This window comes from Triticum urartu, chromosome 7A (genome assembly GCF_056163025.1).
Source record: "Triticum urartu cultivar PI428250 chromosome 7A, HENAU_Tu73, whole genome shotgun sequence".
In the NCBI taxonomy this organism is placed as follows: Eukaryota; Viridiplantae; Streptophyta; class Magnoliopsida; order Poales; family Poaceae; genus Triticum; species Triticum urartu.
This window is the reverse complement of record NC_141879.1, coordinates 826,013-898,101: the sequence shown is the minus strand read 5'-3', so window position 1 is coordinate 898,101 and position 72,089 is coordinate 826,013. Positions and strand designations below refer to the sequence as shown.

The following is a 72,089-nucleotide window of genomic DNA, read 5'->3' as shown; positions in this document are numbered from 1 at the left end:
TATCTAGGATGTATGTGAATCGGAAATGCCAACCGACCCTATTGTCGAGAGGTTAAATTTAGTTGAAGAAGAAAACAATTTGTTGAAGGAAAAAATAAAAAAAATTGAGGAGGAGAAGATGATATTGGAGTTGCATGTTGCGTATGTCGTCGATGATCACAAGATCAAGATGGATGCAATGCGCTTGAAGATTAGAAAGATTAGAAAATATGCCATTTATACCGAGGCTTGGTATCATTATGCCGTTGGATCAATTGTTACCTTGATTGCGATTATGATCGCATTTGTTTTCGCATTGAAATGTTTTACATAGTTTCAATGTATGGTTTAATTAATTAGATGCTCTGGAGAGCTATATGTTGTTAGATGAGAAATATGTATGCACTTTGGTTTTAATGTGATGATGAACTTCTATTAATTTGGACACTTAATTATATATAATGCACGCAGATGAACCGGCAATGGGTGTACGGTGACAGACACACCCGCGAGTACATTAAGGGCGTGCATGAGTTTCTCGATGCGGCTGAGGCAAACAAGCAGAATGGTTTTATGTGTTGTCCATGCACTGAATGTGGGAATACGAGGTCTTACTCTAACCGGAAAATCCTTCACTCCCACCTGCTTTACAAGGGTTTCATGCCACACTATAATGTTTGGACGAGGCACGGAGAAATAGGGGTTATGATGGAAGACGGCGAAGAAGAAGAGTACGATGACAACTATGTGCCACCTGAATACGGTGATGCTGCAACGGTGGGAGCTGGTGAAGATCAAGAGGAACCAGACGATGTGCCCAATGATGCTGCCACGGGTGAAGTTGCTGAAGATCAAGAGGAACCAGACGATGTGCCTGATGATGATGATCTCCGCCGGGTCATTGTCGATGCAAGGACGCAATGCATTAGTCAAAAGGAGAAGCTGAAGTTCGATCGCATGTTAGAGGATCACAAAAAAGGGTTATACCCCAATTGCGAAGATGGCAACACAAACCTCGGTACCGTACTGGAATTGCTGCAGTGGAAGGCAGAGAATGCTGTGGCTGACAAAGGATTTGAGAAGCTACTGAAAATATTGAAGAAGAAGCTTCCAAACGATAACGAATTGCCCGACAGTACATAGGCAGCAAAGAAGGTCGTATGCCCTCTAGGATTGGAGGTGGAGAAGATACATGCATGCCCTAATGACTGCATCCTCTACCGCGGTGCATACAAGGATCTGAACGCATGCCCGATATGCGGTGCGTTGCGGTATAAGATCAGACGAGATGACCCTGGTGATGTTGACGGCGAGCCCCTCAGGAAGAGGGTTCCTGCGAAGGTGATGTGGTATGCTCCTATAATACCACGGTTGAAACGTCTGTTCAGAAACGAAGAGCATGCCAAGTTGATGCGATGGCACAGTGAGAACCGAAAGAAAGATGGGAAGTTGAGAGCACCCGCTGACGGGTCGCAGTGGAGAGAAAGTACTGGGATGAGTTTGCAAAGGACCCAAGGAATGTATGGTTTGCTTTAAGCGTGGATGGCATTAATCCTTTCGGGGAGCAGAGCAGCAATCACAGCACCTGGCCCGTGACTCTATGTATGTATAACCTTCCTCCTTGGATGTGCATGAAGCGGAAGTTCATTATGATGCCAGTTCTCATCCAAGGCCCTAAGCAACCCGGCAACGAAATTGATGTGTACCTAAGGCCATTAGTTGAAGAACTTTTACAGCTGTGGAATGGAAACGGTGTACGTACGTGGGATGAGCACAGACAGGAGGAATTTAACCTTAAGGCGTTGCTGTTCGTGACCATCAACGATTGGCCCGCTCTCAGTAACCTTTCAGGACAGACAAACAAAGGATACCACGCATGCACGCACTGTTTAGATGACACTGAAAGTATATACCTGGACAAATGCAGGAAGAATGTGTACCTGGGCCACCGTCAATTTCTTCCGACCAACCATCAATGTCGAAAGAAAGGCAAGCATTTCAAAGGCGAGGCAGATCACCGGAAGAAGCCCGCCATGCGCACCGGTGTTCACGTGCTTGCTATGGTCAATGATTTACACTACGTAATCTTTGGAAAGGGTCCCGGTGGACTAGCTGTTCCGAATGACGCTGAGGGACACGCACCCATGTGGAAGAAGAAATCTATATTTTGGGACCTACCCTACTGGAAAGACCTAGAGGTCCGCTCCTCAATCGACGTGATGCACGTGATGAAGAACCTTTGCGTGAACCTGCTAGGCTTCTTGGGCGTGTATGGGAAGACAAAAGATACACCCGAGGCACGAGAGGACCTGCAACGTTTGCACGAAAAAGACGGCATGCCTCCGAAGCAGTATAAAGGTCCTGCCAGCTACGCTCTTACGAAAGAAGAGGAAGAAATCTTCTTTGAATGCCTGCTCAGTATGAAGGTCACGACTGGCTTCTCGTCGAATATAAAGGGAATAATAAATATGCCAGAGAAAAAGTTTCAGAACCTAAAGTCTCATGACTGCCACGTGATTATGACACAACTGCTTCCGGTTGCATTGAGGGGCTTCTACCGGAAAATGTTCGATTAGCCATTGTGAAGCTATGTGCATTCCTCAATGGAATCTCTCAGAAGGTGATCGATCCAGAAATCGTACCAAGGCTAAGGAGTGATGTGGTGCAATGTCTTGTCAGTTTCGAGCTGGTGTTCCCACCATCCTTCTTCAATATCATGACGCACGTCCTAGTTCATCTAGTCGACGAGATTGTCATCCTGGGGCCCGTATTTCTACACAATATGTTCCCTTTTGAGAGGTTCATGGGAGTCCTAAAGAAATATGTCCGTAACCGCGCTAGGCCAGAAGGAAGCATCTCCATGGGCCATCAAACAGAGGATGTTATCGGGTTTTGTGTTGACTTCATTCCTGGCCTTAACAAGATAGGTCTCCCTAAATCGCGGTATGAGGGGAGACTGACTGGAAAAGGCACTCTGGGAAGAGACTCAATAATATGCAGGGACGGATATTCTTGGTCTCAAGCACACTACACAGTTCTACAGAACTCTACCTTGGTGACCCCGTATGTCGATGAACACAAGAACAGTCTGCGCTCCAAACACCCGGAGCAGTGCGACGACTGGATTACATGTGAACACATCAGGACTTTCAGCAGTTGGTTGGAAACACGTCTCAGAGGTGACAACACTGTTTGTGATGAGTTGTACTTGTTGTCCAGGGGACCATCTTTGACTGTATTGACTTACAAAGGATACGAGATAAATGGGAATACATTTTACACGATCGCCCAAGATCAAAAGAGCACCAACCAAAACAGCGGTGTCCGCTTTGATGCAGCAACCGAGAGCGGAAAGGACACATATTATGGTTACATAGTGGACATATGGGAACTTGACTACGGACCTGATTTTAAGGTCCCTTTGTTTAAGTGCAAATGGGTCAATCTGTTAGGCGGCGGGGTAATGGTAGACCCACAGTACGGAATGACAACAGTGGATCTGAAAAATCTTGGGTACACTGACGAACCGTTCATCCTAGCCAATGATGTGGCACAGGTTATCTATGTGAAGGACATGTCTACCAAACCGAGAAAAAGAAAAGATAAGGAAGCGAATACATCATACGATAAGCCAAAGCGCTACATAGTTCTTTCAGGAAAAAGGGACATCCTGGGAGTGGACGGCAAGACAGACATGTCTGAAGATTATGAAAAGTTTCATGAAATTCCTCCCTTCGATGTCAAGGCTGACCCAAGCATCCTGATAAACAATGAAGATTATCCATGGTTACGGCGCAATAAGCAAATGACACAAGCGAAGAAAAAGTGAAGACTTTCTCCCGCAATAAGCAAATGCTATGTGGGTGAAATTATGATACCATCCCAACTTTCAACTTTTTCAGAGTTCATTTGAAATGCTTTCATGTCTTATGGTTCGAAACTTTGATACTTCGAAAGTGATTGTCCATTTTGTACACGAAGTGCATCAAGTTTTTGTCGTAACCCTCTCTACTTTTTGGAACATGCTATGTGGGTGAAATGATGATACCATGCCAACTTTCAACCTTTTCAGAGTTCATTTTGAAATGCTTTCCAATTTCAGAGTCATTTAGCTCAAAGAATGAATTAATAGCAAACAGAATGAACTACAAAACTTTTATGAAAATAAAAACAATCAATTAAAATATTATGTTATGATCAACTAAAATAAAACTATAATATTCTTCAATAGCAAAAAGAATATAATTTGTGTGACCTAAAATCAATAGTAAAGTTATTCTAATTTTAAATAGAAATAAACTAGTGATTCACAAACTAGTGATTCATAAAAATAAATAGCAAAGAAGAAAAAAATTCTAATTTTATAGTAAAGTTATTCATAAACTAGTGATTCACACAAATTTTTAAAAATTCAAATTTAAACTATTTAACATTTAAAACTAATGGCACTAACAGAAAGTTTATAATTTTTGTGACCTAAAAGCAAAAAGAAATCACTAAAAAACTGTAAGTATTTAGTTTTAAGTAGAAATAAAAAATAAATAGAAAAAAAATTCTAATTTTATAGTAAAGTTATTCATAAACTAGTGATTCACACAAATTTTTAAAAATTCAAATTTAAACTATTTAAAATTTAAAACTAATGGCACTAACAGAAAATTTATAATTTTTGTGACCTAAAAGCAAAAACAAATCACTAAAAAACTGTAAGTATTTAGTTTTAAGTAGAAATAAAAAAATAAAAAACCAAAAAAATATAGAAATAAAAAAGAAAAAACCAAAAAAAATGCCACCTACTGGGCCTCCACGGCCTGAATACGACTAGAAACCCTACATGGGCAAGGATTCAGGCCCGCAGAAGGCCCAATAGGCCCACAGGCAAAGCAGTGTCAAATTAGGCCCATAGGCCTGCTATTCAGAGGAGTTCGAGAGGGAGGAGGCAGCAGAGCTTATAAACCAGTGCCGGGCGCTGTCAACTAGCGATGTGGGACTAAACTTATGGGCGCGGGGCAGCACAAGGGTATTGGTCCCACTTGGTGGCACCAACCGGGACTAAAGGTGGCATTGGTCCCGGTTGGTGGCACCAGCCGTGACCATTGCCACCCTTTAGTCCCGGTTGGTGCCACCAACCGGGACCAATGGGCTTCGCTTCCCGCCCTTTGGGCTGCTGAAAGTTGGCCTTTGGTCCCGGTTCGTGGCTCCAACCGGGACTAAAGGGTGGCATTGGTCCCGGTTGGTGCCACGAACTGGGACCAATGCCCTTGCTATATAACCAAGACTTGTGAAAATTTCACATCTCCCTCGCCTCCCTAGCCAGTTGCCCCCGCCGCCAGGCTGCCCAAACGGCCGCCATCCCCATCTCCCCGTCCCCCTGCCCCGCGCCCGAGCCCACGCCGGCCGCCGCCCCGTGCCCCTGCCCCGTCCCCAAGCACGCACGGCCGCGCCCCTGCGCACTGGCCCGCCCCCACCATTGTCGTCGTCGCCGGCTCCCGCCCCCACTGCCGCCCCTGCCTCGACACCGCCCCTCCTCCCCGTTCGGTCCGGCTCCGGCGACCCCCTTTCCTCCCTGTCCCCTCGATCCTCTTCATATAATTTTTTTTCATATGCATATGTTGATTATATGGATGGATGGATGATGTATATCTTCATTATATGGATGGATGGATGATGTATGCTTTTTTTCATATAATTTTTTAGGCAGATTTTTAGATTTTTTAGGCAGATTTTTAGAATTTTTTGTGTATGTATGTTATGTTTATGTGTATGTATGTATGTTCATATGTATGTATGTTTATGTTCAGATTTTTAGAAAATGTATGTATGTATGTTTATATGTATGTATGTTCAGATTTTTAGAAAATGTATGTATGTATGTATGTTCATATGCATATGCAAAGAAAATGTATGTTCATATATATGATGATATGTTCAAATGTTTGTATATTCATATGAACAATGAATTAGGCAAAACCTTTACTTTTTTCTAAAATTTATATTTGATCATTATTTTAAAAAAAACAAGCAATACTACTTTATGTATTTTTAAGAAAGGAAGAAGAAGAAAAAGAATGAGAGGAAAAAGGAAATAAGAAGAGGAAGAAAGGAGAAGAAGAGGGGAGAGGAAGAAGAGGAGAAATAAATAAGAAGAAGAAAAAAGAAGAAAAAGAAGAGGAGAAGAAGAAAGGAATAGAGGAGAAGAAGAGAAAAATAGAATATATATATTCTATTTTCTCTTTTCTCCTCTATTCCTTTCTTCTTCTCCTCTTTTTTTCTTCTTTTTTTTCTTCGACACGTGGGGGGGGGGGTCGAGAACGCCGGACATTCATGAGAGAGGCGAGGAAGAAGGGGAAGAAGAGGGAGAAGAAGAGGAGAGGAAGAAGAGGAAGTCTTCTCCTCTATTCTTTCTTCTCTTCTTTTTTCTTCTTCTTCTTCCTCTTTATTTTATCGGGAACGAGGGTCGTCGAGAGGTCGAGGAGCGGTAGAGGAGAAACCCTAAATAGAAAGTATCGTCGGTGTGAGATACATGTACCGTTGGTATCGGACACTACACCCACATCCCACAAGTGGCGCGGGCTTCGACGCCCACGTCACTTGTGGGACGTGGATGTAGTGTCCGACACCGAAGGCCACATGTATCTCACACCCACGAAACTTGCTAGCTATTTAGGGTTTCCTCTACCGAAAAGAAGAGGAGAAATAAATAAGAAGAAGAAAAAAGAAGAAAAAGAAGAGGAGAAGAAGAAAGGAATAGTGGAGAAGAAGAGAAAATAGAATATATTCTATTTTCTCTTTTCTCCACTATTCCTTTCTTCTTCTCCTCTTTTTTTCTTCTTTTCTTCTTCTTCTTCTTCTTCTTCTTCTTATTAGCCGGAAGTAGAGAGAGGTTTCCTAGTGTCAAAGTATTGAAGAAATCCATGCCTTCATCATTAGCCGGAAGTAACCAGGGCATGTTGGTACGAAGTTCTGCAAAGTTATTCTGGAATGGAGTCCCGGATAGAATAATCCGCTTTTTGGTACGAATTCAGCAAAGGCCTTCCAAATAGCGATATTCGGAAGGCTCTTGCTGAACTTTGTACCAAAAAGCGAATTATCCTATCTGGGACTCCGTTCCAGAACAACTTTGAAGAGCTTCGTACCATCATGCACATGTTACTTTCGCCTAATGATGAAGACATGGTTTTGTTGAATCCTTTGACACTAGGCAACCTCCCGACCCCTCGGCGATCCTCTCGAACATGAGAGGAAGAAGAGGGTCGTCTAGGGGTCGAGGGTTCCAGGGTCGTCGAGGGTTCAAGGGGTCGAGGATCGCCGAGGGGTCGAGAGAGGTTTCCTAGTGTCAAAGTATTGAAGAAATCCATGCCTTCATCATTAGCCGGAAGTAACCAGGGCATGTTGGTACGAAGTTCTGCAAAGTTGTTTTGGAATGGAGTCCCGGATAGAATAATCCGCCTTTTGGTACCAATTCAGCAAAGGCCTTCCAAATAGCGATATTCGGAAGGCTCTTGCTGAACTTTGTACCAAAAGGCGGATTATCCTATCTGGGAGTCCGTTCTAGAACAACTTTGAAGAGCTTCGTACCATCATGCACATGTTACTTTCGCCTAATGATGAAGACATGGTTTTGTTGAATCCTGAGACACTACGCAACCTCCCGACCCCTCGGCGATCCTATCGAACATGAGAGGAAGAAGAGGATAAAAAAAGAAGAGGAAGAAGAAAAAAAGAGGAGAAGAAAGAATAGAGGAGATCTTCTCCTCTATTCTTTCTTCTCCTCTTATTTTTCTTCTTCTTCCTCTTTTTTTTATCGGGAACGAGGGTCGTCGAGGGACATAGATGTAGTGTCATCGTTGTCGATATATACCCCCTCCCGATAGCTTACTATGATTAGGTAGCTAGTTCTACGTTTGGCACTAATATATCCATCTATCATGTTTGAATAATAATTGCCATGTTGTAAATATTTGTAGAAACTATGGACACCGCCCTAGACGAAGCAACAAAAGAAGCGTTGTTGAGGGACATAATCGCAGAAGGAAGTGATGCCATCTCGTTGTTTCTCAACGAAACCGATGGTCTGGAAGGAGAGGGTGAACAAGCTGGCTACGGTGACCTAATGCTGGTGCAAGAAGAAGAACATGAGGACGGCTCCGGTGACCGAACCGAGTCCGGCCAGGTATATATATTAGTTAAGCCTATGCTGACTAGCTGATTGATGCATTCATTGTTTTGGTATGTACACATATTAATTAAGTCTTTGTTCTTTTTTCTAGCCCTCCGGATCGAGCACAACTTCGGTAAAGAGACGAGGCCCGAAGAAAAAGTTGAGCTCGGATGAAAAGTTTGAGATCATAGCAATCGCGCCCGACGGCCAACCTATTGAACCCCTCCGGACAAAGAGCGCATTTGTTGCTTAGTGCAGGGTTCTGGTTAGGGACAAGATCCCGATAAGCATCCAGCAATGGTTTAAGCCGGCTACAGAAGACCCTGAGGTCTCTTATGTCAATGATATGCAGAAAAATGATCTTTGGACTGAGCTGAAGTCAAATTTCACCCTACCGCCTGAGGATAATCCAGAGAACCCAGTTAAAGAGAAATTAATCAAGTCTTTTGCTCTGAAGAGGATGGCAGAACTATTCAGGAGGTGGAAGAAAGAGCTGAATAAGTTTGTCGAAAATAATGAGACACCAGAATTCAAGGGCAGATATGAGAATATCAGAGATCACCGGCCCGCATTTGTGGCCCACAAGACATCAGAAAAGAGTAAGAAGATGTCGGCGACAAACAAGCAAAATGCTGCGAAGAAGAAGCTTCACCATCGCACGGGGTCAGGTGGCTACCTCGTAGCTCGGCCTAAGTGGTCCAAGACTGAGAATGATCTGGTTCATAAAGGGATCGAACCAGAGACAATTAACTGGCCAGACCGTTGCCGGACTTGGTTCTTCAGGGCTGGCGGAACCCTGGACCCTGAAACAGGGAAGTGCATTTGGACGAACGATCAAATGGACATACTAGTCAGTAAGCTTAAGCAGTATATTGAAGCAGCGCAGGAAGGGACGTTCTTTCCAGACAGAGAGAACGACGAGCTCACAATGGCCCTCGGGAATCCTGAGCACCCTGGACGGACACGAGGCACGCCAGGCTCCGTTCCGTGGAAGGTTGGGTTTCCGGACGCAGGCGGTTACAAATCCCATGAGAGGAGGAAAAAAGTGCAGCAGACCCAAATGCAGGCGCTGCAAGCAAGGGTGGACGCGATAGTGGAACGAGAAGCAAATCACAGCAAACGTACTGCCGAAGCCTCCCCCGAAGCTACCCCGCCATCTCAGCGCAGAAGCAGCGTGGCTTCCACCGAGCTGCTTCAGCCAGAGCATGCCTTGACGGCTCCTGCCAGCTATCCCGTGGATGCTATCACGGAGTCTCAAAATTGCCACCTTATGACGCAATGGATGAATTTGAAGGTCAAGGCGGCTGTTGGCTCTGTTTATCCTACTGAACCCGGCGCAACTTTTCACTGCCGGCCGATTCCAGAAGGATATGCTAGGGTGATGGTGGATGAGATAACGGAGGGATTTGAGGACCTCCAGCTTGACCACCCTACCGGTGAAGGGGAGACTCGGCTGGGGTCTGCTTTGAAGACTCCATGCCTATGGCGGAAGGAGCTCATCAACCTTCCGAACTGGACGCCTCCGCCTCCTCCTCCTCCTCCGGCGAGTCAGGGCACTCCGCCTCCACCGCCTCCTCCTCCTCCGGCGAGTGACGATCAGGGCCCTCGGCCGGCTCCTTCTCCGGCGCGCGGCGGCACTCCGCCTCCTTCTCCGCCTGCGCCGACGCGCCCGAGCAGCCAGCCTCCTCCTTCTCCGCCTCGTTAGCAAGGGCGGAAGAGACCTGCCGCCGCTCTAGCTGCTCCGGCGCGTCGTAGTCCTTCTCCTCCGCCGCTTAAGCAAGTAAAGAAGACAACCGCTACGTCTGCTCGGTTGGCGTCTAGCAGTACAAACAGAGGCGGGAGGACATACAGATTCGGTCCTTCTCTGAAGACTCCAGAGAAGTTACCATACGAGAGGACCCAGGAGGAGAACGCCGAGATCGCGCGAGAAGAAGTGAAGAAATTCTTTGAAGGGGTGAAAGCAAAGAAACATCCACCTCCGGAGGAGAAGGTAGATCGGGTGAAAGTGAAGCGCACTCTGGCTGCCCTGACAAAACCACCGAAGTCTGATCCGCCGAAAGGAAACTATGACCGCATTATTGGAAAGGAATTTGCCGAAGCGGAGCGGTCGGGAAGTACTGTCAGTGATCAAAGGCTGAAAGAACGACGAGCTGGGAAACAAATTGCCCAGCTCGGCGAACAAGCGAAGCAATCGTGCCCCCCGCTCAAGGTGCCTAGCCACAACGTCGATAATGATCCGAGGATGGTGCCCGGTTATAGCAATCTTGCAGATTACCTGCCCGACGAAGTACATTATGAACCCATGGACGTGCAGATACAAAGATACGAGTACGGGAAGCCTCTCGTCAAAGATGAAAGATCTCTATCAACGATGATGCGAAGATTGCATGATTGGTACTTGAAAATCTGCAGAGACTCTGGGGGGAGGAGTACTTTGTATTTGAAAGTTAAAAAGGAGCATGACCTCGTTGGAATTGATCTGTTGCCTGTTCCATTTGAGGAGTTCTATCAGTTTTTCAATCAATTGGCCCTCGATAAAGCAACGGTCACCTGCTACTGTCTGTAAGTACTACTACTTCTGTCATTAAGTCTCTCCATATAGCTCAGCTCTTTCATTGCATGTATTTATAATCATCCTCACTATATTATGCAGATTGAAGATCGTCGAATTGAAGAAAAGACAAGTCGGTGATATTGGGTTCATTAACACATATCTCATAGATGCAACTCAGGTTAAATTTCATGCCGCAGAAACTGAGGCCAGCATGCTAGAATCGTTGATAATAAATCAAAACAAAGATATAATACTCTTTCCTTACAACTTCAAGTGAGTGTTACTATCTTGTGCGTATTCGGTTTCCCTTATATATTAGTCAAGGTTATAGTAATGTAATTGATGAGTTATGCATGTGTGTGCAGTTTCCACTATATTCTCCTACATATTAAGCTTGAGCAGGGACTAGTAACCGTCTTAGACTCAAGATGAAAAGATCCCAAGGACTATGCAGACATGACTCAAATACTCGAGAAGTAAGTTAAATCGATCATTATCCACCATATCAGCAACTTTGTTCATTTCCTGATATATCAAGTAATTGTTTTCTTTGTCCGGCAGGGTTTGGAGAAAATTCACCAGAAAAGCTCCGGGACTGCCGAAGGAGCTGCAATTTAGACACCTGAAAGTAAGTACTAGCTATAGTAGCATTTTAAGCGCATCTACTAGTCATTCAAGCGCTAGTTTCATCAATACCATTTGGCATTCTTACTTATCAGTTTGATTAACCTCTATTTCTTGTAAAGTGGTTGTGGCAGCAACAAGGGAATGATTTCTATGGATACTATGTTTGCGAGTCCATCCGCCACACGACCTGTGAGCGGGGCTACACTGACGAACAATATGAAGTACGTAAATAACAACATTCACAATTTTATTTTATTACCATCATTTGTGTTGAGTTTCATTCATTCATATATATATGTATTGACCCCCTTCTTTAAATTAGATGTTTCGGAACCGGGATGAACTCCTAGCACCAGCTGGCATGCGAGGAATTCAAGAGGAATTGGCGGCATTCTTTCTTGACCACGTGATCCCTGAAGATGGAGAATTCTATGTTGACCCTCAATCCGTATGATTATATTTGTAAGAGATAATTACTGTATATATGTAGCCGGTAGTGTCGGATAGATATACGAGAACTTGTTGTTCGACCAATCTCTCGGAGAAAGAGAGGTGGTCGATATCACTTCTCTCTGTATGCATATATGTTCATCACGATCTTCTGTTTCTTTCGTTTGCCTACTAGCTAGGCAGCGTGTCTAGTCCTCTCTATACGTATGTATAGTACGTAGCATCGACCCAGCACGGACATAAGAGAGGACACTTCTCTCTATTAATTATAGCTAGCTAACACAATATATGAAACACCTAAATTAACCCCCCAAAACCCCCAACCCCCCCCCCCCCCCTTTCAAAAAAAAAACAAAAACCCCAGCCTAGAAATGCTGACGCGTGGATACCTATTGGTCCCGGTTGGTGCCACTAACTGGGACCAAAGGGTCTCCTGACGGGGCTCTGCGCAATGCCCACGTGGAGGGCCTTTAGTCCCGGTTCTGGATTGAACCGGGACTAAAGAGGGGAGGTATTAGTACCGACACTTTAGTCCCAGTTCAGGAACCGGGACTAAAGGCCCTTACGAACCGGGACTATATGCCCTTTTTCTACCAGTGAGAGAATTTAGTTAGATGCAACAAATAGGCACTGACACACGCTCATCCAAACAAAGGTCGTCCTTCCTTCATAGAGGTTCACCCGAAAGCCACTTGGCGAACATCGCGAGGCACTCCTTGGGCTTGTACTCTGGAGTAGTATGCCCAGCCCCCTACATGGTAGGTAGTCTACAGATATTACCTCCAAAGACTAGGACAGTAGAGTTTATATATCCTGATTTAGTTATGTAATGGGAAAGAAAAGAATAATTAAGGTTCCGAAGCACTTACCTTCACAGTTGCATACGTTAGATTAGTCGAGTAACTTGTTGTGAATCTGGACAAGAAATTATTTGAATCAGTGTAAGACTTAGGCAACGCTAACCTGCCAACGTTCATTGGGTGAAGACATTTTGCTCTTAAATTAATTGGTTCAAGACTTGGACTAGGCCTACATGAAAATAGGACATGCACAGGTAATTAAGCTCCAAAATATTTTATGAAATTTTCTGAACATTGAAAATATTGGTTTTTCGATATGTTGGAGGAAAAAAATACATTTGATGGAATAGATCCCCAAAGAAAGAAGTTTCAGTAGGCATAGGATAACTTACCCTGCAACCTGGCCATCAACATACCATGGTCTCCAGTCATCTGTGATAGACAGGTTCAGAGATCTTATCCATGCTTGAGTGCCAACGAACGAAAACACGCTATCATGGTCGCCACTGCATGCAACATCAATTACATATCAGAATCAGAATTTCAGATGATATTGCAGTTTTAGATTAATTTTCTTCTGTTGGTTGGTTACTTGTATATCAGTGCTGGATATCCTTCTCTACGTAGCCTCGAATGAATCTCTAGTGTACTTGTTATATCTCTAGTGTACGGTATGTCGAGAGCACATCTTTTCCATTCCCCCTTGGTTCCCTGTAGTGTGGCAACGTTCAGGCACAAAAATGATTCTGTACAGTACAATACAGTAGAGCTGTAGAATACGTAGTAGAGTACCTGGCGAATGCCAAGGCTCTCCCTTACTCCTTCATCATTTGCCCATACATAAGATAGCTGGTAGGTATCTCTCTGAGACCAAATTAACCAACATTAGTTATGTCTTGTGTGAGCAAGAGTGGATATACAGTATTAATTAGTTAATCCAGTTTATGGGAATTAATTTAGATGCACTCAACTCTACACTTGAAGGGAAACATGAGATCATCACCAGCCAAGGACTCCACCCTGAGCCCACTGCTTGTTTCATTGCTTGTTGTTGCTTGCTGAATCCTGGGGCTCCATATCTTCTCACATGAGGGCTCCAGGATGTGGGATAAGTTGATATCTTTTCTGCACTATTTGTCCATTGTTAGTGGTAGAAACTAGTAATCAAAACTCCTCGTGTTCCAAACATGCATGGTAACTTCAACGATAGATGTTTTATCCTCTACTATCTTCACTGATTGACAGGACAAGATAATTTCTCGTGTTCTAGAGGAAACTTACATTGTCAATAGCTTGGATGGACTCGCGACATAACGCATTGGGTGGATCACTGTAGTTTCCTCCACAGCTCTCCTTGGCAAACTGTGGATAAAATTTCTTTGCATTCTCAGTACGTGATACAACTCATGAATTGTATATACGGTCATCTGCTTACTACTGTACTACCATAGAAATTTCTACTGCTACTGTTGTTACTACTTTTATGAGAAGATGGATCACCTCGTAAAGTTCGTCCGATAGTATTCCCATGCCATGAAAAAATCGGATTGTACCAGCGCTGTCAAACCTGTCGGCAGTCATTGGATTCCCGGCAAAGTACCCCTGCAATATTCTTGATAAGCCATGCAAAGATAAATTTGATGAAAAGTAGGCCTATGCATATTGTCAATGTGTGATTGGCCGGATTCAGGGTAGACAAACTAGCTAGAGTAGGTGGGTTGACCTATTCGCCCATGTTTGAGATGTGATAAAAGTAATCTTTTTTAGCCTTTGGTCAATCTCAATTGCTAACGCATAATTTTTCAACCTAGCCCAGACATTAAATATAGATCATACAAAATATTCGTCGGAACAATACTACTAACTACACTGAGTTCATAACGGCAACTCTAACCAATCCTCTATAACCGGTTAGAGGAATATAAATTCGGTTTAACTCCTCTAACTGGCACCAAGCCGATCCCCAATATCCCATAGCGGATGATAAATTATCCTCAACCACCCAGATTTGGGCCTCTCTCGCCCCGTCGCCGGTGCAAAACCGGTAGATCTGAGGCTGCTGCTGCCACCGCCGCCGGATTTGACGCATTCGGCCGACAGCAGCTGCGCCTTTGCCATGGATTGGCTGGGCACCGGACCACACAGCCCCGTCAATGCCTCTGCACCACATGCAGGTATTGAATCAGCCTCTAGCCGTTCGGATCTCTCCGGTTGGCGGTTTGCCGGCAAAGAAACGCCCCAACGTCGCCCGGGCTCGGCGCTTGCCCAGCGGCTCATTAGCTCCTCGTTGCCAGTCATAAAGTGCGACGACTGCCCATAGCAGGTGGTGCTCCAAGTTTCCACCATGCCGAAACATTCTGGATGGGTGTTCTTCAACTGCAAAAAAGATTAGGTATGTGCTTCTTTTGTTTCATTGTTCACCAGTTTCGACGCAATTTCAGTAGCTCATTCTTTGCTCTAATTTGTGTGTAAGATGGATGCACGTTTTGATATTGGGAAGAAGATTACATATATCTATTGATAGCACAGAATTTGTTACATGCTCGTTCACTCGTTGCTAGAATAGGGGCTAGAGATGAGACTAGATGTGAAACACGTCGAATTTGTTGGAATTGAAGAAGAAAGAAGTGTGCGAGTTCGAGAAGCCAATAGAGAGAATCAACAATGAAGACATAGAGAAGATACTAATACAACTAGTGGAAGCAGTTATGGAAGTTGGATACTTTTAAAATGTCTAATTGTGGTTCTTGTTTTCTTTTGTTTTGCTCTTGTAATGAAGAATTGCTGAATTATGTACTCCAATGTATCAAAATGTGGTTGAATAAAATAAAGAAGTAAAGAAATGTGTTTTGGTGGCCAAAAATGAAATGCAAATGAAAACAAAATTACTCCATTATATATAGGGAATCTGTTAGAGTTTCCCTAATGTAAAATATATAGTGGCATACAAATATTCCACTAAGAGTTTACTCTGCCGGATCCTTCGCTATTTTTAGGGGATCGGTTAGAGTTTCCCTAATCAAAAAATATATATTAAATTGCATGAGTTCCTCTAACTGCACATATGTTGAAATTTCTCATGATTCCATGAAATTTCTTGTCTATTTTCCGGATCCTCCGCTATTGTTAGGGGATCGGTTAGTTTTTTAACAACAACAACAACAAAACCCTTTCGAATTATTTTCTTCCCTTTTCATAATCTTTTATGGCATGTATGGAACCTCTTATTGATGGTGCTTGCAGCTGCTGGCAAGTCCTATAACATAAGGTAAGGATATGTGGCCAAACAGAACTAGTCAGAAATCTCGGAGTGGGCATCGAAAAATTATATAGACTATTCAAAAAGGGATGAATTCTTAAGGCATCAGAAATCAAAGACTGTGTTCCTCAACAAGCAAAAGGAATAAAATGTAAATAAAAGAGCTTCATGATTCTAGGGTCACAAGGAGAAACCGGTTATATTGAAAACTATGGCTCAATGATACACAGATGTATATTGTACAAAACAAGAATAAACACAAAACCCCAGTGATGCATGGGCTAGTCCTTGGTATTAAGCAGATTCATAAGGAAAGCTTATACATTTTACTTAATATACATGACTTCAACAAACCTTGAGGTTAAGAAGCGGTTCTTCCCCAGATTCCTTGTCTGAAATTTGTGAACATGCATGTGCATGTGTTAGTGAACAGTGATACACATGTACAAGAAGTAATCATCATTAAATTTGTCGTGAACAAGTAAAGTAAATTGGCCGCAAACTCCAAAAATATTAAAAGAAAATGGATGTGATATGGTACTCGACCAATAGAATATGAGGGCAAACATCCATAGATATATAAGAAAATAATGACATGTATTGTGTATGGAAAAATCAGTTTTTTATTGGTACAATTTGGTCCACAAAAGACTAAAAACCCACTAGGAAGTAAAACCTGAAATATCGAATAGTAGTGTCATGCTACAAATGTATTTCCATTGTGCAACTCATTTCTACAATATCTGTGGATGTACCAAATTGTTTGTTTGGATTTACTAGATATCATTTCGTATAAAGCTATCAAAACACATGATTGAAGTAAGCAAAGTCCTGTATTACTAGATTTATTATGCCATTATATTACTATTAGGTTTAAACAGTGCACATACACTTTCAGTAATTTTGTTTTTTTAATAGAGCTCCTCGGATATCATTTGACTACCAAAATTTGCAAGACTCTCTAACATCTGTTGATGATCATTCCCACAAAGTTTCAGATTTTTTTTCGAAATGTTTTGCTATGTTTTTTTGTGTGGGTGTAGCGTGGGTGCACCGAGGTGGGTGTAGAAAAACCACTCTCATAGCAGTGGTTCATCATGTATAGATAAGTATAAAGAGTCTTACTTGATAAGTGGATTTCCAGGGCAAGACTGGGTATGATCATACCACTATATGATTCACCACCAACATAAAGTGGATTTGAGAGGAACTGGGGGTGCTCATGCAACCACTGCATATAGAAGGATACTTAGAACATATATGAAAGCATATATAGAGGTTAAATATGCATCTCTTTTTCTCGTAGCACATAATTAAAATTCCACTCTAATTAGTTTTGGTTAGATCATGGGGTGGGATCCAGCTAAATGAAGTATTGTGTTAAGCTCAGGTTATCTTTATTTGAATGAGAAATCTTCTTTGCAAGACAGAAATTCAATAAAAAAATTAGAAGGAATTTAACATTAAAATTTTGATTCCCGTCTTACAAATGAAGCTTAAAGGTAAACATTGCGGTTCATTTGGGCATAACAGGAAAGGAAATATGCAGTTGAATGAATTTGTTGGGCTTGTAAGATGACGATAAATCTAAAGAACTCCCATGACTAAGTTATCCTCCGATCCAGCAATGCTTGAAGTTAACATATTTTATCCATGCTTGTGGTACTGCTTTCTCCAACAAATCAAATATGTTCAGCCTGGCTTTTTTCCTGCTGTGGTTGCCTCAAAAAAAATATTTTCTCCATAAAGGTATGTCTAATATGGTCATAGCTCCCGAGAATTATTAAACATCTCATCTATTGATTGTAAGGGCTCAAAACAGTTGAAGGTAAGCATAGTTTGGAGTGTGATGTGTGGATGAATTAGTTTTCTAGTTGAAATCTACAAATATGTCAGAATCTAAAGAGAACTTACAAGTTACAGGTGTAATTAGGTATGATGCCTAACAAAGTTACTACTGTAGTTAGGTATGATGCCTAACAAAAAACCCACTGAAGTAGTATTTTCACAAACCATAGGTACCATGTGAAGAGTAGAAGTGTCAAAACCTTTTTGAGGAAGACGACTTGCATTTTAACTGCCTTGGTATCACTAGATTTGAACCCTTCTTCAGTTGTGGCGTACGAGAACCCAGACCCAATAGGACTATCAATAAAGATTATATTGCTGACCTGCAAAATCATGTAATACATCAACCAAAGATGAGTTTTTTTACAAGATGTGAATATTTTGTCATATTCTTCATTTCTTCTACGAATATTGTGATTAAAGGAACGATCGGCTTGACACCTTGGTCCATGTCTCCGGTCGGTACAGCAAAGTAGGGTGTCCACGTCTGTACCCTTGGATGTCAAACCGGAAGGGCCCTGTACGTACATGTCTGAACAATTAATTGAGTATCAACGAGTTGTCTTGCAAATTGCGCGCTTCAACATCTTATCATTAATATTTCACAGAAACTATAACACGTGTTTTTTCTGAAATTTCAGGAAAGCTAGGCATATACTACTCCGTTGTAACTTAATATAAAGACAGTATTCGAGATTTTTGGGATATGGTGGCGCGCGAGGATGGAACCTGGGCAGTCCATTCATGCTATGTGATTAGCAACTGATATAGTGATTGAATGAATACCCAAACAATACGCCACGTTAATTCAGCAAATACATGCACATGGATTAGTGGCTAGCCATCTTAAATGGAGTTGGATACAAGCGATTACACATGCAAAATACGGTCCTTACCGTTCTGCCATGTTAATGTGATGCAAGCCATTTAAAACGATGGTCCACACCATTTAAATATGTCTGTCTCAAAGCCGTATGCCTTGAACGGCAGTTAACAGGCGTTTGTTTTCGTCTTGTTTTATTTTTGCTGAAGTTCATTTTGCTGTATCAGTTCATCACACTACTGCATTCATTTTAATGCCTCGCGGATGATGGGATATCCCCCCTAAGAATGAATGTACAAAACATACACATGTTGTGGTAATAACAAATTTCATGGGAAGGTAACAGTAAAACTCCTACACTGTACAGCCTTCTTCAACCTGCTCGCTGGGAGAAGTTAGAACGAGAAGGTGACCATGGCATCAAGCTCAAGAAACGGCGGAAGGTTTGCCGTCCCTTAATGTGCACTACTATAGGCTATAGCAAGACCTTTCCTACACTTAAAGTATGTGCTTAGGAGAGTTTTTGTTATTGATTTCCTAGGCTCGTTGGTAACCTAGTACATGAGCTTGCAATGTCCACCAACTTATTCTGCACAGGTTGCATAACCATGATGGAATAGTACAGGAGCGTGGCAAAGCGCGCGTATCCATCTAGTACAAATAGAATAGTGCAAGGATGAATATTCAGTATGTTATATACACTCATTAATATATGAACATGTCACGAATCTAGGAGAAATGGGTGGTGAAATATAGACCTTGCCTGGCATCATGTCCTCTCGTGATTTATCGAGTTTTCGACAGTCAAAAAATGCCTTGTGTTAACTTACGGAGGGGGAACTAAACCACCGAGCTTGATTAAATATCATTTCGATTTCCCTTGTTCTTTCGAAAGGTGTCATGATAATAGAACCTGATTGTTTTATTAGCTCTTTTACCATGCCTGGAAGTGTTGCCTATGTGAGAATTGCGAGTAGCTGATGAATTACCCATCTCGTAGAGAATGCCAGAGAGGCTGGAGCAGCCGGGTCCACCCTGCATCCACAGCACCAGCGGGTCTCTCTTGGGGTCCTTCTCCGACTCGACGAAGTAGTAGAAAAGGTGCGCACCATTGCTTTCGTCCACCTCCACATACCTGCAGGCGCCGCTTATATTAAAATTTTGATTTGCATGAAATGAACTCCGGCCTCACTTGAAGAAAACCTGATGAAAATAGCAAGAAGAAGACCTAAAACTAGCAAGGAAAAGAGATGGATCATCCATGCAGTACGTGTCTCACCCGGTTTCGAGGGAGAATGGGAGTGGCCCGTCGAAGCCGGGCAGGTGCATGATGGCAACCGGCGACGAGTCCACCGGAGAGAGGACAAGATAGCAGAGCCACAGGAGCAGGAGCGAGCACCAGAATCTGGCCATGGTTGGCATGGTGCTCATGTCGAAGCTTCTGGCCACTGTTGTGATGCCGCTCCACGTACCAGCTGGGGCTTGCTGGCGAGGCGGTCTCCAGCGAGGTGAGAAAGAGAGAGCTCAGGCGCTGCGCAGCAAGGTGAGGGACTGAGGCTGAGAGACGAGCGTATAAGGAGATGGCCATGGGGCAAAAATCCTTGGTTAGCTGTGGCCACAGTAGCACTGTCGGTGAGGAGAACCACCACAAGTTAATGATCGCAATGTACTCTTGGGGCATCTTCAAAGCTGATCCGCAAATAGATGTTCGTTTTTATGTCCGGACGTGGTTCGCGGATATGATGCGGGAGGGTGCCATCCAATTCTAATCACAAAGTATTTGGTTGAAATTAAAAAAAATAAGTGAAGACCATGCATGTGATGAGATATTTGTGGTTTATTGTCCGGTTGGAAAGCGAGACAAGAGAGGGACTATGGATGTGTCATTGGTAGGAGAGAGAAGAGAGAGACAATACATGTGATTATTGGCCAAGTGCATGTATGGCGTCCGGCGAAGTCTTGCATATTCATGCCTCTCTTATATACTCCCTCCAGTCTTTTTTAGTCTGCATATAAATTTTGTCCAAAGTCAAAGTATCTCTATTTTGACCAAACTTATAGAAAAAAGCATCAACATTCACAAGGCCAAATCTATATTGTTAGATTCATTATGAAATGTAGTTTCATAGTATATATATTTGGTGTCGTAGATGTTGATGCTTTTTAATATAAATTTGGTCAAACTTTGGTAAGTTTGACTTGACACAAATCTAATATGTGAAGTAAAAAGGACCGGAGGGAGTATTAATTAATGAGATCAACGGTCCTGATTTATTATATATTCTTACCTCGCATGTGAAAAGAGGAGGTAAGAAGGAGCTGAAGCAATTCTTGGCCAAGTGCATGTTAAAACAAGTGGTAGATTCAGCGAAGGTTTGCTGGCTGCCTTGAAGATGCCCTCAATGCCCAACTCCTCATGCATATGTCATAAACGTGGGTGTATAGTCAGTGTAACTAGTGGTAGCTGAAGCAATTCATGATCTACGTGGGCCAAAGTGAAACCAGGAATTTATTTACACATGTCAACTTCGCACCCACCGGCAATGGACACAGCTGGCGTAGTAATAATAATTCTTGCCGGACACAACTTGCACTTACATTTGCTTGTTACCACCAATTAGAAGACGGCCATTACAATGAAACTTGTGGAGAAGATGAGAGCCTCAATTTGAGCTATGAGTATGTTCTTTTATTTGAGCTATTCAAGATGTCGCCGGACATGAGCTGCAGGTAGTCAATGGCTTTCAACAATCAAGCTATTGACTACAAGCAAAACTTGCTTCTTAATCAATACAAGTGTGCATATGAAAGATACTCCCTCCATTTTTATATACAAGGCCACTATGGAATATACATTTTGCATCTATATAAGGCCACCAACAATAATCAAGGCAAAGTTAATGTTATTTTTTCGTACTAACAACATGTTTAATACTTGCATAAGCCGTGTTTCATGGCCAGCATAAGCCGTGTTTCATGGCACCGATCACACGTGAGAATGGTCTCCATGGTGCTGATTGCTTCCTTGTTCCCTGCGATTTGGCTGCACAGCTTTTCGCCACTCTTTCCTGTAGCAGTATTGAGCCATGTGCACAACACTTGCAGTGATGCGTCTACAATGTCGGACCATTCAGCATGATCTCTGAAGCGGTGTAGTAAGTCGCAGCTTAGAGGCCTCATGACCATGGAAACTAGACCATGTGTCTCCACCATGACTCTGCAGTTGTCCTCGTCGGTGGCGAGCTTGTCAATGATAAACAAGCCTTGCAGCATGAGCTCCTTGTATTCATTGACCTCCTGGTGGAGAGAGGCATCGAGCAGGTAAGATATGCATCCGATCCCTTCAGGGAACTGTTTCAAACGGATGTCACCAGCAAGCGCGCACACAATCCTCGCAGATCGCTTCCTCATCTCTGCATCGCATTCGCATGTGCTTCTTGAATCTAGCGCCTTGAGAAGTTCCTGAAGTATCTTCCCGGAGGATGACGAACCAATCAGCCGTTCGGTCACCATGGGCATGCGCCTGCAATTTCGCTCCTCCTGCCTCTCGGGTGATTGAGTAGACTCATCATATGTGATGAGTGTGTCCAGGATCCTTGTCCCCGAGAGGAGGTCATCCGGTGAATGGGACTCCATCAGGTTCACTGCATATGTGATTAGGTTCTTTCCTCTGGCGAACGATGGATCCGTCTCGCATTTGATCCTTGTCTCATCTAAGTAGCCCAAAACCGATGAGTCTACCTCTTCCAGATTGAACTTGTATCCTAGGGCCACTAGGCTCGCAATCTTTTTCCCAGCAGAACGCAGGAGTTCTCTGTAACAGAAGATGGCACCTTGGAGCAGAGCCAGGAGGTAGAGCACACGAGGGCCGGATTCATGTTTGTTGTCTGCCTTCCACCCGAGGCACCATAATTCTCTAATAGACGCCATACAGCAATGGCTGTAGTGATGTACCGCCCAAATCCATAAAGAGCTGCTAGAGGGAACAATATGATGAAGAATATCATCGCTTGGATCAATGCTGCACCATATGCTACCAGCCTTGGTGCACCAACACACAATCGTCCACAGACAGAATGTCTTGTTGCTTGTACACCTACAATGCGCCCAATAATATACTCCTTAATATAAGAAAATTTGAGAGAGTTAGCAGCGCATATTCCTTGAACGCCACCATATATACTACTCCCTCTGTCCCATAATATAAGAGCGTTTTTTATACTAGTGTAGTGTTAAAAATGCTCTTATATTATGAGACAGAGGGAGTATATGACAAAGTTAATAGCCAATACATATAAATTTGGAAATCCCAAAGGTTTGGACTAAGCAAAACAATAAGATGTGTAATCAACTGATTTATGCGATAACCAGACTCTGTATGTTTGAATAATAGGTAAAACCAAAATAGAGTGGATGGTGCGGCGGTACCTTTAGATGTGATTATGAACTTCATGGAACGCAAGAAGTTCAAGAACAATCTTGGAATAGCTGCTAAGTTTTCACTCGGATGGGTATTGAAGACCCTGTTGGACGTTCAAGTTATTGATGATGTTAGCAAATAGGACAATATAAACACACTAGTTATTCACAAAACTAAACCAAAAAAAGCCTCTCATAGGTTGGACACATACTCTTACTAGATAAAAGAGATGGGCACATACAAGTTCTTTTTTTGTTGAAAATACTCAAGTGCGTAACTGAGGGGAAAGCATGCATGAACAAAGAGACTAACCCGGCTGTTTGAACGAGGGTAATCACCGTGAGACACCAAAAGTCCTTGGTGTCCAGATCGGACACGAAACCACCAAGAAGGACGGCGGTGGTCCAAGTAACCACTAGGAGGCCCAACCCTCTCATGGCCATCCACATGTAGCCCATACACATCGCATAACAATTGATATGCTTTACTTCCGCCCAGTTAGAGTCGTCAATGGAGTTGAGGCTAGCCATTAGCCCTGAGGAAATGGAGGTCAAGTGTTATTAAGTCAATATATCAGCAAGCTCGATAGGCCTTTGCCTATCCATTTGTTTTCAGTATTTTAAAAGAGATACAACCCATCTTAATGGGGCTAAGAATCTACTCCCTCCGTTCCTAAATATAAGCCTTTTTAGAGATTTCAATACGGACTACATATGAAGCAAAATGAGTGAATCTACACTCTAAAATATGTATATATACATCTGTATGTAAATAGTTTCTATTGAAATCTCTAGAAAGCCTTGTATTTAGAAACGGAGGGGGTAACATGTAAATGTGCCGAAACCAAGTGACACTGAGCTGGAACAGTATTAGTCGTTCTGTCTTGGGAGGGGCCATTACTATTTTTTTTTTGCTGAGCAAATTTTATATATTTAGAGGAAGCCGCCCAATTGTAGATTTTTAGAGGACGCCAAGCACATTCAATCTGTAGCAGCAATACTTGTTAAGATAACAACCATGCATTTATTTATACTTGAGCATCACCTATATATAGGTTTGGAGATAAAGCAACCCAAAACCAAGTGATAAAACAAGCATGCTCTTCTCTGTTAGGATTTAAGGTGAGGCAAAACCCAAAACCAATTAGTCTGCCAATCACTAGACGGTTGAATACTTACATGGATGAGTCCACGCTTGAATGTAGGAGCCCACAGGCGGCCACATATTTCCCGGACACAGGAACCCAAGCCCCTGAAAGCCTGAAACACAAGTCTGCCATAGTCCCTCCATTTGTGGTGCTACGATCGATGGCAAGAGTAAGAAATCTCAATCCATACTATGTTTGTGCAGCGGCAGGACATATAATGAGGAGGTTGAGATGGAAAGATAGAATCACCTTGCAGCTGGCCAAGTGCCCCTCGCCGGCCGTCTTCACCTCCTAGCTAGCACTGTACTAGCTTGTTTGCTCCTCATCCTTTCCTCCTCCCCTGGCTGGATTTCGAGTCACCATCTTGCTCTCCTTGGTTTTGGCTACTTGGGAGGGCAGTGGAGAGAAGCAAGTCTTGGTTTGGCGGATGGGTCGTCTTCTCCTCTTTTTTTCAAAAAGTGGGCTCCCCGGCCTCTGCATGAGGGTCGTCTTCTCCTCTTGACCAGCTGGGTCTTCTCCTTCGTCCTCTGTGTAGCACTAGTTATCGCCTTCTCACTGGTAGGGAGTGCCTGCCCATCCCTTGTACTGTTGCTCCTCTCTGCAGTAATCTCATATGTGTGCAATAGTAAGTTTCCATGGGTATCTTGGTATTGAAATTTTTACCATGGGAGGCGATCAGGGTCAAAGCTAGTGTGGTCTCTATATACGTAGCGTGCATTTCGGTTTAAGATGACTGGAAATTCGTTTTGGCATCTACAGAAATGCATCATCTATTTATTGAGATGTGTTTGTCCTCACGTTTATACTTTTGGTTATATGTATCGTCATATCCATATAGTGCATGCGCATTGTTATATCTTTTGTTGTTGTCAACGGAATATGTATCATCATCTATAAGTTAATAATCTAAATGCTTTTATATTTCTTTACAGATGGAATAATTAATAACTGCTCACTCACTCACTGTAGTTGAGTAGTAAATGTTGGTAGTTGACAGCTTGAGCAGTAATACGTACAAAGGTAAAGGTGTAGGTTTTACTTTGACAGGTAGAGAAGCATTGTGTCTGTCGATCGCTTTCACTGCTTCAGGTCATGTTTCATGCAAGGTTTCATTATGCAATGCATGCATCTATGCAGCTGGGTGCCAGGACCCATGTGGATGTGGACGGACGCGTGAAGATGGATGCTGCGAACACTGCATGCATGGATACCCGGGCCTCGCCTGTAAACATGAAGCCTTAGAGGAATTTGTGGCACGCATGCTGTCATCTCAATTTAAAAGTTTGGCACGCTTTAGTTAAGGGATAGAGTCATACATTAATCTGCCTTTTTAATCCCGAAACAACTTTCCCCCGTTTTACATATAAAGAAACACGACTGTCTCCCTCGAGGCGGCAACCCTAGAAGCTGCCGCCACCCCCATCTTCAGCCCATCCCCTCGCCGGCTCATGTCATCAGCCAAAGCCCATTGGCGGCTGGCGGTGGCGGGGCGTGCTCCCTTCTGTGGCAAAGCCCCCCGTCGTCCGCAATCCCCCTCCCCCCCTTTTCCTATTCTGTTGTCCCATACGGTGCCGTGCACCCGTGCGTGCGGCCTACACCCCCCGGCTCGCTGGCCCCTTCCTAGCAACGGGTGCCCCCTCTCCTGGTGCGCAGATCCCCCTGCCTCGACCATCTTCGGCGGGATGTGAATCATGCTCATTCTCCTGATGGCTGTTGTAGGCTTGTGGCCCCTGCTGTCGTGTGCGCGCCCTCCTTCCCGTCTCGCTTGCCTGTGCCCCGCGAAGGGTTCTTCCCCACTAGTAGAAAACGGGCCTTTAGTCCCGGTTCCAGAGGGCCTTTAGTCCCGGTTCTGGAACCGGGAGTAAAGCCCCCCCCCCCTTTAGTCCTGGTTGTGTTACGAACCGGGACTAAAGGCCCTCCACGTGGCCGCTGTCTGGAGCTCGACTTTTAGTCCCGGTTGGTAAGGGATTTTTTGAAATTTTTTTCTCGATTTTCAAATTTCTGAATTATTTGTATTTAATCTCTAATCACCCTCTTCACTTCTCAATTTAATCTCTAATCTCTAATCACCCTCATCATTCCAAATCGTCTAACTTTCCGGCCGGTAACCCATCCTCTCACTACTCCAGCCTGAGCACGCTTAACTTTCGAGTTCTATTCCCCCTTGTTTCCAAGTCTGCACTTGTTGTTTTCCTGACAATAGTAAGTTGTCAATCCTATTAACCCTTAGGAGTTGAAGTTGAGCATGAAGTCACACGTTACACCGTTTGAGTCTGAAACTATTATTCTTAAAACCAATAATTATTTAGTAACACTAATATTTCTTGAATAAGTAGTTTGACCACAGTTTGACCAGATTTGACCAAAATTCAGAAAAACCGAAATAATTATTTAGTAACACTAATATTCCTAAATAATTATTTAGTAACACCAATATTTCTTGAATAAGTAGTTTGACCACAGTTTGACCAAAATTCAAAAAACTGAAATAATTATTTAGTAACACTAATATTCTTGAATAATTATTTAGTAACACTAATATTTCTTGAATACGTAGTTTGACCATAGTTTGACCAGATTTAACCAAAATTCAAAAAAACTAAAATTTGAGCATAACTTTTTTTCCTTTTAGAATTTGAGGATTGTAAAAAATTGCAAAGCGGCCTACGACGGTCAAAATCGGATGCGGATTTCCGTGCTAAACATTTTGACATATTATACTTTTTTACATCGTATGCAAAAGATATAGTCGTTTTACTTTTTCATCACACTTTTTTGCAAAACATGTCCAAATTTATGTTTTTTAATTTTCCTAACTAGTAGATGTAGTAACATAACTACATCTTGAAGGATTTTATTTTTTGAAGTTTTTATCATTTTCTTTTCTTTTTTAAAAAAACTGAAATGGCAATACACCAGGTGGGGTAGAGTTTGAACCCCTTTAGTCCGGGATGGTGTCCATCCAATCCTACCGTCGACTACATCTGCTAGCACCGTCCCGACAAGAGTCACAACTCAGGTTACCCAATCCAGACTCACATTCTATTAAAGCGGCAAAAATACTTACTTTTTAATATAGCAAAACTAATTCTATCAACTATTATTATAGGCTAAACAACTATTCATACAAAACAGTAGCAAAATTAATATTAATTAATTATAAAGATTTATCTACTGTTGTCTAACAGAAGCCTACTACAACATGTTAAAATCTATAGAAAGAAGACGGGGACGGGGCGTGACGGACCGCTAAACCTAGACAAATATTATGGAAATGGAGCTTGGAGGTCGAGCTTGGAGAGGAGAAAGCTTAAGTAGTGTGGCTCGGGCATTCCATCGAACACCTTGTGTGCATAGGAGGTGAGCTAGAGCACCACCAAGCCCTCTTCCCCTCGGCCAGAGAAAAATAGAGCACTGGGGTGCTCTGCTCGCGAGCGGGGGGTATATATAAGCACCTCATTGGTCCCGGTTGGTGACATGAGCCGGGACTAAAGGGGAGCCTTTGGTCCCGGTTCAAGCCACCAACCGGGACCAATGGTGGTGGGCCAGGAGCGAGGCCCATTGGTCCCGGTTCATCCCACCAACCGGGACCAAAAGGTCCAGATAAACCGGGACCAATGGCCCATGTGGCCCGGCCGGTCCCCTGGGCTCACGAACCGAGACCGATGCCCACATTGGTCCCGGTTCTGGACTGAACCGGGACTAATGGGCTGACCCGGGCTGGACCAAAGCCCTGTTTTCTAGTAGTGCGAGCCTGTTTGGTTGCTGCCTTGGAACAAATCAGTGGATTTTTTTCAGGCATTAATTAGCTCCCGGACATCAACCAAACATGCCCAACATCCGTGACTAGCTAGTGCTGCCTTAAGATTGATTTTGATCCCATTAGTTTTGAAAACAATTGGAGCATGTCCAAAGCTTCCTCGTGTGAAACCGAGAGAAATCTTGGAGCGTGTGTAGTAGATGTCCATGCATTGCCTGTTTTGGCGTAGCGCCAGTTGCAATAAAGGGCATTGGATAGGAAGTGTCAGTGGGGTGAGCAAGTTTGCAGCTGAGGCCCCATGCATGCATGCACAGTGTCTGCAGTGGGTGGTGCTTGGTCGACTATAGGCACGACCCGGTAGAATGCACGGAACAAGTGCTACGGGTATAATGGAAGCTACTCCCAACAAATGACAACAACTCAGCATCGAAAGGTTACCACTAAAGACAACAACTCAGCATCCGGTAACCATGGCAACAAACATGCCACTGCCAGTGGAGGAGCAGCAGGCAACGACAAAGACGATCCATGATTCCACCATTTGCCTGTGTGTATAACTTGGAAGGGTAGTAAAAATATTGCATCTTTTATTTATTTCAAGAGCTTGCCACCACGCTCTTGAACATGTGGTCGGACATGAGCTGCAGCCAGGTAGTCGCCGATTTTCAACTAGGCTAGAACCCCATCCACCCACCCGGCTGCTTGCCGAGGAGCAGCCGGAGGGGCCAACTTAAAGAAAACTCCAATGGGTGGTGCTTTCAACAATCAAGCCCTTGACTACAAGCAAACTCCAATGGGTGGGGCCAGCATGACTCGCATATGAAAGATATGTAAATTGGCAGTTTGGCATCACAGCAAACAAAAAGAAAATTTTGTTTTTTGAGGAAAGGGGTTCACCCGAGTATAGAGTACAATACTTCGAAAGATATTCTCTTGTTTGACAGAGTACTCTGTTGATTTCACTCGAGTATATTTTCACCTGACTATTTTTTTTTTTTTGAAAGAAATATGATGAAATGTTTGACAGAGTACTCTGCTGTACAAGTGGCAGTGAAGCTGGGATGTTATAAACCATATGTCAGTACTGAAGAATGTATTACAGTAAAGTGTTATTACTGAATACCTCTCTTTAACCCAAGTACTGAAGAATGTTTAACTGAAAAATGTCAGTGCCAACTTTAGGGCAGCAATTTTGGCTATGGTTTCACAGGTGTGAGACACTCACAGTCGGAACACGGCGGCTAGGCAGGGGTTTTAATGCAAGTACGGAGCAGCTGAACTCTTGGGCTCCAAATCCTGGGTCTTATAGCCATCACAAAACTGAAAAGGCGATATAAAAGCACTAAAAGTAAACAGAGTGTCTCCTTTGGGAAAATTCAAATGGCGACATGCTGAGTGATTCAAGTGGTACATGATTTAGGCGGCGGTTGGATCTGGAATCGACGGTTGGGAGCAGGCGCACAAAGAAGCGGTACGCTAACTGAAGAAGAAGAAGTTGACACTGCTACCAACTGAAGAAGCAGAAGCTGACACACCAAGCAGCAAAGGAAGGAAGATGCGACAAAAGAATATCATCATCTCCAGCCAAAGAAAAGCTTCACTGAAGAACAACTGAAGCGCATATGCAAACATCAGTTAACGAAACAGACCATATGCCTTTCACAGGTCTAAGTGTCTGAGACTCTGTTTCAGCAACCAATGCCATTCTTTCATTTTTCTTTTTATCTTCACTGATGAATGCTGGTAAACACACGCGCACGGCCATCTTATTACTGTCAACGCCAACTCGACACCAAGCGGCATGCAAATTCGCTGCATCGATCATCCTGGAAGAAGCAGTGAAGGCTACAGCAAGTTGCAGCATGTTCGCACACTTTCCATGCAAATTGTGTTATGTGTCACTGTCAGTACACAATGACAAGATGAACTGCTGTCAGTACGACTGCTGTTTACAATTAGTACGGTCTTGCAGCGTATAAATCATAACTGGGAACACCCCATTGCTTCTCCTCTGACCTGACCTGAATATGTTGAGTACATTCTGAAACCCCCCCCCCCCCCCCCCCCACCCACCCACCCACCCACCCACCCACACGCACACACACCATACAACACAACTAATATCAAGCAGGGCAATTCATTCAGTTGAAACCTAGACAGAATCGCAAGGCAGGTGCAGAAATAATCAATTGATAACTAAAGTTGCATTTTCACTAACTTACACAAGCTCTGTGAAAACGAGGTCAGAAAATTATAAGCCACCGGGGCTGGAATAAGAATGCACTCATTCCCTTACAGTGAAATAAGATTACAAGCAGAAATAAGGTTGCATTCATTCTCTTATTGTGAAATAAGATTGCAAACAAAGTTGTTATGCATTGTTAGAAGGGAGAGAGGGATTTGGTGGAATAGTTTGATGTATTGCTTGAGCCTCGTGGGCATATATATAGGAGTACAAGGCAAGGTAGAATATTTCCTAGTCTAACCTATGTTTCCTAATACAATCACGTTACTCAACATCCCCCCGCAGTCACAACGGTAGCGACGCAGATGGTGAGACTGGAGAAGAATCCGAAGGCAAGCCGACGGAACCCCCCCCCCCATAGTCGTAACGGTTGACGCATCGCGGAGTCGTGGCTGGAGTGGCAACCGACAAGGTTGCTCAAGCAAGGCGGTAGCCCTTTGTGCCGTTTGTCATGGTAGCCTAGAGCGTAGGTGGTGGAGTCGTGGTCGATGTAGCCGTGCGAAAAATGCCATGGTCGATGTCGAGTCGGGGTAGCCGGTGTCGATGAAGTCGCCATGGAGCCGCGGGCGCAAGGAGGCACCGAGTTAGTCATGGGTGCAGTGGTGTCAAAGAAGTGGTGCGCCAGGAAGGAGAATGGTGTTGACGACGCGTCGCACCGGGGTTGCCAACCCCGGGGCACATCATAGACGAAGGCACACGTCGGTGGTGCCAGCACCGGGCATGCGTACACGGACGAAGACGAAGTTGACGAAGTGCCGCACCAGGCTTGCCAGGCCCGGGGACAAGTCGTAGACGAAGGCACGCGACGGTGTTGCCAGCACCGGGCATGCGTAGACTGGGACCTGCACGAGCCGTACGCCATGTCGGAGAAGTCAGAGGGGCCAGCAGAGAAGAACTCGATGACGGTTGCGCTGCCAGTCACCCGCGGTTGTCGGAGTAGATGATGCGGTCGGGGTATATGACGGTGGTGATGAACCTATCGACGCAGGGCTTCTCCTAAGCACTACGACGATATGACCGGGGTGGTAAACTGTGGAGGGGGGCACCGCACACGACTAAGAGAAGACTTGGCGTGCCTTTGGGGTCCCCCTCCCACGTATATAAAGGAGGGGGGAAGAGGAGGCCGACCCTAGAGGGGGCGCGCCAAGGGGGGAGTCCTACTTGGACTCCCGGTCCAAGTAGGATTCCCCCTCCCCCCCCCCCCCCCCCCCCCGTCCCCTTTTCTATTCCAACTAGGAGGAGGGAAGGGGGAAGAAGGGAGAAGGAAGGGGGGGTGCGCCGCCCCCTCCTAGTCTAATTCGGACCAGCCCATGGGGGGGCACGCGGCCACCCATTGAGGCCCCTCTCTCCTTTCCCCTAAAGCCCGTTAAGGCCCATTACTCTCCCGGGGGGTTCTGGTAACCTCCCGGTACTCCGGAAAATACCCGAAACACTTCGGAACCATTCCGGTGTCCGAATATAACCTTCCAATATATCGATCTTTACCTCTTGACCATTTCGAGACTCCTCGTCATGTCCATGATCTCATTCGGGACTCCGAACAAACTTCGGTCATCAAATCACATAACTCATAATACAAATCGTCATCGAAGTTAAGCGTGCAGACCCTACGGGTTCGAGAACTATGTAGACATGACCGAGACACATCTCCGGTCAATAACCAATAGCAGAACCTGGATGGTCATATTGGCTCCTACATATTCTACAATTATCTTTATCGGTCAAACCGCATAACAACGTACATCATTCCCTTTGTCATCGGTATGTTACTTGCCTGAGATTTGATCGTCGGTATCATCATACCTAGTTCAATTTTGTTACCAGCAAGTCTCTTTACTCGTTCTGTAATGCATCATTCCGCAACTAACTCATTATTCACATTGCTTGCAAGGCTTATAGTGATGTGCATTACCGAGAGGGCCCAGAGATACCTCTCCGATACTTGGAGTGAAAAATCCTAATCTCGATCTATGCCAACCCAACAAACACCTTTGGAGACACCTGTAGAGCATCTTTATAATCACCCAGTTACGTTGTGACGCTTGATAGCACACAAGGTGTTCCTCCGGTATTCGGGAGTTGCATAATCTCATAGTCAGAGAAACATGTATAAGTCATGAAGAAATCAATAGCAATAAAACTTAACGATCATTATGCTAAGCTAACGAATGGGTCTTGTCCATCACATCATTTTGTAATAATGTGATCCCTTTCATCAAATGACAACACATGTCCATGGCTAGGAAATTTAACCATCTTTGATTAACAAGATAGTCAAGTAGAGGCATACTAGGGACAGTCTGTTTTGTCTATGTATTCACACGTGTACTAAGTTTCCAGTTAATACAATTCTAGCATGAATAATAAACATTTATCATGATATAAGGAAATATGAATAACAACTTTATTATTGCCTCCAGAGCACATTTCCTTCAGTTTTCAGTTAATCACAAGTGCATTTGTGTGCTAATTCCTAACAACAAACTGGTATCATGGCATTGCTAATAGCTGAGTTTGATGGAGTTCGCGCTCATGTCTGTTGTAGGCTACTGTAAAGCAGAAGATGTGATTATGTGAACACAACATAATCTGCCTGATTAGATCAGCACTGCCACAGATACCAAGTATGTGCTGAAATTGAGAGTTGTGTACAGCTTCCACTACTAAACACTAGTACCGTCAAACCTGAACATTTTACTACTGTAAAACCGAGAGGATAAAAGTCTAGGAATTTGTATGCGATGAAGCTGTGTTACAGTTATTGATGCAATAATACTGAAAGTTGTACAAGCTCATCTTCTCAAGCTTCTTCAAAGCCTCAATGTTTCTCATTAACCCTGCAAGTAGCTCTACTACTGACAGTGGCAGTGGCAGTCTCAACAACTGTCGTCATGGGCTCACCAACGAGTAAAAACGCTTTTCAAGTTTATTCGTGTTACTGATGTAATTCTGCTCTCAAGCTGGTGTGTCTTCAGGGCGCTCTTGGTTTATCACACGACAAGATGGTGTGTATTCATAGGGTACTGCTAGTTAGTGGTGAGTGTTAGAAATTTAGGGTTTGTGGTCTACCCCCTATTCCTCTGCGCTTATCCGTGGTGCCGCTCACAATTCGCATATCTGAGGCTAGGGGGTAGGGACCTTCTTATACTGTCTTTCCAAAGAGTCCATCTCTTATATAGATAAGATTCCTAGTTTTTCCAACTAGTTTCCGGTATAGAGTCCAGATCAAATTACCAACCACGATCATATTTGTCTGTTAACGGATTCTACCCGTTATGTCCCCGGAGCACGCGCTTGTGAGCAACACATCATAATAGAGTGTAAATTCATCTAGTTATGTATATCAACATTAGGGCTGTAACCTAATTATACGATCTAGCTCCTTCCAATCATCAGTGTACCCAGGTAGTCTTTCCAATATAAATAGTATATTGTATTCCACTGATAATCGACCAGCTTCCTTAAGCATATAAAACTTAAGTACGTTCCAGCAAGTAATAATTTCATGATAGTCATGTGAAGTAATTCCATGCATAAGTACATGTATATAAATTCCATAATGAGGTATTCCGAATATTAATAATTTCTAGTAATTTGAATATAGTTACAAGACACATAATTCCAACATCTCCCACTTGTCCCAAACGATCATTCAAATATTCGTAAACCCATAGCCTTAACATGCTTGCCAAATACCTCCTGACTAAAAGGCTTAGTCAAGGGATCAACAATCATATTAAAACTACGTTGAAAACCCACAAATATATATTATATATGTGGTGATACTTCCCTTCAATATGTTTCCTTGCTGTGACACTTAAGATCACTAGAGACCTTTAGTTTCTGCCTAATTATTCCAGCATAGTTGTCCTTGGCGCCTCAAGTATTATTTCCTCGAGTGTAATTCCACCTTATAGGCACCTTGAGTATTTTGTTTCCTCAAGTGAAAATCGCACATCAATTATTTTCCATCACATATATAATAATATGATCAATTCCACATCGAGTCAAGTATAAGATAACAATGTTGAATAAATTTTCAAAAACACATAAATGTCAAATCCAATCAGTAAATGAAGTTCCATAATTAACCATGTGTTGAAAGAAATTCCTGACTTCGGTCAGTGAACCTGCACCATATTAGTACTACAAAAAAAAATTAAACATGCGTACCTGGACTTATTTCTCATCTTGTAGATAGAGTAATAGTTTCCTCAATGTGTTTATCTTTAATATAAATTTCAGAACAAGTGACATGTTGTGATGCACTTTTCACAATCTTATATGATGTGTGAGATTCCCTTAGCTGCTCGTCTTTCCGTCTACTGCTTGAATGCAGCATAAATTCCGGTAGCTAAGGTATGATAATATAATGAAGATACATACGAATTCCAGTACCATTTATTATCACATTTTTCCTTAGCAGTTCAAATATAATTCCTCACTGAGTATGATTCCATTTATCAAAGGTATTTTAACAAATTTGCAATTTTTCATAGACAAGCAGATCAAAATATTTTCTATGTATTTCCACCCGTAAAACATAGGATGTTTCAAATGTTCCTTTCATATGAAAGTTAAAAAAAATGACCAAGCTTTCACTTCATTTAGAAAACCACAAGACCTGCTATTCCATTGATGTGAAGCTTGTTATAAGACAATACATTAATATACTAAATTAGGAAATCATGTCTTTAGTTCCTCTTTCCCAAAATTCCCGGAGAGAGATTTTCCACAAAGTATATTTCCCTCTGTGTGAATAATTGAATAACAAGAGTGACATTATAATATTCCAGTGAGCCAATCATCCTTACAAAAAAAATCACTTCCAGACAATAGGCTTGCGGTTATTTGGTATGATATTCAGTTCCCAAACTATGCTCTTCCTCATTTGAGTTTATTCCTTCCTGCAATTCTTCCACCCATAGTTGACATTGCAAAAAAAAAATTTAAGAGAATTTAGTGATTCCTCTAAAATTTAGAGTGACATCCCCCAACAACACACAACAATTATTCAGACATGATATTCCAAGTTAATTCCTCCCACTTATGCTAAGCATGTCATGTGGGGAGTGTCACTTGTAGTTTCCTTGGGGTCAAGATTATATTCCAGTATGAATGTCAATAACTCAACCCTTGGTCATAAAAATGATTGTGTTCCTATTTTCCACCAGTATTCTTTTCCAGATAACTAAGGAAACACCCTTTGATCCACTAGAATAACCATAAAAAAAATTCCTAGTGTGCGCTTTGTAATAACTGAAAATTTCATGCCAAAATCAAAGATTTCCTTTCAGTCAAGTGACTGTACTAGATGGAGAATGATATCAACAAATGATAGTATGCAATGCTTCTTTTCAAAGAAACAAGGGAGTATACAAGACAGTCAATTCCTCCATTCAATCATGGAGTGTACGGTATATTACAATGGTGAATAGTTCCATGCTCTTTATTACATCCAAACAATATATTCCTGAAGTGTACTTCCCCCACCAATCAGTTGTTAAAACTATGATATTATTTAATCAACTAATTTTCCACTTCAGTATAACATGTGACCAGCACAATTAGACCTTCCGACTTGTATAATAAAATATAATCATAACCATATAAAAGTGTAATCATCGAAGAGTGAGATGAAATAAATAATCTGACTTCTAATGGGGATGTCCAAAGAAATAACATAAGTATATAAAAAAACCCGATGTGAAGCCCTTTCATCTCCTTCCACCTTAATAATCAAGGTGTATTAAAAAATCATATATGCCTCACATGTACCATAGTCCTCCCACTAAAGTTTAAGATTCCAGAATTAATAAGCCTCTTGATCCAATTTCAAGATATGTGACCAAGTTGTTGATGATGTACATAATAATATTCCAAGCATGTGTTCCCATTGAAGGTATTCCTCCATGTGGAGTTATCTTCCCCAGATAAACAATATGGGTTGCCAACTTCCAATGGACAAGAAAAAGACCATTGTGTAAAAATCAATAGTGCACTAATTTTAATATTGAGCAATATTTCCACTCTTCCTTTTACAAATAGTACTTCATAATCAATGGGTTGCAAGATAGAGCAATAAATTAAATCCCTTCACATTGAAGTTTCACAGAGTGTCCAATAACAATAATACCGACAAATGAAGAGAAAATTTCCTTCTCCTCAGAGTGACTCTCATCTTCCTCCACAAACAAGTGATCCTCGGTAATAAGATATTTTCTAGATATGCATAATTTCCATGCTATCTTTTCACTGAAGTAATTTCCAGTCCATCCAGGCATCCATGATTTGGAGTCCTCTGATTTCCTTTTCTAGGGACTAGTATGCTTTCGAGGAGTAAATATCATCTCCTTGTCATGAATTACATGCAACAAATCAGAGAAAAAAAAGTCAATGATCAAATAAAATTAATAAAAGTATGGGTGCGTTTGGTCCGTGTGTTCCTTCCGGCAGGCTGGCCGTTGGTTGCATAAGTTCGTTCCACTTTCGTGTTATTTGCTTTCCTCATATACCAAAGCACCACACGTCTTGGCACTCCAGCAGTAGAAGCAAAAGTAGGAAAAGAAATTCTGATGATCTTGTGTTACACGTAGCAATTGGAGAGGAACAAAAAATATATCCATACTAGCAAATTCCTTCAGATGAAGTATAGTACTGCCAGTCCTTACGGTTGGTCTACTTCGAGTCACGGGGTGGATGCAATGCTGGCAGCAGTTGATTGCCCAAGCCAATGCCTCCGGACCTGGACCCCCTTTTTTTTCCCTTCCATCCGCGGTAGAAAGAGTGTGCAGATATGCCTTCCAGCTGTTCGATCCACGTTTAGTACCGGCGTGTTGCACACTGAAACACCAAGCAGCAGAAAGTTTCCGTCGGCGGTGGAATCGGCGGGATCGCCACGGTTGATCGCAGCGTAGGATGACGAGCCCGCTCGATCCAGGGGCATGCAAGATGTAGTAGTACTCCCTCCGATCTTTTTTACTTTGCATATTAGGTTTGTCTGAAGTCAATCTCATCCAATTTTAACCAAGTTTATATAAAAAATTATTGACATTTACATAACAACACCTATATCATTAGATTCATCTCGGAATATATTTTCATATTATATTTATTAGATATTATAGATGCTAATAATTTCTAATATAAATTTGGTCAAACTTAGCTAAGTTTGATTTTCGTCAAATCCAATGTGCAGAGTAAAAAGGACCCGAGGGAGTACCAACAATCCTCGATCCATGCGCCCAAAGAAAAAAAATTGCTTTTCCAGATCGACGAACGCAGCCCCGAACAACACGTGTTGGGATTCTGAGTGGCTAGCACCTGTTTGCACCTTTTTCTTGGTCCCCGTGAATTATTTCAGACTGATCTACGTAACCATCAAAGGCTACGTTTGCTCTACGTGCAGCAATAACAAATAAAAGTAGTAGTAGTAGTACATGGCTGCAGATGCATGGACGTTGGATTCCGCGAGCTCGATAAGGGTCAGCTCATCGTGGACATGGGGACTCGACAGAAAACGAGTTTCCGGGTAGTGCGCGCGGTTGACTTGATGACAGGACGTAGTAGAGCCGAGGGCTGCGGCGGACGACGATGACGGCCGGCAATAGAGCAGAAACCGGCAAGGAGACCGCGTAGACCGGTAAAGCCGGTGTCTCCCTGTGCGTACGGGAAAGATCGAGTAGTGTTGGCTTGATGCATCGTGATGCCTGATCTATAGCAGCAGCAGTAGCACACGCGGCACAGAGTTCGGCGGAGCACGCACCCCATCAGCAACGACAGCGGCGGCGAAACCTAGCTATGATATCAATGTTAGAAATTTAGGGTTTGTGGTCTACTCTCTATTACCTTTTTATACTGTTTTTTTAAAGAGTTCATCTTTTATACAGATAAAATTCCTAGTTTTTTCAACTAGTTTCCGGTATAGAGTCCAGATCAAATTACCAACCACGATCATATTTGTCTGTTAACGGATTCTACCCGTTATATCCCCGGAGCACGCGCTTGTGAGCAACGCATCATAATAGAGTGTAAATTCCTCTAGTTATGTATATCAACATTAGGGTTGTAACCTAATTATACGATCTAGCTCCTTCCAATCATTAGTGTATCCGAGTAGTCTTTCCAGTATAAATAGTATATTGTATTCCACTGATAATTGACCAGCTTCCTTAAGCATATAAAACTTAAGTACGTGCAGCAAGTAATAATTTCATGATAGTCATGTAAAGTAATTTCATGCATAAGTACATGTATATAAATTTCATAATGAGGTACTTTGAATATTAATAATTTTTAATAATTTGAATATAGTTGCAGGACACATAATTCCAACAGTGAGTGCCTGAGTTACTTGCTGTCAGTTTCTTGAGGGCACTGAAGTTGAAGATTTCTTTACGGAACCTGAGTTACTTGCTGTCAGGACCACATCCAAAGCTTCACCGAAGAAATGTAGTCTGAAGAACTGAAGCACAGCATGGCTCAGTTAAGTTCAGTTAGTGGATGGTCCGATCGAGGAGGGGACAAACGTCCGTTATAGCATGATGGCCCGAGTGAAAATGCAGAATGAAGGCTGCCACAGTTAGCAGCAATGGACTGATCCGCAAACAGTCATCACTAAATTAGATCTTCTAAGTCTTTTCTTCTCAGTTCTCAGCTTTAATAGATACACTCTTTATTGAAAAGGTTCCACTGTTAGGTATTGTATACAGCTGTAGATCGAGTTTCTACTGGTGTGCTTTTGTTTTACTCTCTCTTCTGAATATTGACGACATACATGTGTACAAAGCCAAAACTGCTAAGAGTATACCTAGCTTGGTGTATTGCATAACTGCTAAGAGTAAATCTGTTGCAGCCATCAGCAGTTTATATAGTAGGTGTTCGAAGTGTGTGCCCTAGCAGCTGCTAGTAACTGGACATCATAAGAGAAAGCCAAGAGCAGACATTTGTTGTTGGTTCAGTCTTTCCTGAGTGAGCATTTGTTTTTGTTGGCTGGCTCTTGTTGCTCTTGTTTTCATCTGTTCTTGTTGGCCCGTGTGTCCATTTTGTCGACCAACTGCAAAAGAAGTGAGACAGCAAAGGAGGCGGCCAACAAAAAAGAAAAACATATTGCTTTACTAAATCTGACCAAAAGGTGGCAGCATGGCTGTGCTAATAGTATTTTACCAAGGGAATTCAGTTTCCATTCAAATCATAATACCAGTTTCATAAGATGGTCTGCTGATGGTCTAATTCAACAATGTTAGCAATTACTCAGCAGCTGACTGAATATTGACTTCCCCAAAGCAAAACCAGATCTGCTCCTAGTACCTTTTCTTATTGGCTTGTGGCCCTGTTTGGTTCAGGTTTTATCGACAGATTCCGCTGCCGCGCAGCAGAATCTGAACCAAAAGGCGAACGCAGCAGAATCCGATTCCAGAAATCCGCTGCCAAAATCTGAACCAAAAGCGGAAGCAGCCCAGGACGTGCTTTCCAAAATCTAATTCCGCTGCGGGCCAAAATCTGAAAAGGCTGTATCAGCTGGTTTGCCAAATGACCTACATCTTTTTCACATCAGATTTTCCACAGCAGATTTTTCACAGCTGCTTTTAGAAATCCACAGCCGAACCAAACAGGGCCTGTGTGTCCATTACGTCCAGCATCTGCAAAACAAGCAGAGAGAGAGAGAGAGCTATTGAATTCATGCTCCAGCCAACTCATCTAAAAGTTTGAACCGATGGAGAGAGGCGGGCAATATATTTTAACACTCCCCTTCACGTCTAGTCTATTTTAGTCCTTGGATGTGGGATCTATGTAGGCTGCAGAATTGTCTTATTTAATACTGCGTTGGCAGGATCTTGAACTTAAGACCTATTGGCTCGGATACCATGTAGAAAATATAGGATGGCAATATTGTTGTGTTATTAATCTGACCCTCGTAGGGGTATATATAGAGTACAACGTGCAGTGAGACTTGGAGTAGAAGACAAGTCACAGTATATTAAAACTAATTCTGTCTCGGTCTCTCCTTATCTCTAACTAAACACGGTTATATTCTAACATTCCCCCTCAGTCGTAGCGGGAGTGAAGCGGACGATTGCGACTTAATTTGAAGTTTTGCGCTTCTGTTGTCTTCTCCGTTGCGCCATCATCAACCGTGTCTCTGATGGGCCGGCACCTACGGTGGTGACCGCGTCCCCTTTTGGTGCCTTCCTTGTCTCTCCTCAATTCCCTCCTGCAGTCACAGCGGGAGTGGCGTGGATACTAGTGATGACGCGGACGCTGTTGATTGGAATTGTTACCGATGAGTTGTTGTAGACAAAGCCATTAATGTCGATGTCGAGGTAGCCGAACATGGTGATGTAGCCGTGGTCGAGGCAGTCGTGGTTGATGATGTGGTCGTCGTGGATGATGAAGCCGCACAAAGCCTGGAGGCGCACAAAAAAATCACTATGACGAAGCTGCAGATGTGGACGATGCACCTTGCAGATGTCAGAGGGTGCTGTCGGCGATGAGTCCACCGGTTTTGCCAAGACCGAAGGAAGCCCATCGAGCACACATCGGTTTTTCCAGAACCGTGTGGCTGTGTAGGGTCTGTTAGAAAGTATTGTATATGTATATACGGTATAATTAATTATAAGCCGTACATACTTCTGGTAGGATCTGCTGTTGCGTGAGTTAACTTGTAATCAGGTGGTTAGGTAGTTAGGATTTATCCTCATCTTGTATACCCTTTCTTGAGGATCAATCCAGCTCTACCGAACCCCAAACCCTATGACCTATCGATCTCTATATAACACGCAGCGCGTCCCTGCCAAAGGCATACACTTCAACCAATTCTTTCATGGTATCAGAGCGAGATGTTTCAGGAAGCAACAGTATTTCGGAACGAAGAGGGGTGCCTGCATTTGGGTTTAAGGACGCAAAGGGAAAAATTGTCTCATCAAATATGACATCACGAGATATACAAACGCGTCCGGCAGCAACGTCTAGGCACTTAAAACCTTTGTGAAGGTTGCTGTATCCAAGGAATACACACAGTTTGGAATGGAAGGCTAATTTTTTGGAATTGTATGGACGAAGATTTGGCTAACAGGCACATCCAAAAACGCGAAGTGAATGGTAATTTGGTTTCTCTTGAAACAAACGAGCTAATGGAGTTTCAAAATTAATCACTTTGCTAGGGGTGCAGTTTATCAGATATGTGGCCGAAAGAAAAGCTTCATCCCAGAATTTCAAGGGCATAGAAGCATGAGCTAAGAGGGAGAGGCCTACATCAACAACGTATCAATGTTTCCTTTCAGCTGATCCGTTCTGCTGGTGAGCATGCAGACAGGAGACATGGCGAGTAATTCCTAACTGGCGAAAGAAGGAATTAAGGCGCTCATACTCGCCACCCCAATCTGTTTGCATAGTGATGATTTTCTTATTGAATAACCTTTCAACAAGATTTTGAAACTCATGAAAAACTTTGAACACTTCAGATCGGTGTTTAAGGAGATATATCCTTGTGAATTTACTGTAATCATCAATAAATGAGACATAATAGTTTTTCTTATTGATAGAATCATGGGCAGGCCCCCATACATCGGAAAAAACTTGCTCTAAAGGAGCTTTGGAAACACTCATCGAACTAGGGTAAGGAAGTTGGTGACTTTTGCCCATTTGGCATGCACCACAAACACCTTCTTTATTCAATTCACTACTTGAGAAAGGAATGTTGTTTTGGCTAAGGACATGACGCACTATGGTGGATGAAGGGTGTCCTGGCCGGCTATGCCACCTCTCGGTGGGCAGTTTATTGACGCCAAAAACTTGCTTGCTTGAACTCAAAGGAGTCGATGAAAGGGGGTAAAGACCACGTCTACATCTGCCCCGGAGAAGGGTTTTCCTCGTTCCTGTTCCTTAACAAAAAAGAAACTTGGGTGAACTTCGAGATAGGTGTGATTATCAGTGGACAAACGATGAGCGGAAATTAGATTTTTGGTGGCATCAGGTACATGCAAGATGTATTTTAGATGAAGATCATGAGTTGGAGTACGAATAGTAGATTGACCAATATGACTAATTTTCATGCCTTCTCCGTTTGCAGTGTGGACTTGTTCATTGCCGTTGTACTTGTTGCGAACCGTCAGCTGTTCAAGCTCGCTGGTGATGTGATCGGTAGCCCCTGTATCAAGGTACCAATTTGTGTCCACCCCGTAGGAAGAAGTGGTGGCCGACCCTGCGCTCTTGTCATTCTTGGTGAAGGAGATGTCAAAGCGGTGATAGCATTCGAGGGCGGTGTGGTTTTGCCTCTTGCAGATCTGGCAAGTGACTTCAGGAAGATCATCAACTCCTCCGTTTCCGTTGCCGTTGCCGCGGCCTCCATTGCCACGGCCACCACCTCCATTGACACGGCCTCTGTTGCCGTGTCCACCTCCTCCGTTGCCACGACCACCATTTCCGCGGCCACCTCCACCTCGGCCGAAACCACCACGGCCACGGGAGATGGCGTTGGCCGAGGACTGGGAGGAGTGGTTGCCACCTTCGAACGTAGCAAGGCGCTTTTCAAAGCCAATCAACTGAGAGTAGAGTTCTGCTACCTTGATTGGTTCGGTCCCCGCAGCACAGATGGAAGAGACAAACGAGATGTAGTCGTAGTCTAGTCCAGCGAGGATGTAGGATACCATGTCATCATCGTTGAGCGGCTTTCCTGCTGAAGCCATCTTGTCGCCCAGCGCCTTCATGCGCCCGATGTAGTTGGCGATGGTCGCGGTGCCCTTTTTGGTGTTGGAGAGGGCGATCCGCGTGTTGACGATGTTGGCTTGCGTCTGGGAGAGGAACATCTCCCTGATGGCGGTCCATGCCGCCGCGGCCTTGGTGCAGTGGGCGACCTGGATCATGACATGGGCTAAGATCAAGTTGAAGATGAAGCTCAGCACCTGAGAGTCTTGCGCTAGTGCGATCATCACATGGGCACATCGGTTGGCTTGCCATCCTTGTCAGCAAGCTTGGGCTTCGGGAACGGATGTTCGGGGTTGAGGTGGTCGATCAGCTGCGCTCCTCGGACGGTGGCTAGGGCTTGCGCGCGCCACACCAGGTAATTGCCACGGTGAAGCTTGTCAGCGATGGGAATGAGAGGAAAGGCGGCGGCGGCACTGGAGCTAGCCATATCTAGGGTTGGTACAGATGGTACGGTTAGGTATGAAAAGTTAAAACATCGTTTTGGAGGATTGACAATCACTGGTGAGCCAAGAAATTTGCAGGAAGCTTTAAATGACAGAAAATGGAAAATGGCTATGAATGATGAATATGATGCTCTTATTAGAAATAAAACTTGGCCAACAGGTGGTCAATAGGTGGGCATCAACTTTGGTCAACAGGTGGGCATGCACATGGTGAAGATGCGAACACTTTTTCAAATTTGCCCGCATTTTTCATATTTGCGAATATTTTTTTGAATTTATTTATTTTCTAGGGCTAAGCATTTTTACTTCTCTATTTTTTTGTTTTTCTTCTCTTTTTTATTAATTGATTTTCTCCTTGAACTTTATTATTCTTTTTTAAACCTGTGCAATTTTTTTTAGAATAGCATATTATTTTTTCAATAGAAATTTTAAAAGTTGATATAGAATTTCACGAAATGTCCCTGTACTCTCATACATAGCTATGGGGGTTAGGGGGTTGGATTCTAGCCAACAACTAAGCCCCACCAAATCAAAGTGATGAAACAAAAGATGTGACGAAGGCCTCAAACAATTAATGTTTTCAAATCATTTAGTAAATATTTGAAGGAAAAATATTTTAAATTCATAATTTATAACAGCTACTTCAAATTTCTACTTTCGTATTCCAAAAAATATTTTATTAAAGGTTTCAAAAAATAATAATAACATACAAAAAGAAGAAAGATGAATTAATGAAAAAAGAGAAGAAAAACGAAAAAAATATAAAATCAAAAAACAAAAAGGAGAAGAAAAAAAAGGAAAAAAACAATGAAAACCGCAAAATGCGTCAGATTGGGAGGCTTCCCGCTTTTTATTTTTCTTTTAACGGTTTCCAGGTTTACTTTCTTTTCCGTTTTTCGTTTTTCTCTTTCTTTTTCTTGTTTTCATTTTTTGTTTATTTTAAATTGCTTTCATGTTTCCTTCTTCGTTTCTATGTTTTCTTTTCAAATTATTTTCCTTTTACAAAACTGTTTGTGATTTCAATTTTTTTTGGAAAATTAAAATTTGGCTCATGATTTTAAAAGGTTCTTCAGTATTTTACAAAGTGTTCCTTTTCAAAAAAATTATAAATGCAAAAAATGTACAGGATTTCAAAAAAATATTCTTTTTCTAGAAATTGTTCTGAATGTTAAGAATCTTGCCGTTCACAATTTTTTCCTCAACACTCTAATAATGTTCATTTTCCCAAAATAATTGGAAATTTAAAAACATGTTAGTTTTTTGAAATTGTTTGTATTTCCCAAACTGTTCTATTTTTTTAATTCAAAAAATGCGCGTGTTTTCCTATTTTTTCATAAATTCCAAAAATATACGAGAATTTCAGAAAAGGTTATTGTTTTCTAAAAACTGTTCCTGTTTTCAATTTTTCTCAAAACTCAAAAAATGTTTAAGAATTACTTAAAATGTTCGCGGTTTTTAAAAATTTCTCAGAATTTCCGAAATGTTCCCATTAACAAGTTTTGTTCTATAAATTCCAAAAAATGCCCGCATATTTTCAGAAGATATTTAGGATTTTTAAAAATAGTTCCTGTCAGCAAGGTCTTAAAAAATTGAATTTTAAAACGTTTTTTGAGTTATTGAAAAACAATTGTGGGATTTGAAAAAATTACTCGCTTTTTTAGGGAAGTTATTCACAATTTCCAGGAAAAGATAAAAAAACCAAAAATCTACCAGGATTATGTGTTGTAGTTAGTTCTTAAAGTGGCACTCTCTTTATTAGCCACCAACGTCTATCAGGTTGATTGGTAAGTAGCCCCCTTTCTAAGGTGGAGCTGCAGCCATCCCCAGACAGCCTATCGTAGGTGCTCCTAATTGTTTTTTTAGCGACTATATCGTAGGTGCCAGCGCTACTGGGGCCACCTTCCTGGGCCGGCCCAAGCGGGGGTATGAAGAGGGTATACGTTCTAGCGGACAGCCTATCATATATATAAAAAGTGGGTATATCATGTCAAAAGTCCATATTGCCCTTTATACGTTTTGGGTGGGGGATTGTAGGGATTGTACCAAAGCGGGACTCCTTACATATATTCTAACTGCTCTAATACCATATACAACATTGTAGAAAGGCTGTATAGAGGCTGCGACAATTAATTTGGATCGGAGGGAGTATCAGCTTCATTTACATATATTCTAAATCTCTTGAGAGGTGGACTACTAACCTTTTTTGTGAGCTTGGATTACTAACCTTAGCTAGGAAGAGAACAAGAAGCTAGCGGCCAACATCCCTACTAACCGGCCTCTCGATCGGATGATACATCATTGGAACGGCGAAGCACATCAAATGCACATTAGTTAGCTAGTGATATTTTCACTTCAGCATCATAGGATGGCACATATAATTCCGTATAGAATACTCCCTCCGTATCAAAATATAAGACATTTTTCATACTACCTTTGTATAAAAAATGTCTTATATTTTGATATGGAGAAAGTATATGTGTAAGAATAAACTACTACTCTCTCCGTCCCATAATGTAAGATGTTTTTTCACACTATACTAGTGTCAAAAAACGTCTTATATTATGGGACGGAAAGAGTAGTTAGTGTCATCTCCCCTATGATCAATCAACAGCCATTCCCGGTAGTTGTTTACTTGTAGGGTAGGCTGTTCAAAGCTGGCGGCTGGGTTATAAGTATAATAAATAACAAGAAAACTAAACAATAGGTAAGGGAGTAGGTAAAGCTAAAGCGCCAAAATGTTGACACGAAATGAATGAATATATGCAGTAGTTACCCGCACTAATCAACAAGCTTATAGTTTCTTAATTTCATGACACCGATGTGCATTATTAAACCTATTTGCACGGGTCCTTGAATCAGTGCTTGTTCGTAATCATTTTAACCATATACAACAACAAGTGGCCACATGACATGACAGCCTCTGCAATCATGTGCTATTATATTTCTCAACGCTACGGCCCCTAGTTCATTTGCCTCCACATCAGGAGAGTTTATCCTCAGATCTTACTCCCACCGCCGGGGTCTGACACCACCATACCGGAGCAACGACTGACCTGTGCCACCTCACCTGCCGCGCGCCGGCGACTGATATGGGCTCCCTGCTGATGCCGCTGCTGGGCAGCATGGCCGCCAAGGCCGGCAACGAGCTGGTGCGCGAGTTGATGCGGGCGTGGGGGCTGGAAAAGTCCCGCGGGAAGCTTGAGCGCCACCTCGCCGCCGTTCAGGATATCCTGCTGGACGCCGACGCCAAAAGCCGCACCAGCCCGGCCGTCCGCCGCTGGATGGTGGACCTCAAGACGGCTGTCTACAAGGCAGACGACGTCCTCGACGACTTTCGCTATGAGGCCCTGCGCCGCCGTGCCGCCCAGATCCGCCGCCGACACCGCTGCTCCAGGGCACGCAAGGTTCGTCCTCATCCTAGTTTATCTCACCACTCTGGCCAACTCCGTTTTAAGGTTTTTTTTAGACAAAGCTCCGTTTTAAGTAATCTCAACGCCCATCCTCAAACTATCCATAACCATTTAATGTTGTACCATCCAACACGAGCCTGTATCAATTCGCTTGCCAGTTTGAATGTATGTTTTTTTCATAAATCAGAGACAAACTAGACGGTGTTGCGGGCGTCCGGACAGCAGCCAGGCCCACCCCTAACTAACCGGGCCCATAAAAAAAACCATTGTCGCCCGCGTGCGCTTCCCGTTCGAAACAGTCAGCATCAGTACCGCATTCACGCCACACAACACGAACTCTCATTGATGCCAACATTGAAGCGGCATGCCGGCCGAGAGAGTGCCGCTTTCCGTGACTGCTCCGCATTCAAAACGACACCGTGTCGGTCCATCGCCCCTACATGAATGATATACGGTTGCCGGCGAATCTACTCCGGCGCCACCCATCTGTCTATCCGCCGCCCACCATTAACCTCACTACCGCAACCCATTGCCTTCCCGCCCGCTCTATAAACTCAAGCCCCGGCCATAGTTGCAGTCATCCTCCTCCGGTCCATTTCTCCTCTCCGCAACCACGCCCGCCATGGACTCATCGTGCTGCAAAGCCCTTTGGAACACCCTCTCCTCAGAGCAGAAGGAGATGGCCACCATTGCTGCCGACTGGCAGGCCGTCCAGCAGACAGAGGCCGACGACGCCCCAATGGAGAACGATGCGGCACCACCCTCCTCGCCGGTGTGCACTACACAGACATGCCGCGGGAGGAGCCAGAGGCCAAGTTCTGCCAGGTTATAGCCTACAAGTGCACAAGGTTTTGTTGTAGTCTTTTCAAAGTAAGAGTATCGATGCCACAGGGAGCACAAGAATCATTTTTTTGCATACTGGATGGTTTAAATACGAAAAGTCTAACGCCCACACGTGTGGGCGTCTGGCAACTCACCCACACGCATGGATCCTCGTCCAACCAATTCTGCATGAATCTTGGCGCGTTCTAGCAGTTTTTGTGTGACACGTAGGACTAAGCTGGTGTGTGGGCATTCATCCGGTCGCCCACACGTCCTTTTTTTCACCACACGGAGGGCTGGTGTGTGGGCGTTTAGCAATTCGCCCACACACTTGTTTCATGCACGCAGAGGAGGCTGGTGTGTGGGCGTTTATCACTTCGCCCACACGCTCGTCTCCTAGCCCACACCCAAAGCTGGCAGTTGCCATGTGTTTCTGCAGGTACATGGCAACTGCCCTAGCTTTGCTTGTAAGCAGATGGCAACTCTTTTTACCCGAGTTGCCATGTGTTTTTGCATGGTACATGGCAACTGCCGTAGCGTACACGTAAGCAGATGGCAACTCCTTCTTTTACATGGCAACTGCCCTAGGGTGCTTGTGAGCACATGGCAACTCTCTTTTACCCGAACATGTTTTTTTTGCCATGCCTTTTTGTAGTGCTAGATGGTAACTGCCTAGTGTTTAGTGGGTGGCAACTCCTAAACTTTTGTAATCATGGAAACTGCAGTAGATCAGACCATACATGGCAACTGCAGTTGAGCAACCATGGCAACTGTAGTTGTCCGACATGGCAACCGAAGTTCAGCGACATGGCAACTGCAGTTAAACGAACATGGACGAGGGTCTGGACCATGGCAACTGCGGAACGCGCGGTGACTGTCATGCGGGCGTGCGGGACCACGAGGTACGAGGCCTGACGTACGGGGCGTGTGGGCATTATCTATTTCGTCCACACGCACGCGTGTGAGAGGGATCGGGAGGGGAAAAAAGAAGTGTGTGGGCATTACTTTTTTTGCCCACACATGGGTGTGTGGGCTGTTCCTCTTATACACCACACAAAATGTGTGGGCAGCCCCCCTAACGCCCACACGTGTGACACTTATCGGCGTCTTTTAAATATTGTGCCTGCAAGTTGAGAGTGATCTAAAGCAGTAGTATTATAATAGAAACGGTGTAGAAAGCATAAAGGTAAATATTGCAATGAAAGTAAATACAGAGGGTAGCAAATGAGTCTTGAAACCAATATGATTAAAGCATTCCTAGGGAGTCCGGAATCCCCTCTAGCATGCATCTATAGCGGTATCTAGACACAATGCTATGTCAGATTCCTAAGCCACTTCGCATATTTCTATTTGTGGACACAGCCGGGATACGTGTATAAACTCGGCAACCCCGTATCACATACGCCCCACTCCGGTTACCACACGGTGATTAATAGGAAAAAGGTCCCCGTGGACACAGCCTAAGGTGGTCTTTGTTTTACCCACTGCTGCAACGGTCCGGGACGAAGGGAGATGAGGCATGGCACGCCACCCACCGCGACAACCAGCCGATCCGCCAGCAGCAATAACCTTCTGTCCAAAATTGGCATACACTGGATGATCGATTTCACCCAACATGAAGAAGATCATTAACATAGACATGCAAAGAGGATATTAGATCCTAGTATCAAACGATCTACTACACGCTATGGTTCATCCATATCCCGAAGAACTAGGAGAACTACTCACTCATAAAGGCAACAAACATCATAGCACTAGTGATGGCAAACATGAATGATTCACACATGTAACACACAAGTTGTCCCCACTAGGGTTCATGAGATTACAATGAGTAGGAAGTGGATGATGATGATAGTGACAGTGGTGATGATGTTGAAGCCCCCCTTGTGATTGTGGGGGAGGCGGCAGCCTCCTCCTTGCCAATTCCTCCCTCTGGATTGCTCCGGAGGCTAAGGTTCCTCCTTCTAGACGAGTTTCTTGTTTCTGTGTGTGTCTGGTCCCTGATCAGATTCCACAGGGTGAAAATAGTGGATGAGGTGACGGCGATGGCACTCCATATGACCACTCATACAAGCGGTCGCGGTCGTATGATACGCCATCTTTTGCTCTAGGGGTGGCGCAACGCCTCCTCCTTTCGTCCTCTTGCCCCCTCCACTTATGATAGATGATTATCACATTAAATGCGTATTTCACTACCATTTTCATGGGATTTCTTCCAGAAAGTATTATTTGATTCAAAAAGTGTTACCTGAGAAAACATGACAAAAAGAAGTGCGCGGATGTGGTAAAATTGCACAAAGCCTACCGAGTAGGCACAAAAATAATATCAAAATAGTCACATAATTTGCACTCGTCAACTCCCCCAAGCTTAAAGGTTTGAAACAAATATAGCAGCATGTAAGAAAGAGGTTATCTTCATTATGTGATGCGGATGGTTGAAAACAAATGAGTCCATGAGATTTCAGAATTTGCATTATATGATCGATCTTTTTGCACACTACCATATCTATGCCTTTATCAGATTAGCATGAAGGCTTCCACACCTCACTGTCTATCGTTAGGAAGATGTTCTTCAACTCTAAGCGACAATTACTCCATTCTTTTAGCCGAACAAGTTTCCTCGATCTTTTGTTTAGTGAAGATATTTTCTTACTTACTATCCCATGTCACTGAAATTTTCTTTTCCTTATTAGGGGTGTGACATGTAAAGATATGTTTGATTCTTTATATTGACAATGGGGGTCTTGACAAGTCTTTCAGTTTTTTGTTTCTATAGTTATTTTTACCGTGAAAGCAACTTGTTCCTTTACATACCTGGATCATGAGCTTTTTCGTTAGACTGTAAACTTTCTGAGCTACTGGATTTAATCTAAGCATTTACATCAATGATGAGTTCATTTACATTAGAACACAAGAGCAGGACTAGATCTAAGCATCACATAGATTTACATTTACAGGCTGACTTTGTTCAAAGTCCAGCCCCGTCCGGGAGCAGTTTAATCCTGCAAATTCCTATGCACTATATTTTCACTTGTAAGGTGAAGTTTGGTTAGACTGTAAACAAATTCCTATGCTCGCTGGGACCTCCTTACAGGCAACAAAACATAAGAACACAAGAGCAGGACTTGATCTAAGATTCACATAAGTCAGTCTGTCATGTGTCCTCAAATACTTCAATATTTGCTGCACACGTTCTTGCATAATTTCAACATAATGTTTTAATTTATAATTGAAGCTATTCAAATTCAATTTAAGGTTTGGATTTGGAAATGGAATCCTTTTAATATCTTTTTTATTTGTTTCATTCCAGGTACTGAGCTACTTCACCGCCAATAGCCCGGTTATTTTTCGTCTTTCCATGAGCAGGAAGATGAAGGATGCCCTGGAAATGATAGATGAACTAGTCGTGGAGATGAACAATTTTCACTTCCTCCAACATGTCGAGGCACCAAGTGTTGATCTTCCGCAGACACACTCTCAAGTCGATGAATCAGAGATTGTGGGCAGACAAGATGAGAAGGAACAAGTAGTGAAGATATTGCTCGACCACCAGAACAATAACGATAATAATGTCATGGTGCTCCCCATAGTTGGTATGGGGGGAATTGGTAAGACTACCCTTGCCCAACTTGTGCACAATGATCAAAGGGTGAAGCATCATTTTAAGTTGGTCTTATGGGCATGTGTCTCTGACAAGTTTGTTATTGAAGAAATAGTACGATCTGTAATAGAAGTGGCCACAATGAAAAAGTGTGATTTGACTCAGATGGAGGCACTGCAGAAGGAGTTTCGTGAAGTTTTGGGCAACAAAAGGTACCTCCTAGTGTTGGATGATGTTTGGAATGAAGATGGACATAAATGGGATGCTATGAGATCATTACTAAACTCACATGCTGGCTCAGGTAGTGCTATAATTGTGACAAGCCGCAGCGATCAAGTTGCCTCTATCATGGGTACGCTTCCTCCACATCACATATCACTTCTAAATGAGGATCAGTCATGGGAACTTTTTCACAGAAACACATTTGGAAGGAAAGCGGAAAAGCAAGAGGAATTGATTTCAGTTGCAAAGAACATTGCCCACAAGTGTAAGGGGTTGCCTCTTGCTATCAAGACCATAGCAGCTTTACTTCGTTCAAAGCATCACAATCAGTGGTTTTCTGTTCTGGATAGTGATGTCTGGAAAGACGACATCCTCACATCTACTGCTATTGTACCTGCACTACAGCTGAGTTATGATCACTTGTCATCCGAAGCAAAAATATGCTTCTCCTTCTGTGCTCTTTTCCCCAAGGATAACCCAATGGATAAAAATATGTTAATCCAGCTCTGGATGGCAAATGAATTTATTGCATCAGAAACAAGAGGCCAACAAATCTTTGATGTGCTAGTTTGGAGATGTTTTATTCAATTAGATGTGGACATTCCAGAGCATCTGCTCTCTGGATTTGGAGACAAGTTCATCCACCGACCAGTCACATGCAAGATGCATGATCTCATGCATGATCTCGCTGACTCCGTAATCGGAAATGATTGCTCCAGTATACAAGAGTCTTCATCATGTGAAGAAATTTTTCAAGGATCCACATATTCCAGTTCATTGCAGCATGGGGTTCGACATTTATCACTTGATCATGTCAGTAATAACACCATTGCAACCATGAAGGAAATTTTAGCTCCTCGGCCCCGCACAATATTAGTCCAAAGTGAGTGGTGGTTTGAGACTCGGTATGGGACTCCTCTAAGTGTGGCCAAGTCAAACTTCATGTCACTGCGAGCATTGAAGACATATTCAATCATAACACAAATGACAAACTTGAAGCATCTTCGCTATCTAGATTGTTCTTGCTCAGCTATATCTTCACTTCCTGAAGCCACTACAATGTTGTATAACTTGCAAACGCTGAAGCTCACTCAATGTACAAAACTTGAGAAATTACCAGAAGGCATGAGATATATGATCAATCTTCGGCACATCTTCCTCTTTGGGTGTCATCGTTTGGAGCGCATGCCACAAGGTATTGGTCAGTTGAATTCTCTACAGACATTGACAAATTATGTCTGTGATAGTGATGTAGGTTGTGGAATTGATCAACTGAAAGATTTGAATCTTAGTGGTGCTCTTTCTTTGACTAAGTTGAGAAAAGTGCATAGTGCAGAAAATGCTAAACAAAGCAATATGTCTGCCAAGCATAATGTGAATCGATTGTCACTTGATTGGGAAAATGGACCTTCTTATAGCACACAAGATGGGTATGAGGTAGATGCCAGTGCAGAAGGAATATTAGAGGCCCTTTGTCCTCATAAAAGAATTGAAGCTTTAATGTTATCTAATTATAGAGGTGCTAAATTGTCATCATGGATGCACAACTCTACACTGTTGGAACATCTTAGTGAACTTTATCTGATTAGCTGCAAGAACTGCAAGGATCTCCCCCCATTATATAACTGTCCCTCCCTCAGGTACCTGAGTTTGAAAGGTTTTCATAATTTGACACGTATATGTGTTGGTGATGATGATACAGACAGTGGGCAATCATGTATTACTCCACCACCCTTCTTTCCTAAATTGGAATATATGAAGCTTTCCAACATGCCTAAGCTAGAGAGATGGCACATAGAGGTGCCTGGACAAGCAGCGGTTGTATCACTCCCTCAGCTCAAGAAGCTAGAAATTATTGAATGCCCAATGCTACGAAGCATGCCCAAGATGCTCCCGCTGCTTGAAGATCTGCTGATAAAGTGGGCAAGCGCCATTCCCGTGTACCATTTGATTAATCTGTCCGTGCAATCTAATCTTGAGTGCAAGGGCATCATTTCAGTGGAACCTATAGTTGGTTGGCAGCCTCAGGACCTTCATTTCTCGGGGCTTGGTGACTCATATGTGACACTGAATCTCAAAGGTTTGAAGGACAATGTAGAGCGCTTTGAAGAGGAGCTGAAAAGAGTACCTTCCAGATTTATTAAGAACTTGGATATAGTAGATTGCAAATTTCTTTTCTTAGCAGAACAATCTCAAAGACAGAGGAATATATGGAAACATTTTGGTTTTGTTGAAACAATCTGGATTAGAGGCAACAATAATACAGTACAATGGCCAGTGGTAGAACTTGGAAACTTGAATCGTCTTCGATATCTAAACTTGATTAGTTGTTCCAACTTAACTGGTTCACTTCCATCAACCATATCCGATGACGAAAATGTCTTGCTTCCTCAACTCCGGTATCTTGACATTATGGACTGCAAGAATTTGGTGGAGGTACCAAAGTTGCCTGCATCTCTTGAAATATTGCGCATCTGTTCTTGTCCCAAGCTGGTGTCCATGCCAACAATTCTTGGGAATGTGAAAAATTTGACACATCTCACTCTGAGTGGGTGTAACGCGCTGGTGGCATTTCCAGATGGAATGTATGGAGTCACGACACTCAGGATGTTGAAGATGGTGTGGTGCCCAAGGGTAGAGACACTACCGGAGGGACTCCTGCAGCAGCTCCCTGCCCTCGAGGACCTATGGGTCATGGGCTGCCCCCATTTAGAGGGAGCCTTCTCAAGAGGAGGCGCTTACCATGATTTGGTTAAGGCTAAAGTAATTCGAGAGGCAAGACTTGGCGGTGAGATTGAAATTCACATTAGCTCACATTGATCTTTGATTGAGATGCCAGCCTCATGGGATTATTTATGTGTGGCGTTCCAGGATTGATGTATTTGTTGAGTGCAACATACCTACCTAGATTGGATGTCAAAACTCGGAAGCGCTTGTATCAGTTGGCATGGAAACCTTGCCTTAGTTCCTCCACAAGTGTTATTAACATTGTTGATCTGCTATGCAAGCTGCAACGGTTAGGACTGAATTTCCAGCCACTCATAGATTATACTCCCTCCGTTCCGAATTACTCGTCGCAGAAATGGATGTATCTAGAACTAAAATACATCTAGATACATCCATACCGGCGACAAGTAATTCGGAACGGAGGGAGTACTCGTTTTTTTTCTCTTCTCATAGCAGACTATGGCCATAGCTTTGTCTTTATGGGCTGAAATTCTGTCAATGTATACTACTTGATCAGTCTTCAAGTAATCACTGTTACTGTATGAAAGAATCTAGTGACTGAGATGCTCAGTTCTGTGCCACACAAAGTCAGTGCAATATGCATTAGTTAACTTGTCAGATAAACTGCTCCATATTCTCTATGTGTTTTATACATATATGTATATGCTCCTTCAAATATCCTCTTCTGCTTGATTACTGAAATACAACTACTACTACTTCTGTACTTTTCTGGAGAAAAGTGTAAGGATTTTCATGTGGCAACCTCTGTGCTTCTCATTGTCAATGTGCGTTGCAGTTCTAAGGCTGCATGATACTACAATGAAGATTGTCTACACAGGAAGAAATGTAATTAGTTGCAACAGCACATCCAACACAAGAAGAAACAGCAAAGCAGCATCTGCCGAAGACACGATTCTTCGATCGATCGGGAACGCGTGGGGGCAGCTGTACGCAGACACGATGGCGTATTGCATGTTGCGTTAAAGTAGCTAGATGGGCCAAGTGGCGTGCGGCCCAAGGTCGAGCGGAAGCAGGCTGCTGGGCAGAGTTTAGGCCGAAACATGTGCGTGAGGGGCTGATGCGAGATTTGTTTTGGACCTCATGTTGACATGGCGAGAGGCAGATCAAATCGAGCAAAGGAAATATCCATTGATACATCCATCGGGAATTAGCAATAGAGGCATTGACAAGGCAATTGCTAGTATTGGAGTTGTGCCTGGAGCGGTTACACGTGAAGACCAAGATTGGTTGGATTTTGCTATTAGTACACACGGGTGTACCTCATCAGGTTTTGTTTGTGTACTTGGGGCATCGTGTGGAAAGCTCAGATAATTTTTTCACAGGGTCAGCTGTAGGAAGAACCAGGACGTCAACGGGTTCCAGGTTTGAGGTGGAGAAGTTCATGAAACTGAAAACCTTGGGTTATGGCAGACAAAGGTGAAAGATTTGTTGGTACAATAGGGATGCTTAAAGGCGTTGCCGGAAGTCAATTCACCTAAGATGGAATTATCATGTGATGGATGGAAATTCATGGAAGACGATTTGAGAGCCTCGAGCGTGTCATGCAGTCGAACGAGTTCGGCTTGGTCGGACTAGATAATCTAACGGATCGACGCGAGTCGGTTGGTACAGAAGACGGTGGTGGGATCGGCGATGACGACGTAGGAGCGTGATGCTGATGGTGACCGACTTCTGGGGCGTTGAAACACGTGGCATAGGCCCCGAGGGCTTGCGTGACTTCGACAAGACTATGGCGTGGGGTTGATTCAAGGTGGTGTACACACGGAGCTTGAAGTCGACGGGACGCGAGGGTGGACTGATCATCTACCATGGAGTCATGTTGAAGGTGGAGCTGGATTGAGAGGTTACGGTGTAGGGATCCAGAGAATCGAAGCCTATTTAGTGGGAAAAAGCGAGGGACCCGTAGTTCGAACTGGAGCCCAGTGGTCTGATGGAAGCGTGAAACTCATCATCGGTCGGTGATGGTCGGTGGTACTCTGTAGTGGGGTTGAGTGGTGTGGGTTCGCGACCCTTGAGACTCGACCGGGACAGTGGAGGCTCGACGCGGTAATAGCAGCGAGGCGTGCGGTACGCACGAGGCATGGAGACGGGCCAGGGCTCTGGTGGTCATACATGTGGTGAGACAACTGTAAATTTGACTTGGGATGACTACAAGCAATGGTGAAATTCCTTCAATTTTCAGACAGGCAGTCAAGAAAGGAGCGGTGATGTTAAGTTCAGGTAACTCTTATGTGTGACACCCAATATGTGAGTTCATTTTCACGCAGGTCAGTGATCGGTGTGTGATGGCGTTGACGGATACTCTGGAAGTTGGGAGCATGGACTAGAGTAACAAGGAACTTAATTTTGCTCAAGTGTTGACTGTGGTCAAGAAAAAGAGGGTCTACAAGTTGTAGGTGGAGTCACATGAAGTCTTGGGGTAGCAGCGGTGCTCATGGGATAGGCTCAAGTCCAATGTACATGGAAGTTTGACACATGGACGAATTCAAGGTGGTGGAGAATATTCGTCAAGGTGGAGTTTGTTAGGGTTTTGTCGAATATAGTGTACAAGGTAGGTTATAGTTGGACTTGTAGTTGTATTGTGTTTAGATAGGATATGGAGTCGTGTCCTCGCATTCATGTTGGCTGTAAATGACATGGCAATCTGTTATAGCCAGCAGTCGGTTGTATTATTAACCATGCTCTAATCAAAACCACTAACGTTCTACACATGGTATTCTTTATTTCTACATGCACTAACTATAGCCAACCACTGGGCTTAACTAAAGTGTGATATTATGGGCTTTAAGCACTGCCCTACAAATTTGGTCTCCGGGACTAGTAATCCGGGACCGAGGTAGTAGCTCATTGGCGATTGGGTAATTAAAGAGGAGAGAGATAATGTCTTGCATCTTTCTAATGCCTTTTTTACTTCACTTCATAATTTATACAATATTTTTTATATGCACACTTTTCACCTGTTGGAGGGAGTATGGAGACATAGAGAGGATGGTTGTGTAGTGACGGCGGTCGGACGTCCCATGTACCTTTTGGATCACGGAAAAGTGGCGACGACAACACGCGAGTGATTCCGATGGTGCTGCTACTACTTGAGCACTCGGTCTTGAGCTCTGGGGTTAAAAGTTAGGTCTCGCCCGAGTTTGTTTATAACCCACATTGAGAGTGGCACATCATTTTGAGTTGGTCATATGGGTCTGTGTCTCGGACAAGTTCGTACTCGAAGAAATAACCCGATCTATAATACAAGTAGCAACGATGAAGAAGTCTGATTTCACCGAGATGGAGGCACTGCGCAAGGAACTTCATGGAGTTTTGGGCAAGAAAAGGTACCTTCTAGTGCTGGATGATGTTTGGAATGAAGATAGACAAAAGTGGGATGACATGAGATCTTTGCTATGCTCACATGCCGTCTCAGGCAGTGCTATAATTGTGACAAGCCGCAGCAATCAAGTTGCTTCTATAATGGGCACACTTCCTCCACATCAGATATCACTTCTAGATGAGGATAAGTCATGGGAGCTTTTTCATCGAAACACATTCGGAAGGGGAGTCGAAAAGCAAGAGGAAATGATTTCAATTGCTAAGAGTATTGTCCACAAGTGTAAGGGATTGCCTCTTGCTATCAAGACCATAGCAGCTTTACTTTGTTCGAAGCATCACAGTCAGTGGTTTTCTGTTCTGGATAGTGATGCCTGGAAGAATGATGTCCTCACAACTAAGATCGTACCTGCACTACAACTAAGCTATGATCACTTGTCATCAGAAGCAAAAATATGTTTTCCCTCTGTGCCATTTTCCCCAAGGATAGTCCATTGGATAAAGAAAAGTTAATCCAGTTGTGGATGGCAAATGACTTTATTGCGTCAGAAACAAGAGGCCAACAAATATTTGATTTGCTAGTTTGGAGATGTTTCCTCCAAGATGTGGAGATTGACAGGGAACTGCTCTCCAGATTTCAAGATGGGTTCATCCATCAACCAACTACTTGCAAGATGCATGATCTCATGCATGATCTTGCTGAATCCGTAAGTGGAAATGATTGCTCCATTCTCGAAGGATCTTCATCACATCAAGAAATCCATGCTAGTTCATTACAGCATAAGGTTTGACATCTATCATTTGATTATGTCAGTAACATACTACTGCAGCCATGAAGAAAATTCTAGCTCCTCGAGCCCGCACAATATTAGACCGAGGGGAGTCTCCTTGGGATACGAGCAAGTCTCTGAGTATGGCCCTGTCAAAATTCATGTCCTTGCGAGCATTGAAGATATTCTCAATCAGTACACACATGACAAACTTGAAACATCTTCGTTATCTGGATTGTTCTGATTCCGATATATCTGCATTGCCTGAAGCCACTACCATGTTGTATAGCTTGCAAACATTGAAGCTCATTGGTTGTACATACCTTGAGAATTTACCAGAAGGCATTAGATATATGAGCAGTCTTCGGCACATCTTCCTCGATCGGTGTTTTAGTTTGAAGTACATGCCACGAAGTATTGGTCAACTGAATTCTCTACAGACATTGACGAGTTCTGTCATTGATAGTGACGATGTAGGTCGTGGAATTGATCAACTGAAAGATTTGAATCTAGGCAGTGCTCTTGCTTTGACCGACTTGAGAAAAGTGCATAGTGCAGAAAATGCTAAACAAGGCAATATGTCCGCCAAGCATAATTTGAAGCGATTATCACTCGGTTGGTATCGACCTCTGTCTGGACCTGAGAGAGATGTTGGATATGAAGAAGATACTAGGGCAGAAGGAATATTAGAGGCCCATCGTCCTCACAAAAGGCTTGAAGGTTTATGTTTATCTAATGCTGGTGCTAACATCATGGGTGCACAGCTCTACACTGTTGGGACATCTCATTGGTCTTTGTTTGAGTAGATGCAACAACTGCAAGGATCTCCCACCATTCTGGCAGCTGCCCTCTCTCCAATACTTGGATTTGCATAGAATGGATAGTTTGACAAGTATATGCGTTCGTAATGATGATACAGACAAGGGGGAATTCTCTATTTCTCCACCACCCTCCTTTCCTAAGCTAGAAACCATGCTACTTTACTACATGCCTAAGCTACAGAGATGGCACCAGGAGGTGGCAGGACAAGTAGCTGTTGTATGTTGGTGTATAAATAATGTAATTAGAGGACTCCATAGGGTCTAAAATGTAAAGTGTACAAACAAAATATAACTCAGAACAGAGAGACTGGATCGGTGAGGAACGCTCCAGAATTCCCCCAAATCCTCTTCGTGCCATCTCCAATCCCTAGCCCAAATCTTACAAATCCCACATGATTTTCATCATGGCATCAGGGCAGGTTAATCTGATGTGATTTTGATCTTGGTGGCGGCTGGTTGAGGCGCTGTGTCGCCGTGATTTCTGGCTGTGGGTGTTGGTTGCTGCGCACCCATCTCCGTCGTACGCCGGCGGCCGCTGTTCTCTCGAAGCTGCGGAAGGAGCGCCACGACCGGCGTACTGTTGCCTGCCGCATCGCCGACCACCGTCTGGTGCGGCTGCGCTGGATGTTGTATGCTTGGGCTGGTCCATCAGGAAATTACTTGGTGATGCTGCGTCGCCCATGTCCAAGCAGTAAGCTAGCTTGCTAGGTGTCCGATTGATTGCAAGGCTAGCTGATTGATAGTGGTGCGTGCATTTGGTGCTTCTCCTGGTCTAGTCCCGTGAGATTTGGTCAGGCGTGCATACAAGTACAATTCACTTTTCTTTGTCACTGCATTTGGTCATATGTGTGAGAAGAAAATAGTGTGTGCGCCTTCCTCTGGACAATTGTGATTAGTGCCGCTGGAAAGCTCGTATTGCTGGGTGTCCGGATTAAAATACTCTGCTCGTGCCTGTGTGCATTTGAGAGCAACTCGTAGAAGTACATCTACTTGCCATCAACATTTTGTACTAGTGTACTGTTGCTAGCGGAGTGCTGCAAAATCAAGTCCTGTGTGACTAGCTCCTGGTTGGGTTGTAGTGAGTCATGGCAGATCCAACCAAGGAGAAATCAAGGGATTCTAGTGTGGATAAGTTGTATGAGATTTTAAGCAAAGTATTTGAGCAGCAATAGAAACAACTCAAAGTGGTTCCTGAAGCAATCAAGTATGCACTTGAGCCTAATCCAGTAAAGTTGGCTGGACTGAGCAATTACATCAGCTGGGCGCGTCATGCCCAGTTAATTCTGAGTTCTCATGGCTATGAAGAATTTCTTAGCGCTGATGAAGAGAAACTGAAAAGTGGCACTAGCACAAAACAGATTAATGATAGAGTGTTGGTCTAGTTATTAGGAAGCATGGAACCACCTATTCGAGAACAAGTTGAGACTATGACTACTATATTTGAAGTGTGGAAAGCTTTGGAGAAGCAATTTTCAGGAAAGTCAAATAAGATGCAGGCTACTCGCATCATGCATGAGTTGACTAACTTGAAGCAAGGCTCGAAATCAGTGACTGAGTATGCAGGTGAGATGAAGAGATTGTACAGGGAGTTGCATTATTACCACCCTTTTGAGCCTGTTGATAAGAATGACATGACTGTTCACCATACCTGGTTTGAACCGTTTGTGGGCAAGCTCTTCCTCGATGGCCTAAATCAGGAGTTTGATCTCCGTCGTCAGCTTATATTCTCCAAGACTGAATGGCTAAGCCTTGACGATATCATTTCCAGTGTGATTGAGGAGGAGACTCGTCTTGCTCAACCCAAGGAGCATGGTCAAGAAAAATCAGATGCACGTGCAGCCCTATCCATACAAGCTCATCGTGCTCCTAAGTCCTTTGGTAAAATAGATAAAAGCAAACTTTTTTGCAACCATTGCAAAAGGCCTGGACACACAAAGGATGCATGTTTTGAGCTGCATGGCTATCCAACTTGGTGGGAAAAAGGAAAGTCTCAGCCAGGGGGAGGTCAGGGAGCTCATAAAAGACAAGCTAACCTCACTACATCCAAGGGGGGGCTACCGGTGGTAGATGTGCGAGCTCTTGAGGATTTCACCTCCAAGCTTAGACTCTCAGAAGACTTGTATTCCTCCCAGGATTCCTCTACAGTTGAATCTAGTTTCCATGCTACTTCACACAAAGGTATGACACCTCACCAGGCCCACAATGTTACAACACAATCAAAATCTTGGATTATTGATATAGGAGCTACAAACCACATGACAGGAGCTTCAAATATATTCACTTCCTATACACCTTGTTCAGGTAAGGACAAGGTACGTGTAGCTGATGGATCCATGGCACCTATCACAGGACGTGGATCTGTTAGGTGCACCAAGACATTGTCCTTATCTCCTGTCTTGCATGTTCCTAATTTTCCAGTCAACCTCTTGTCAGTTAGCTCTATTACTAAATCTCTCAATTGTAGAGGTTGGTTTGATCCTACTTGTTGTGCTTTTCAGGAGCTAGGGACAGGGAGACTATTGGGGACTGGGACCATGCATGATGGACTCTACTATCTTGATGAAGGAAGTGATGAAGTTGCTTTTGCGTTATGCTTGTCTCCTAGTCAAGAACTACTACAATACCATCGCAGGCTTGGGCATCTCTCTTTTGCTGCACTGTTTCGTATTTACCCCTCTCTTTTCAAATTGTGTCCTAGGGAGATCCTTGTATGTGATGCTTGTGAATTGGCTAAACATACAAGGGGTTCATATCCTAGTATAGGATTAAGAAGTGGCAAACCATTTGAAATGATTCACTCAGATGTTTGGGGACCCTGTGAGGTTCGTTCAATTTCTGGGCATCGATGGTTTGTAACTTTTATTGATTGCTTTAGTCGCTACACTTGGCTTTATCTCCTGAAGCATAAGAGTGATGTGTGCTCGGTTTTTAAGGATTTATGTGCTCTTATTAAAAATCAACATGGGGCAACTATTAAAATCTTACGGTCAGACAATGGTACGGAATATATTAACCAGGAGTTTGGACAGTTCCTTGCCTCAAACGACATTGAACATCAAACTACATGTGTTAACACTCCAGAACAAAATGGTGTTGCAGAGCGTAAAAATAGACATTTGCTTGAGGTTGCACGCTCACTTATGTTTACCATGAACATGCCTAAATGTCTTTGGGTGGGGGCAATAAAAACTGCAACATACTTGATAAACCGTATGCCTCTTCGGGTTCTTGGCCATAAGACCCCTGCTGAGTGTCTTCTTAAATCTAATGATTTTGAGAGTTCCTCCAAAGGTCTTTGGGTGTGTTTGCTTTGTGCATGATTATAGGAACTCTGTTGGAAAATTAGATCCACGTGATCTCAAATGTGTTTTCATGGGTTATTCTCCTTCTCAAAAGGGTTACCGGTGTTGGTGTCCTTCGGAGCGCCGGTTTTTTGTGAGCATGGATGTGACATTCCGTGAACATGAATCATATTATGGCTCAACCAATGACACTGGCATTGCCTTATCCCCATCTGAAGTGCAGCAGGAAGGGGAGAGTGGTACTAAAGGATCTCCATTAATCCCTATTCATGTTTCCACTTCAGATGGTTTACCCACTTTAGATGATGTCCGAAATCAGGGGGAGGAGACAAATAGCGATGGGTGTAATAATGGTTCTGATCATGGAGACATGCAAGATGCATCAGGAGACTCTTCACTTCCTTCACAAGATGGTGAGCTTGACATGCATGAGGACCCAGGTACTAACAATAACCTCTCTAGTCATGTTGCTCCTATTAGCACCATCAGGCAGAGTGATAATCAATTATCTATCCTTGCTCCTGAAAATGATCTACCTATTGCTATGAGGAAACCTACAAGAAATCGAAACATTCCTGGACACCTCAAAGATTATAAACATGATATAGCTAATTTCATTTCCTATGAATATTGCACTCCACCCTTCAAAAGCTTTATTGCCTCTTTAGACTCTGTTTCCATACCATCAAACTGGAACATAGCTATAGAGGACCCAGACTGGAAGGGAGCAATGCTTGATGAGATGAAAGCCTTGGAGAAGAATGAGACTTGGGAGCTTGTGGATCTACCACCAGGTAAGCAACCAGTAGGATGTAAGTGGGTATTCACTATTAAACACACCCCTGAGGGAAAGGTGGATAGGTATAAAGCCCGGCTCGTGGCAAAAGGCTACACACAAACATATGGAATCGATTATGAAGAGACCTTTGCACCTGTGGCGAAGATGAATTCAGTAAGGACACTTATATCATGTGCTGCAAACCTTGATTGGGATATTTACCAGATGGATGTGAAGAATGCTTTCCTTTATGGTGATCTCCAAGAAGAAGTATACATGCATATACCGCCTGGATTTGAGTCAAGTAAAACTGTTGGAAAGGTATTGCACCTACATCGTTCTTTATATGGCTTAAAGCAATCACCACGTGCTTGGTTTGATCGGTTTAGACATGCCATGCTAAAAAGGGGTTATTTTCAAAGTAATGTTGACCATACACTATTTTATAAGCATATTAATGGCAAGGTTGCAATCTTGATAGTGTATGTCGATGACATTGTGATTACTGGAGATGATTCCAAGGAAGTTGCAGAGCTGAAGTATCATCTTGCGCATGAGTTTGAAGTGAAGGACTTGGGACAATTAAGATATTTTCTTGGTATAGAGGTCTCACGAGGGTCGAAGGGTATTTTTCTCTCACAGCGAAAATATATCTTGGATCTGCTCAAGGAAACTGGTATGCTTGGTTGTCAACCTGCTGCTACACCTATTGAGCAAAATCATCGGTTATGTAGTGATGTTGGGACACCAGTGGATCGAGAGCGCTACCAGAGACTAGTTGGAAAGTTAATATATTTATCTCACACCCGTCCAGATATTGCCTTTGCTGTGAGTGTAGTTAGCCAATACATGCATGACCCAAAATCAACTCATATGGAGGCTGTAAATAAGATCCTACGGTATCTTAAAGGGTGCCCAGGAAAAGGCCTCTTATATACCAAACAAGGGGACTTGCAAGTTGAGTGTTATACCGATGCTGATTGGGCTGGTTCCCTAGATGATAGGCGCTCAACATCTGGTTACTGTGCATTTGTTGGTGGAAACCTAGTTTCATGGCGAAGTAAAAAGCAAAGTGTGGTGGCTCAGTCTACCGCAGAAGCTGAGTTTAGATCTATGGCTCATGGCATATGTGAGTTATTATGGTTGCAGATCCTCCTAGCAGAGCTGCGGTTGTACAAGTACAAACCTCTGATGTTGTACTCTGATAACAAAGCTGCCATTGATATTGCAAATAACCCTGTTCAGCATGACCGAACCAAGCACATAGAGATTGATCATCATTTCATCAAGGAGAAGCTCGATAGAGGGATAATTTGCCTACCATATGTAACTTCAGCCAGTCAAGTAGCAGATATACTTACAAAAGGACTCCCGGAAAAAACTTTTTCCATGTTTTGTACCAAGATGGGTATGTACGACATATTCTCCCCATCTTGAGGGGGAGTGTTGGTGTATAAATAATGTAATTAGAGGACTCCGTAGGGTCTAAAATGTAAGTGTACAAACAAAATATAACTCAGAACAGAGAGACTGGATCGGTGAGGAACGCTCCAGAATTCCCCCAAATCCTCTTCGTGCCATCTCCAATCCCTAGCCCAAATCTTACAAATCCCACATGATTTTCATCATTGTATCATTCCCTCAGCTCAAGAAGCTAGCTATTTTTGAATGCCCAATGCTAGCAAGCATGCCCAAGATACTCCCTCAACTTGAAGATCTATTGGTACAGTGGTCAAAGAGCATTCCCATTTATCATCCGATGAATCTGTCTGTGCAATATAATCTCGAGTGCAAAGGCATGATTTTGATACAACCTACAGTATTCAAAAAGCATTCCCCTTTATCATCCGATGAATCTATCCGTGCAATCTAATCTCGAGTGCAAAGGCGTCATTTTCATACAACCTACAGTCGGTTGGCAGGACGTGTTCCTTCGTTTCTCAAACCTTGGTGATTCTAAGTTGAAACTGATACTCCGTGGTTTGACAGAAGATGTAGAACAGCTTGAAGAGAAGCTGAACATAATACCTTGTAGATTTATTAAGAGGCTGACTATAACAGATTGCGACTATATTTTCTCATCTGAACCATCCCAAATACAACAGAGTATATGGAACAATTTTTGTTTCGTTACGAAGCTGAAGATTTTTGGTTTGCCAGGTTCCCCTAGGTGCGGGCCCCGCGTGCCTAGGGGGACTGTGCGCCATCTTGTCGATTGTCAGGGAGTGGCCGAGTCGAGTCGGGTACAGTGGCTCTCTGTCAGGTCACCGCTTGCTGTCGTCAGCAGTGACGACGGGGGCACTGTTGCCACGCCGGCCCTGGCCAGCGCGTAGGTGAGGGGCACTGTTGCCATGCTCCGGCTGACCAGAGGCATGGGCAGGGCACTGTTGCCTCGGTCATCAGTGGATGAAGACTCGTCCCATCATACGACCTGGATGGGACGGGAGCTGACCCGTGGCTGGGTTGAGGAACACGCCAAGGGTGGAGCTAGCTTGTTGGGGATGTCTTGGTCGTGCCGAGTCCGACTGTCTTGTGCTGTTTGTCGAGGCCGAGTCGAGGGGCCTGGCCGGGCCGGAGAGTTCGGCCGGGTCGAGGAGCCTGGCCGGGTCAAGCGACCCGGCCAAGCGCGTGCCGGCTTGAGGGGCGACGCCGGCTCCGTTGTTTTTGAAAAGGATTCGGGTTCCCGACATGTTTGGGATTGTCTTCACAATAGTGGTCCACTGAGGAAAGATACCGTCACCTAGGTAGTATCCTTTGTCATAGTTGTGGCCGTTGATGGTAACATTCACCGGGGGGCTGTTGCCTTCGGCAAGCCTTGAAAACACCGGCGAGCGTTGAAGCACGTTGATATCATTGTGCGAACCGGCCATGCCGAAGAAAGAGTGCCAAATCCAGAGCTCTTGTGAGGCCACGGCCTCAAGTATAATAGTGCAAGCCCTGACATGGCCCTTATAATGCCCTTGCCAAGCAGAAGGGCAATTCTTCAACTCCCAATGCATGCAGTCTATGCCGCCAAGCATCCCTGGGAAGCCCCTGCTTGCATTCATCGCAAACAAAGCGGGCTGTATCTTGAATTGTTGGCTCCCTCAAGTACTCAGGGCCAAACACAACAATCACAATCTAGCAGAACCTATACATGGACTCTAGGCATGTAGACTCCCTCATACGGACGTACTCATGAATGAGATCACCGGGCACTCCGTATGCAAGCATCCGGATGGCTGCAATGCATTTCTTATAAGGTGAGAAGCCAATCTTTCCAAGGCCGTCCTCTTTGCACACGAAATAGTTATACTATCCGAGCACCCCCTCTCTATTATGATTGACAAGATTCCTAGCAATAAGAAAATCCCGCCGGAAGTTCTGATGTTTGAATAGCGGGTTGGTTGTGTCAAAGTAGTCCTTCCAAAGAAGCAAATGACCGCTCTCTCGGTTGCGATTCAAAGCCAGAATGTGCCCTAGGATCGAGCCCGGAACAACGACCGCTGCCTATTAAGGTGGCCGGCGAAGAGAAGAGACGCGCGGGCATCGACGAAGAAGCTGGTCGACGAAGAGAAGAGACGCGCGCCTCCCTTGGACCAAGTGGCTGGCCTGGCAGCGTCCGACGAGCGTGACGGCATCAGGACATCGGGCGGTGTTGGACGAAGGAGCTAGCCGAGGCGGGAGAGGCAGCCTCCTACTCGCAGCGACGTCGGAGTGTGGGGTGGGAAGCTTTCGGGGCCCCGGCGGCGAGGTGGTGGTGCTGGCGACGTGGGAGGTGGCGGCGTTGGGGGAGGCGAGTTGGCACGGGCTGCTGGCAGAAGCATCGGAAAATGGACGGCGGAAGCAACGGGCAGGGCGGGCGAGGGTTTGCTGTCGATATGGGTGGAAGAGGATGGCCAATGTGCCACCGACTAGCGGGCCTGGTGGAGGAGTAGGCGTGCGTCGCGCACATCCGCTTCGTGTCCGCGCCGAAGTAAATCAGGCTCAAAATTTGGCTGGGAACGGGTCGGCAGGCGAACGAAAAGCGGACATGCGTCCATTTGGGTCGGTGTGTTGGGTCGATTTTTCTGTCCGTGCCAATCCAAACAGACGCGTGGGGACGAAATGGGTCGGCGCGGTTGAGTTGCTCTTAGTTCCTTGAGGGCTGGAAGCTGCTACAGGAGTCCCTCCGGTAGTGTCTCTAACATGGGCATTCAGAGATATCTAGCTTCTTAAGCCGAGGAAATGATACAAATGCTACTTGTGCTGCAACCGCCTATGCAATCCCCTTAGCTTAGGCATCTTGTAAAGTATCACGGTCTCCAACTTAGGAAAGAATGTTGATGGAGAAATACTAGATTGCCCAATGTCAATGTCATCCTTACCAACACATATACTTGTCAAACTATGGAAATTTTCCAAACCCAAGTACCACTATTGCGAAAAGGCTTATAGGTGAGCCCCAATACATGGCGGGCACGGCAGGGCAGCCGCCGTAACTATTTTTGAAAGCAAGCAGTGGTGGGTAGCAAAATTAGCCCACTACAGCTACATGAGTAGCAGTGGCGAGCACGCATTCTTGTCCGCCATAGGTGAACCATTCCAAATCTTATCCCGTGAAAACACCGCAGCGGTGAGCGACATATGGCGCCCGCCACTGCACCTTCTATCAGTTGTGGCGGGCAAATCTCTCGCCCAGCCACAGCTAAATCACCGCAACTTTGGTTGGGGGGTCCCAGGAGGTCATTTTAGCAGTGGTGGCCTCCTACTACTGACAGCCACTACTTGTTGCCATACGTGTGGCGGGCTTTGTACCCTGCCTGTCGGTGCAGTCGCTCCTTGCTGCCGCGTGCGCCCCTCATCATCGTGTCGCCCCTTGCCGCCACGCGCGCCCCTCGCCGCCACCGCTATTCCTCGTTGCCGCGCCCCTCCTCGGTCTGGCGCGGGCGCGCATGGCCTCCTCCTCCAACACCCGAGGAGGCATCTCATCGCCGTCGCCACCGCCATCGCCGAGCTCCACCACCATGGCTAGCCGTGCGGCCATGTCCGGCCCCTCCCCCTCCAAGCATTCCACCTCTTCGGTATGCATTGTGAGATTTGTGCCTAGTGTAAATATTAGTAGTTTAGAAATACATACCATTGTTTCTTAGTGTTATTTTGTATGATGGTCATATCTTTGTTTAGGGTAAATATATACTGCTCCCTCCGTTCCAAAATAGATGACTCAACTTTGTACTAAAGTTAGTATAAAGTTGAGTCATCTATTTTGGAATGGAGGGAGTAGTAGTTTAGAAATATTTGGTAAGTTTACGCGTAGGAACCCTTCTAGTGTGGTTGACTTATAGTTGTATGTTATCACATGAGTGCCAATGTTTTGGCAAAACGTTGATTCATTTCCATTTCGCCAATTTTCTGGCACTCATTATGTCCTCTTATTAGCAAAGGTCATGTCGAATTTCTCTTCATTTTTTAACTAGGCTCCATTGTAGTATCGTTGGCTTATATTTACAGGTATCGACATGAGTGCCAATGTTTTGGTGAAACGCCGATTCATTTCTGTTTTGCCGAATTTCTAGCACTCGTTATGTCCTCTTGATAGCAAAGGTCATGTCGAAATTTTCTTTTAATTTTGAACTAGTATCCATTATAGTAATCGTTGGCTTATATTTGCAGGTATCGACATGAGTGCCAATGTTTTGGCGAAATGTCGATTCATCTCTGTTTCGCCGAATTTCTGGTACTCGTTATGTCCTCTTGTGAGCAAAGGTCAAGTCGAATTTTTCTTTCATTTTTTAACAGGGATCCATTGTACTACCGTTGGCTTATATTGACAGGTATCGACATGAGTGCCAATGTTTTGGCGAAACGTCGATTCATTTCCGTTTCGTCGAATTTCTTGCACTCGTTATGTCATCTTTTTAGCAAAGGCCATGTCAGATTTTTCTTTCATTTTTTATGCATCATGACTCATAATTGCACACTAAATTTTAGCAAACCCAACAAATGCATTCCGGAGAACCATCTTCTATGGACCTCTTAGCTCAGCATCGTAAAAAGGGCAGAAAGCAAAAGAAGAAATCAGCCAATGAACCTACCACCAGTAAGGCACCAGGAGAAGATGTGGTGAATGTTTCTGTCAGTCGGTACTTTATGCAAATGTTTAAGCCCGGTGAATTGATGTTGCCACAATACAAGTTGAGTGCACTAAGCATTTAATTCAGCTTCTACACAAAGACTTAGTAGCTAGGTCAGGGAAGGGTGAGATGTATTACACCGCCAATGTTATAGAGGGCCTTGGATTTGTCGACGAGTACCCTGCTGATTAAATATATCTTGGATTTGAGAGTGTGGTCAACGACAATATTTTCCCTTCAGGCGAACATCATGCAGTGCACCGAAAAACTTGTTTGCTATCCCTTTATATACACCTGTTGGAGGTTCGATGAATGATTTAGCACCATATCTTACAGTGTTATTTTGAATCAGTATCACCATATATTTATATCATATCTATTGGGAAATTATGGTTGAAAGCGAGAGAGGGAGAGGTAATTAAAGAGGCATGAGCCATGTTAACATGGTACTGTGTTTCCTTGTTATAAATTATCATGTGAATTGTAACAAACTATCTCTTCTCCAAGTCTTCCATTAAATCTATCTCAATTACTATTTTCCACACGATTACGAGGGTCTTATGCTGACTTCATCTATCTCAAGTTTTGTAGATTGAGTCTCTCAGACTGTAAGGGTAGAATGTGTGTGCGTGTATTCATAGGAGTGAGTTTCTCTGCGTGTACATGAGTGTCTATATTTGTACTACTTTTCCAGAAAATATCTCAATTAATCACATGATTAATTAGTTTTTTCTACTTTAGTTCATAGAAATATGTTTCAAATCTTCAATAATTAGTGCCATGACTGGATGTGAATAACATTAGGAAGTAATGAATCTCTTGATTACCCCAATATATTCCTTTGTTTGCTCTCATACGCATAATCAAAATGTATTCTCAATCTTTAGAACAAATGCTAAGTCCTATATAATGAAGTCAAGGAAATATTCTTCATATCGTCAACAAATAATGTAATGGCTAGATATGAATGAACATTACAAAGTAATAAATCTCTCTCTATTACATAAATATCATTTGTCCTCTCTGGTATGGCACGCATCATTAAATTTTGTTCTCAATCTTCAACAACTAATGTTCGCAATCCCCATCACATATCTATAAAGAAGCATGACAAAAAACAACCCATATCTCTAAAGAAGCACGACAAAAAACAACCTTTCAAGTCCTATAAATACACGTCAAGATAAAACCAACATCCATTCAAAGTGCTCACCATGGCTTGCAAGACCCGCATCGTTGTCGTGGCCGTCTTGATACTTGCACTCTTTATTTCTTGTGGTAATGACATGCTTCAAGATATGTTTGATCATAGAATTTTGTTGTTCTGATAACATGCAATAACACTTTTGTTTTACTCTATTTTCATAGACATAGTTCAAGCTAAGAAGTGTCGAAATTACCCTAGCACGCTTGCATGCAGTGATGCTAACATTTGCATTCAGGCGTGTCGTCTCGGCGGTGCTAATCATGGCGGCTACTATGATGTTCAAGCTAGTGGGGGTGTGTGCGTGTGTGTGGATTGTTGTACTCTTTTTTGTACTTAATGACCTTATTTCCTGAGAACGGGTCGGTTTTCTCATAAATAAAGTGCATGCATGTATGCATCACGTTTTTCATAGAGCAGTGTCTATTTGGTAGGTAGCTGCTTTTCTTAGATAGCAAACATAGTTCAACTTTGATTCTATGACAATGATCAAACTAAGACAATAGACACCCACAACGTAAGTACCGATACAAGTTATTGAGGGAAATGTCCTATTGGGAACCCATATGTCCCTTGCTATAGTGACGCCGAAGCAAAACCGGGCTGTTGGTTGGGTGATGTTCCGTTCCTTCATTCTTCTCCAATTATTGGTGTGTAAGCTGGTTAACTTAGCCCCCTACATACAACATTACCCGCTACATCAACATAGATAGGAAGCTTCCTGGTGTTGTCATCTATCTCGGTCCTCTCGTAGTATTTCTCCTCCCCCAATCGATCTCTCTCACATAGTCCATCTCCTACTCTTAGTTGTATGTGTGCCTCATCTCCTTCAACTATTTGTTTGTGAGCGGGTCCACTTTAGCCACCTCGCATATGCCATCCCCTGCTACAGTGATATAGGGATATGAAGCTTCCTGGTGATGTTGTCATTCTTGATGTTGTACAAATATATTTCTTCCCACTCTATCACATAGGCCATATCATCCTCCCCGCTGTATGTGCACCTCATCTCCTCTGCCCCCTAGTCTTTCGTCCTCTCCATGTAACACGTCAAAAAATAGAATTTTTGATTTTTGTGTTGTTATTGACTTTGGACTCTCTTCCAAAAAAATTCTTATGAAATTTGTAATTAAAGTTCACCTGCCCCTAGTTATAGATGGATCACATCACAACCAAGACCAAACCAACTCAAATGCCAGCCAACTGGAATTTGAAACCCTAGCTCTGACTGGCACAAAGGAACCTAGCTTTCTTTGTTGAGCTAGATCACTCCAATATTTTAAGAGACTCTCCACTCCATCTTGATCAAACGAGTGACCCAATATTGCAAAGTCCAACGCAATATTCCTCTTCCAGAAACAATTTTAGTTTCTGCCACATCTAATTCATGAAATTAAATGGAGATGATCACTAGGCCTATGGTAAGCTCAGGTAAAACTATTGGCTCAATTAGGTCAAGGCAAGGTCTTGAATTGATTGATCAAAGCAATATGACATAGGTTGTTGCTGTGAAAGAATTACCATTTTGTAGCTCTAAAAACTATCAAATAATTTGGGCAACACCTAGTTGTCACACCAAAGTTGTCACAAATTTTGACAAATTTGGTCATTCACATCCACACAAAATCACGGGGCCAAATCTAAGTTTTGGCCCTAAAATTCAAGTTGTGAAGGAAGTGCAAGCTTGAAGGATTTGCTAGAGCTAAAATTTTGTGGAGAGCTGCACCTTAGTGAGTTATCACTACTAGACATGGATACAAAACTTGAATCATAACAA

At 43.5% G+C, this 72,089-nt stretch overlaps 2 protein-coding genes and 2 pseudogenes across 2 annotated transcripts; 2 read left to right on the top strand and 2 right to left on the bottom strand.

The window, feature by feature from the left end:
- Window positions 1-12,438: 12,438 nt before the first annotated feature.
- LOC125523902 (serine carboxypeptidase-like 13) lies at window positions 12,439-20,023 on the bottom strand. The gene is made up of 14 exons (XM_087534453.1): window positions 19,781-20,023; window positions 19,491-19,636; window positions 18,120-18,196; window positions 17,879-18,001; window positions 16,956-17,061; window positions 16,185-16,222; window positions 14,072-14,173; window positions 13,853-13,933; window positions 13,543-13,701; window positions 13,364-13,435; window positions 13,164-13,282; window positions 12,964-13,077; window positions 12,641-12,686; window positions 12,439-12,522 (listed from the first exon to the last, which is right to left on the bottom strand). Exons 1-14 carry the CDS (start codon window positions 19,930-19,932, stop codon window positions 12,439-12,441), a joined length of 1,419 nt encoding a protein of 472 aa, XP_087390579.1. The 5' UTR covers window positions 19,933-20,023.
- Window positions 20,024-42,599: 22,576 nt separating this feature from the next.
- LOC125526126 (small nucleolar RNA Z247) lies at window positions 42,600-42,741 on the bottom strand (annotated as a pseudogene).
- Window positions 42,742-46,137: 3,396 nt separating this feature from the next.
- Window positions 46,138-54,625, top strand: LOC125525700 (disease resistance protein RGA2). The gene is made up of 3 exons (XM_087537087.1): window positions 46,138-46,625; window positions 50,764-54,064; window positions 54,148-54,625. Exons 1-3 carry the CDS (start codon window positions 46,311-46,313, stop codon window positions 54,387-54,389), a joined length of 3,858 nt encoding a protein of 1,285 aa, XP_087393213.1. The 5' UTR covers window positions 46,138-46,310; the 3' UTR covers window positions 54,390-54,625.
- Window positions 54,626-55,675: 1,050 nt separating this feature from the next.
- On the top strand, window positions 55,676-65,346 carry LOC125530068 (putative disease resistance protein RGA3; annotated as a pseudogene).
- The last annotated feature ends 6,743 nt before the right edge of the window (window positions 65,347-72,089 follow it).

Coding starts and splice junctions, on each gene's coding strand:
- LOC125523902 (XM_087534453.1), bottom strand. CDS start 19,932: ATGAGCACCATGCCAACCATGGCCAGATTCTGGTGCTCGCTCCTGCTC. Junction 18,197..19,490: donor TGGCATTCTCTACGAGATGG/GTAATTCATCAG, acceptor ATGTACGTACAG/GGCCCTTCCGGTTTGACATC. Junction 13,283..13,363: donor AGAGCCTTGGCATTCGCCAG/GTACTCTACTAC, acceptor GCCACACTACAG/GGAACCAAGGGGGAATGGAA.
- LOC125525700 (XM_087537087.1), top strand. CDS start 46,311: ATGGGCTCCCTGCTGATGCCGCTGCTGGGCAGCATGGCCGCCAAGGCC. Junction 46,626..50,763: donor GCTGCTCCAGGGCACGCAAG/GTTCGTCCTCAT, acceptor GTTTCATTCCAG/GTACTGAGCTACTTCACCGC. Junction 54,065..54,147: donor TCGAGAGGCAAGACTTGGCG/GTGAGATTGAAA, acceptor GTGGCGTTCCAG/GATTGATGTATTTGTTGAGT.